Genomic DNA, 72,089 nt, shown 5'->3' with positions numbered 1-72,089 from the left:
TCTTAAGAGCTTGGCTAATATTAAAATACACCATTATACTAACGAGGTGATGAATTCTGAGTAACTGTTTTGTTTTTAGTACAACCTAATTATAAATACATATAATTTAATTTTTTTAAATAATTGCTGTGTTTATTAACTGACTGGCAAAATCTTTGATAACTGAACAGTCTATATTCACAAGCTAGGATGAGTCAGATCTCACCCCTTCTCCTTGGTAGAAAATGGCTTTCAAGAGGTAAAAGTAGAAACAGGAAGATCTGCCAATAGTAGGAGGAAAAGATGACGGTGGTTTGATCTAGGGTAGAGATAATACGATGTAGCTGGTTTGGGACACGTTTTGTAGAGAAAAAAACTAGGAGGATTTACTGATGAATCAGATATGGAGGTTGCCCTTATTGCCTGAACATCCTCATGTTTGTTTGAATTTAGAACATTTTTTGGGTCTACATCTGTAATTATGTTTCCGTCACTTTTAAGCAATACAAATAAATGTTAAACAGGTGAGCATATTTCACATTAATCTCCTAACACAATTAACATTATTAAAACTGGAGATGAATAAGCCCAATTAAAATAGCATCAGGGATTTGTAGAAGCACAGATCCTTGTGTTCTCTTCTCAAACCTCTTCAAACTCCAGATGTTCTTTCTTTGCTCTCTAAGTACGCACTGATGTGAGCACATTAATAGTTGGGTACATTGAAAAGAAACATGCATAATGAATTATTTCGAATGAGGCCGAGTTTTATAAATTTGAGGAAGGTACAACTCTACATGAATAATATTAATGTCTTCAAAGAAGATCTGTTCTCGAGAACTCTGATTTTTCTTTACTCAGTCACATCCTTCTTATTTTCTACTGTAATGCATATCTTAGCACATGGGTACACAATTTCAGGAGGGATTGAATGTGTACTACTTATCATCATAAATAAGCCATTATGTATAAAAGATAGGAAAGTTCACAAAATCCACATTCATTTTAGAGGAGTAATTTAATCACAGATCTGCTCTCTGTCATCTCGGTGCCATGCTAGGAACATAGCCCATGTCTTTTCAGTAATTAAAGGAATTATAAACATCCACTGATGCTCTGTGAACATGCCCCACTCTCTCTGGGTGAGTGTTAGAAAATTTCAATAAGTGATGATTAGATTAGGTTTTAAATGATAATTCAAGTTCGAAATAATATTAATAATGGTGTGTCTTACTCTCCCACAATGAGTCAGCTTGTATTTTCACCCTTTTGTGATTCAATATCAGCTTAACATTGATTCCTCCTGTTTTGTGGACTTTTTTTTTTAAAAGAATTAATATTGAAATTGACTCCCTGGTTTACCTAAATAATGTTTTCATGCTATCAGTGCCTTGCTGAATATCTGAAAATTAAGGAAGTCACAGCAGTTCAATGCTTCTTTCCTTTCCTTTCCAAGAGGAGATGTGGGATTGAAAGAGTCCCTGGTCACTTCCCACAGGAAAAGTTAGACTTCCCTACTTTGCCTTCATCAAATGCATTTTGTCTCTCCTCAGTGAGAGCAGTTGGCAATAAATAACTTATACTTTGTATTGTAGTTAAGCAGAAATAACCTGTGCTGTGGGGCCCGAAGACCCAGATTTCAGTCTTGTGCTTTCAACCAACTATGTGGTTATTGGTAGACCCCAGTTTCAAACTTTCTTACCAGTAAAAATGAGGGGTTAACTTGAATTCTGAGATCTTAGATTTGTAGGATAATCCCAGAGTTTTTCATTTATTTTCATATCTTATATGAAGTGTCTGAAAAAGAGCAAGATGTCATATCTATACAGAATGCATCAAAATATGCTTTTCTTCACTCAGTTATTGGAAACACAAACAACCACAACTTATTTTAACTGCGTGAAGTCAGTTCCAGCAAAAATGATCTCACGCGAGGCAATCGGAGATGTCCCCCAGTGCATACATCTGGGTTAACTGCTTTATTCAAGAAAGTGTACAATGACCTTCAGAAATAAAATATTTCCCATGTAATGTCTTTGTCTTTTGGTTGGGTTTAGCTTATTCACTTCGTTGGCGTCAGTAATGAACGGAGAGATCCATTTGCCATCTTTCTGTAGAGCCCTAAGCCACCGATAGACTTTATTTGAAAGCATTCGCCTATTTAACTTCTACAGATATTAAATATGCCATTATATATCATTAGCGGTCTCATTTTTATGGAATGTACTAGGAAGACAATACCTACAAAATCCTGCAAAAACTGTTTTTGAAAGTTGAGCTAGATTAGGAGAACCAAGAACCACAGGCATTAGAAGGATTCAGAAGACCAGGCAAGTAGGATAAAACAAAGATAAAAGACACATTCTTCTGCTCTTGGGCCCCGTTCTGTGCTCGGCTTCCCCCTGAATTGCCACTCCAGAGATAAGTGGTTGAGGTCCCGCATCTGGTCTTTTCAGAGCCCCACATACGTCTCAATGGCAACCACCACGAGGAATCGGGAGGCGGGGAGGCTTGTAAGTGGGTCTCCGATGGCGCTCATTTCTCACATCTGGATCATTTCTGCCTTCACCTCAATGTAGCCATCGCCGCCTGCTGCCCCGCTTATCGTGTGGCACTTAGAAAATTGAAATTCCACTTACACCCTCTTCCTTGACACTCCATCCATTAAAGTGACCCCTGAAATCCTCCCACACTGCAGGCATCCCGGTCTCCACGGAAAAGCTCTGCATTGGCTCCAGACAACTGGAAACATTTCACACTCAGACTTGCGAGCTGTGCGAACGTGGCCCCAGGAACATATCCCAGAACACGGAAGACGAGGTCCTCCTGCCTGTCACACACCTATACTTTCCAGACTGTTTTTCCTCTTCCTTTCCTCACCCTACCGTAACCATCTTTCTTTACTGCCCTCCGAGTGGAACTTCTTTCTGCCTCCATCCACGACTTGAAAATACGTAGATATTTTTCTTTCAGAAATAAAATCATTAACATTGGTAGGTGCTGTCGTGGCCTCTAGTAAAGTAAGGCTCAGTTTGGTTCTCATGAAATAGTTGCACACATTTCATAGGAGTTGGACATGTTTTGTTAGAAGTTGAATGTTCAACTTGAGCCTGTACTTACAGGTTCTTTCTTCTTCACGGGTTTCTCCTGTTGTTTGGGCCCCACCGCCCATCCAGTACAAACAGATTAAGGAGATGGTTTTGGTTCCTGCTGCTACAGGTAGCTTTACTACTTAAAATCCGTATCAGACTGTTTATTATGAGTTAGAAGAGTAGAGAGTCAGGCAGACTAAAAACTTTGAGCCATTCACAGCCCATTATTTCCAGAATTCAAGGTTTGAGTCCTCCCTCTCTAGTTATAACCTCTGTTCTCAAAGCTCTCTGACTTTCTTGATCTCTATCACTCTCTTTATCTGGGCCTCCGTTTGGTCCCATTTCCGCCCCCCTCCCCTTGACTCCTTGCACAGCTCTGCTGTACGGGTAAGCATCCCAACCGTGCCTTAAATACTCTCCTACACTTTTACCTTGTTGGCTCCCCCAATGTGCTGAGTCTCAGACTCTGGGGAAATCCCGTTACCAAATCTTAGTTTTCCCTCAAGTGACCAAAGTTATCGAAGACAGTCAAGAAAACATCTATTAAAAAAAAAAAAAAATGATGCCGTCTCAGGTCAGTGGGGCCCCAGTGCTACTCGAAATCCTTTTATCCTTCGATATTGATTAAATATCAAAATTCTGAAAAATTCATTCGGGCGGTCACCAAAGTTAAAAGGTCGGTGCGTGCAAGTTCATGGAGTCGGGGAATGTACGAAGGGAGATTCTGCAGCAGGCTGGTCTGAGACAGGAGTGACAGACAGGTCCCCCGAGAGAGTCGGGTCAGAGGAGAGCCCAGAACATCCCGCTCGGCAGGAGTGGGGCTGTTATTTGCACATGCTCGAATGTCTGTGCCCAGAGCCGACAAAGATAAATTCCACTGTGGTTGAACAAATAGGCTTTCCTCATCCTCAGCCAATAAATATCCCATATTCTGAATAGGCTCCCAATTGACTTCTTGGTACAATTTGAGTTGATGGTCTGCACAGCTGTGTAGAAATGAGGGCTTGGGTTACATCACAGACAACCTCTCTGACTATAATTGCCCCATTACAGAAGTGATCAACCGAGATGCCATTGCCAAAAGTCCCTCGTTGTGAACTCCCCGAGACCGGATACAGACTGTTTTTGATGGAAGGCCAATCGCTTAGGGATTTACTGCCTAACGTTAGTGGTTCTAAGAAGACACCGGAGCTTGCTTTCAGGGCACAAGGAAGGAACCATCTGTTTGCTCAGACCTTCGCCTGAGTGCAAACCTCATGGTCCCCAGAGGCTTTGTTGATGTTGTTGTTATTGTTATTCTTCATTATTTATTGATCACGGATACATAATGTATTGAGAGATGATAATGTTCATGGGAAATATAGTTTACATGTATGAAAAATGCTCGACCTGGTACACTAGACATAATGTTTGGAAGAATAGTGCTTCTTACCTGGTAACTTAAGGACCTGGCTATTTAGAAGTAGTAGATTTTTATTATTTTTCTTTTAGGTAAAAGTGCATCAAAAAGTAAACCATTCCAACTGCATGAATCTTTGTCCAAATCATTTCATACTCACATAATTTATTTAATCCGAATCATCTTGGATTCCCTATGTAGTCCCTCCCTCATTTCATTCCCTGTCTTCCCGTTCTCTTTCCACTTCACTTATTCAGTCCTTTATTCACAAAATATTTACAAGCATGCATTAGGTGTCAGAATGAAAGATTAATGAACTACTGCCATTATCTCAAAACCTTATCTTTTTAAAAAGGAGCCAAGACAATTTACCATAGATCACCTCCCCTCATGGTCAAAATACATAGACATTGCCCTTAAGGTTAATAACCTCATAATTAGTATTGTGGTTATGATCCTTAATAGCACAATTACAATAACATTTATTATTTACTGCATGGATGACATTAAAGGGAAATTGTTTTTAAAAATTTTGCTTAGAGTTCAATTGATGATATTGTAAGTATAAATTTAGGGGTACAGAGTACAGAAGATTCTTCTTTACTTTCAGAGTTTCCTCTCCCCACATGGTACAGTTTTTCTTAATTTTTGTCTGTTTTTGTGATGATCCCTTTGTCTAAATTTCTCACAATGGAATTTCCCAAGATTCAAGGATAGGTGCTTACTTCCAAATTAATCAGCAACTAAAATGAAACCGAAGTTGTTTTAGAATATTAAGCTTCTATAAAGTAAAATTAGCAATAATTTCATCAATTTTCCTTATTTAGAAGTATTGTCAATACACTATATTATAAATGTAACAGTTTTTACATTTAGTTACATAGAAGCTTTACCAAGTCTGCATGCTACCAGAAATTTTCAATAGTTGGGACAATGTATTGACGTTTGTTTTCTGTGACCTTTGTAAACATCAATGTCTTTACAGAGGTTCAATAATTTCTTTTGAATTTGAATACTGAGAGCTAATGGAGAGAATACTAAAGAAAGACATAATTCATTGTTGTACACATGCCCACATATACAATTTCATAGATGACACTTATTTTCTCAGTCTTAATAGCTGAGATATCCAAATGGCTGGAATTCATTATAGTCTATATATTATCCATAGGGTAGGCTGAATCTATTCACAAAAGCTGCTTAGAATTAAGAATAAAATTATGATCTGAATATTCTCTTGAAAATCCACATATGAGAGCAAATAGATCTCTGAAAGTTCTTCACAGTATTGAAGAAATTTCTTCTTTAATATTATAATTTTAGTGATTTCAAATTATAGTCCAATCATTATAGTCAAAATGTATAAAGAGAATGTCCATCAATTAATTGTTTTATCTATGTGAATTATACCAAGAAACTTGAAAGATTTAAAACATTCCATGTGTGTTCTGATCCGGGAGCTCTGAATTAGTACTTGAGGTTTGCAAGCATTTCTTGAGCCAGTTTCTTACGGTTCTTCCCAAAGAAGTCTTTTGCTCCCAAAATAGCTGTATAAAATAACTAAAATTTATCCATCATTCACGCACTCATTCTTTTTTTTTTTTTCAAGTACGCATTCATTTTTGTTCAACTAATAATGCCTGAGTGAATACCAAGTGCAGTTCTTAGTACGATGTGTCAGACACCCAGTGGCAAATGAGTCTCCTGAATCTGTATTTCTCTGTTCCAGAGTTTAGTAAGGAACACACCACTAGCCTATGTAGTGTCTTTGTGAGTTTAAGACTTAGGAGCACAGACTGAATTTCAGCCACATTATACTCTTGACTAGATATTTTTCATATAAGAAGCATTCTCCCCTTTCGCACACAGCATCTCTGTGCATGTTTATATAGCACAACAAGGTACAGGTTGTGATTAATTTTGTTCCAGAACAAAGAGATAATCAGGGAAACATATACAGTATGGGAGGCAGTTTCTCCAAATGGTTTCCAGGGATCCTCCCCTTAGTATCCACACCTTGCATAACTCTTCTAACAAAGAGAATACTACAGAAATGGAACGTCTCAGATTAAGTTGTAGAAAGACTTATTTCTGTCTTGGGTACTCTCTTGTGTGCTCTCATGCTCTCCCATTCTTTCTCACTGCTTGCCCTGGTTGAACTGAGCTTCTGTGTCACAAGGCAGTCCTGTGGAGAGGCCCACAAAACAAAGATCCAAGAAATGCCAGCAGCCATGAGAATGACCTTGGAAGCAAACCCTACCCCCACTGCCCCTGCTCTACCAGGTGGAGTTTCCAAATAAGTCCATAGCCCTGGTTGCTAGTTTGACTGCATTTCACAAGACTCCTTGAGCCACAGGCACTCAGCTAAGTTATGCCTGGATTCCTGACCCACAGAAACTCTAAGATAATGAAGTTTATCATTTTAAGCTATCAAGAGATACTACAGTCTCACTGTCTTTCTTACCACAATTTCTATTTTTACTTGCATGACAGTCAAATGGGTATTCTTGGAAGACCTATCTCTTCTAGGTGGCTTTCTTCTAAGTCGTGACATAAGGACTCATGCTCCTTCTATGTTGTAACCATGCCACCTTCAGGTACCAGTTCTATCCATTCAGTCAACAGATTGGGTGAGATTTAAAAAAAAAAAAAAAAAAAAGATGGAGATTTATTGGGGGGAGGGGGCACAGAGAGAAGGGAGTTGGTAGGGTTGAAAATGACCTATGCCACTTCTGTCCCTATTCCACTGGCCAGAATTTAGCAACATGGCAACAGTTAATTGGAAGCGGGCTGGGAAATGTCATCTAGCAGTATACCTAGAAGGAGAACATGGATGCTTTGGTAAAGAACTTGTCCATTCCTACCACATGAGGCATAGAGTACTTGGGTCAGAATGGAATCGAGTGTGAGAGAGAGAAGGATGGAAATTCCAGGCAGAAGAATCAGTTCCTGGGAACTAAGTATTTTGGCGTAGAAGTGATGAAAAAGCTCAAGAGAGACCACATTCAGAGAGTTGGCCCTTGATTTTGTTTACATAGCGAGTAGAGAAGCAAATTTGAAACAAAACAAAACAAAACCAGGAAGTTGATTAGGAAGAAATAAAATATATATCTTTTAAAATATAATTATGCCAAAATATAGCAGATTTTCATATTCTGAAGTGTTGATGCCAGTTACTCAGGTCAGATTCTAACAGGACGTCAAGAATATCTCCAGCCTGAGAACATCAGTGCATGAGAGCACGTCGAACAGTCTCCACATATAGGTATTGGATTGAATTTAAGTGAAAAACTAGTTCCTTCAGGTAACATTTCAGTACTTGTTCAAAAGAGAGTTGCTGGAAACAAAGAGCTCACTTCCAACAAAAATTCTTACTAACAAATAATTTGGCTGTCAACACATTGCCAGTATTGTGCTTTTTAAAATAGATTTTGACTGGCCAACCTTTTAGCTTCTTTGTGCTCTCATTTTAGCTTTCTTTATATTCACATTTAAAATAAACTTTAATGTGTCATCCAATGGAAGGTAAGTCTGATATGAAACTTTGTAAGAGAGTAGAGAGATTTGCATGAAATAAGGGAAGATTTGCGTTGCCTACATACTTGCTTTCTGAAGCTAAGGATTCCCTTGTTTTCTTAGTTCTCCTGGTGGGAAATGAAAGAAACTAAATCCAGAATATTCCTTGCTGGCATAAAGACAAAACTACTTCCATAACTTTAATAAAGAGATAATTTTATTCCCATGGTTCTTTCTTTCTTGTAAAACCATAGTGTTTGAATTATATAGATCACAGAATGGAAGAGAAAATATTATATTAGACCATACAAACTGTTAAGAAATATTTTTAAATAATTAAAAACTAATTTAAACAAATATTTTCAATAGATCTGAAGTCTCTTTCATAATAAAAAGTGATGAGCCCAAGATTTACTATTATTTTGAAAGCTGCCCTTTAATTCCAGAGTAGAGTTTAGGTTTTTAATGGAATCTGTTTTATATCAAATAAGCTTTTGGGAGAAAGGCAGTAAATCGTATTTGAATCTAAAAGATGAATAGATGTTTCTCAATGAATGTGAATTCTGCTGTTTCCATTTTTATTTGGATATGAAAACTTTGGAAGAAAATATTAGTTGAGATGGTTTTGGACCTACTTTATTATTTTAAAGAATGTTTTACCATCAAAATAAAAGGGTATCCTTTATATCTAAATGATTAGAATGACATTCGTTTTGGGGGGGAAAATTAGTTGAGGGGAGAAACTGGAAATGTCACTATAGAAATCCTACTGGGTTGTCACCCTGTGGAAAAGCGGGAAGGTGCTTGACTTTAGGCTCTGGCCCGGTATCTCTTCTTGTCAGACTTGTAATTTGGGGCTCGCTATTTGTCATCTCAATGGGCCTCTTCTAGCCTGTATGCTGCCTGGTGTGACTTGAAAGATGTCTCCTCCCCACTGGGCCTCCTAGAGCAGGGAAGAGCTTGCCCGGCTACACACAGTGGTCCTGCACCAGTAAAATCTATAGCACCTACGAACTGGACCAAAGAAAATAAAAGGCTCAGCTCTGCAGACAGTAGCTTCTCTGTTGCAACCACTGAGCTCTGTTGTAGCAACTACAGAAGAGCAGCCACCCGTGATAAGTACACGAACCAGTGTGGCCATATTCCAATAAAATGTCCCAATCAAACTTCATTTATGAACTCTAAAACTTGAATTCCTGTAATTATCGTGTCTCACAAAATATCATTCTTCCCTTTATTTTTTTCTGAAACTTTCAAAAATGTAAAAATTATTCTTAGCTCACAGGCCATATAAAAATGCATAGTAGGCTGGATTTGGCTGAGGGCTCTAGTTTGCTGAATCCTGATCGAGATCATTTATCTGATTACCTAAAAAAAAATCTCAAAACTTCCTACTCAGAGTGCTACCCTGGGAGTTTATTAGAAATGTAGAATCTTGGGCCTCACACCCAGATTGATGGAGTCGGAATCTGCATTTTTCGCAGGATTTACTAGAGGATTCTAGTGCTCCTTTAAATTTGAGAAGTCTTGATGTGGAACACAGTTAAGAATCAGAAAGAATAGAGAAGATAACAGGCTTTCTGAATAGAGTAAGTATACACCACAAAACTACACACTAAAGGCTATGAAATTATTAGTACAAGAGCCCAATAGGCCTTCTCTAAGAACCAAGTTTTATATAAATATACATAGATGTGTATATCTATGTATATTTCTGTAAATATAGATGTGTTATAAATACACATTGTATGTGTTATGTGTGTGTAAGTTCATACGCACACACACAGTCTGATGATATGGTTATCATCCACAGCCAATTGCAGATGGAGGACATTTCTGCAGGTAGATTCCATCTGATAATGCTAGCAAATAATATCTAAAAGTCTGAAATAATTAAAAAAAATGAAATCAGGGGCGCCTGGGTGGCTCAGTGGGTTAAGCCGCTGCCTTCGACTCAGGGCATGATTTCAGGGTCCTGAGATCGAGTCCCACATCGGGCTCTCTGCTCGGCAGGGAGCCTGCTTCCCTCTCTCTCTCTGCCTGCCTCTCCATCTACTTGTGATTTCTCTCTGTCAAATAAATACATAAAATCTTTTAAAAAAAATGAAATCAAATTAAAATTCTAAAAGATCAGGAGTCTGGACTCACTTTGTGTCAAGTTGGACAGTTGTATGTGCACTCGGCAGTCCCTGAGGGCATCATCATATTCCAGCAAAATGCAGTAGCTGATGTCCGTAGTGATAACCCTAGGGCAGCAAGGAAAGGTTAAATTATGTTCAGTGTTCTCTGCTTAAGAAGATTGGGACATGTCCCTGCACTTTAAGAAGGTTTCCATCACAGGCAGTTAAAAGGAAAAGAATGGCTGTGCTTAAAGAAGCTTACCTTCAATTATGTGAATAGTTTTTATGTTGAATGGCATTGTCCACTAACGCTAGGTAATCATGGTTTTGTCTTTCTAAGTTTTTGTTGTTGTTGTTTAATGTGTTAAATTTCATGTAAATTTCTTGAGGAGGGACATCTGTATTCTTTGATTTCACACTTTTCCCACTTGCGAAGGGCAAGATCATCTTTGTTTTCTTTTTCTTTTCACCTTTAGCCTCTTAAGAAGACCAGAAGGCTGTTGTTTCAGGTTAGCAGGTGATTGTGGAAGAGAAACAAGGATATGCTTTTATCTCCTCCGTTCTAATTCTATTCTCCCCCAACTCCCAGCAGAAGCCCTATCCCATTGCTTCAGCATTCGTTTCTCTGTGTCTTTTTCTATATTTTGCATCTACTTAAATATTCTTAAGGTATTAAATGTTATCCTAAGACCCTTTTCCCCACCTGGCATCTACTATAGCACTAAAAAGTAAGTAAGTAGGTAAAAGTAAGATCTATAGATAGCTGAATGAATAGAGATAGAAGGAAAATGGTTGTCATCAGCTATTTGCACAGGCTGAGAACTTTTACCATTGAAGGGCTATGAAGATTATTTTGCTCCCCTCTTGGAATGGTAGAAGCTAGGGCAGATGAAGACTGACTGAAGACCAATTAGAGAACCAGCCGTAATGATGAGAGTTTACAAGCTTCAGGTCCCTCTTTTCCTCTGTTGGATGTTAAGGTGAGAGGGGACTGAAGGGCTTTGCAGACGGTAAAATATGTGGGAAAACACCAGCAGAGAGAGAAGGAGGGACTGGCTATGGTAGGACCCATTCCGGTTTCTTCCATGAAATTCTAATTGAGAACTCACGGCATGGCAGACTGCAGAGGATTCTACTTCTTTGAGCCATGGTCAGGCCTGTCGTTGATATGATAGCCAGTTCCTAGGCAATTCTCCCTGTATGCTATATTTAAATTAAATGGCAAAATGATCTGCATTAATGAGGGCCCAGAGCACTGTCAGTAAACTAGTAGGAAAGTCATACTTATGGTAATTCAGTTTCAATAGGTTGGTTGTATAAAGAGAATGGCTGACAGCAGGTTATCAAAGCAATTTCCAAGTGGGCAATGGAAGATGGGCATTCTGACTGAATAGGGACAAAAGAAATGCTTCAAGGACATAGTGAATATACTCTGTAATAGTGTGGGAAAGCCAGCATTAGCTCAAAAGTCAAGCAGCATGGAACAGCTGACTGACAGAGAGCAAATGGGGATTGAGTAATTCTTGTTTAGGAAAAACATGGCGCTAGGAAGGAAGCAGCCTATGGGAGATTCTCAAGTTGACAACCATAGCCGTGAGCCGTATGTCAAAATACACGTGCACCCAACCCAAAGGAGTTCCATACTACCATTTAGCTTTTGCAGTAATACCCATAAAGAACAAAGTTCATCCGCAAAAGACAATAATTCTTTAATGCTGAGAGATTTTTCTCTCTCTAAAATTAGAAAACACGAATGTTTTTCTTCCGTATCTGCTGTGTGTTTGGCACTCTGTGTCCAATGCTGGCCATCGGAGGAGCAGCTGGGAAGAGCACAAGCCCACATCTTGCCCTTGTGGGGCTTTTATTTGCATTCTTGACTATTTCAGTAGAGTCTCTTCTTTCTGACTGGAAAAATACATCAGTGTTGCTATTCTATCTATGCAAATGTTGTTCATCATTTCCCAGCATTTCCTTTTAAAGAGTTTTAATTATGGATTATATCCACACATTACCATTTGCGTTCGTTCATAAGAGCCCAAATTTCCACTTCTGCATTTTGAAAAGCCAAGCTCTAAGAGAAGTGAGGGGTTTTGTAGGAGAAAATATGTGTATTTTCTCCCTGAGGGACATGTTCATCATCAATTCCCCTGCTCAGATGAAGAAGGCTATAGCACCTTAAATTGTCTGCCATCCTCACGGTCTGATACGCCATATGCATGGCACATGGAGTAATCCAGCTTGGGACGTACCCAAGCTACCCCATGACAGGCTGCTCAAGGACAAGAAGATGATTTGGGCTCCCAAATCATCCTGTGACAAATCTCACCCAGAAGAAAGAAGGGGACCAAGATAGTATGTCAGGTGCCATCAAATGAACAAAAATGCATCTCTCTGTAGTTGAAGGGTTACACGTGAGCTAAGAATGTAGGCTGGCCTTTAAAGAAACACTAAGGAAGTCTTTCTCATTCGCTTTGTGCACGTGAGAATGTGATATCTTTGTACACATTCATAAAGACTAGTCTGAAAGAATATGAAATCTTCCTAGAAGAGATACTATCCACAACCAAGTTGGCCCCAGAACCTCACAGGGTGTGGCAGGTTGACGTGGACACTGTCCCAGAGTTTTCCCATTAAAATGACTCCACTGAGAGTCTCCCATAGGCCATCCCCTTACAACTGAGGCTGCCTAGGAAACATGTTTGGGTGATTTTCATGTAGATTTCATCCAATTACTAAAGAGACAGTGCCCACTTGGAAGCATTTTGATGCTTGACTCTGAATTTATTCAGTCTGTTTCCCAGTAGGCAATAAGGCAATAAATCTACCTTTCTTTTATCCTTCTTTTTGCTTTCTTTCTTTCTTCCTCTCTCTCTCCACCAACCCCCACCCCCTTTAGAGGACCAATCCTCTAACATACAATGAAGTTAATTTTGAAAGTGTGCCACCGGGATGATAGGAAAAGTAGTTTAACAGGGGAGCAGGGCTGCTCTGTCAAGTTGAAAGAAGCCTGCATTCTTGCATTTGCATACCGTACTGCCTGTATGGTGCTATTTGTTAAAGTAAGTTGAATAGATCGTACTTAAATTACATATAAATGTGTGTTGTTTTGAACTGTTGATGTCAGTAAAGTAAATCTAATGACACAAACATAATAATACCTTAACTGCTTTTATAACCCGTTCACAATATTTATCGTTTGTGGAGCACAGCTAGCGTTATCTGCAATTCAACAGTAATTTTCAATCACAACCTCAGAATAGTTAGCGTTAAAAGGAATCAATATGTACTACATTTTATTGCATACCCATGGGCAATAGCTCGCTGTTAATGATCACAACTGCCAACTTATATCTATCTCAGTAATTTTTCTCTTCATAAATTAAGTGGAGAGAGGTGTGAAATAAACTCAAAGATCATGCAGTGATATTTCAGTATCTCGCTCTCTCTTTCTCTCTCATTTTTAAGAAAAGGCTTTTTTTTTTTTTAAGCTTTGGCTATGCATTCTATTATTGGGAATTATTACCACCAAGGGCTTGGGTTTTGCTATCAGTATCAGCAGTGGAAGGAATACCAAGGAGGCTGGTGTGGGTGCTTTTTTACTTTATCTTTTTCATGTCACTGAGTATAAAAACCTAGCTCTTTAAAATCGATTCCTAGGATGTTACCTGAAAAGATCCATCTCTGCCAAACATGTGTCACTGTAGAAAGAAATCTAGTTTGATACGATTTTTAAAAATGTTTAAAATGGTACAGTTTTGGGTCCTTGGTTCGTGTTGTCTGTGGGAGAGGACATCACAGCTTAGCGAGGACCAGGGTAGGGTCTGACTTGAACGTCTTTCATTTGGGTGTTGTTTAACACGTACGTGTTAATGTCACATGTCACTTTTGTGCCAGACACTATGCTTGGTATTGAACTTACCAGATTACGGGAAACAAACAAACAAGAAAGAAAGAAAAATAATAAGCCAACAAAAGGCTACCACAAAGAAGGGCTGGTAATTTACTGGGACCAACAAAATTTGAAGTCAACCCTGGCCTAGAATTCAAACATTCCTAAGTTGTGTGAATTTAGGCAAGTTACTTGATCTCTTTGTAAGATTCTTAGTGTTGTCAAGGGTTTACTGGGGATAATTTAGCACCTATAATCTTGTTGAGAGAATTAAATTAGGTCGTTGTAATTATGAATATTATTGATGGCACCAGGGAAAGTCCCTGCTTTCCAGGTGCTCAGTCTGCTGACAGGAAAGTGTGAGGGGCAGGCAAACAGGTCACTGTGGTGTAATATGACAGCTAGGGATGGTATGTTCAAGGTCTTTGAGGGCAGAGCGGAGTGCTTTGGGAACAGAGCCTGGTTGGTGTAGAGCTGGAAGACCCAGGCCCGAGGATCCCCACCAACCCTTTGTAAATTGCCTGGTTGCTCCAAGAATTCTGTTCTGATCTTTGGAACTTCTGGGATCCTATGAACACTGAATGTTGATTAACGGGAGGCTAGCACATCTCACCAAACTTTTCGGGTCCCACCATGTGCAGGACGTTGAGATAGATCCTCAGGGGAACTGAAAGCTGGGTGGCATGAAACATCTACCCTCCAGTTGCTCACAGTTCGACATGGGCTCTATTAGGCTCTATCTATGCACTCAGCCCCTTTCTGACACTCAAAGCGACTTCATTGTGATGGTTTTATTTCTTGTGATCAATAATTCTGCTTCAGGAGATAGCAATCTTCCTGGGAGTGGAGATGAATGAAAAACTATTTCAAATCCCAAACACCAAGTACATAAGCCTAATGCTTTAGTACCTGCCCTTTCTTTCTTCTCTTCTGTTACAGCGCAGGAGGCAGTGCTCCAGGGGTCAAGGGTTCTCCCGTTCTCTGTGCACCCAGCTGTCTCAGTAAATTGGCACTCTCCATGATCCCATTTCCTCTACATCTTCAGCTTTTCCCTTTCCAGAGGCTTCTCCCATTAGCAGTTAAACATGAACCTCCTGTCTTTTAGAAGGTCTTCACTTGACCCATGGCTCCCTGCAAATACGGTCCTTTTCTTCACCATGGTTCTCTAAGAGTTGAGTGTGTTCCCAGTCCTCACCTTATGCCCTAGGATCACACCACCCCACACGATGTCTGTCCCTGCATTACACAGAGTCTCACATGATGCATATTGGTTCATATTTTGTCATTTCAATTGACTTTTCAGAAATATTCACCTTCGACCACTCCCTCTTTGAGACCCTGGATTTCCATGTTATTTCATTTTCCTTTCTCCTACTCACTCTCCTTGTGTAACTCTCCCTTTACTCCGTTATGAAGCATACATATTTCTCAGACCTTGTCTTAATCATCTTTCTATCTCATTCCTTGCTCTCTACTTGGATTATTTCCTTCCCTCCATGGCTAAGGTTAGCATTCTTATGTTGACATTTTAATGTAGATCTACAACTTGCTGGGGCACCTCCTTTGCATATTGGGCATATAGAGAATATGTGTGATCAGTATGTCCAGCCCCGGAGAATAAACAGTCTTATTGATAGCTCATCCACATATCCAAACCCAGACTCAAGGATCTTATCCCAAACCCGTTCCACTTCTCATATTCTTCTATGGGCAAGTAGTATAGTCAGTGGCTAAAATGTGAAAAAAAATTTTTTTTTAATCTCCCCTATCTCTTTAATTACTCACTAAGCCCCATGAATCCAGTAAATATTTTTCAAGCCCATTTTTTCTATCTACCTTTTTACAAACCGGTATCTAAACTGAACCACTGAATGTTTTCATCCACCATTGCCCCTGCCCCAATTTATTTGCCACATTACAGCCCATAGTGATTATTTTATGAGTTGAACCTTAGAATCTCCAGAAAACACTTCAGCACCTTAGGGTAACAAGTCCCAAGCCTTTAGCGTGCCCTAAAGGTAGGGCGATCATATCATTTATCATTCAATCCAGGACACTTTGCGGAGTAAAATGAGTGATTTTCATAACTAACTATCCCAAGACAGTAAGTATAACTTAGACCTGTCCCAAGTAATCTGGGACAAATGGCCACTATTCCTAGGGAGACTTAAAAGGAAGAGGGGGAGTCCCCCAATAATTTCTCTGTCTCCTCTTTTGTCTATTTCCTCCTTTTTCACTTCCTTTCAGATTTCCTGGTCTTCTGTCCATTGCTTAGCACTTCCAAGATACTCTCCCAACAACACTGTTATATTGTTTCTTCAGCCTCAAACACACTTTCACTCATTAAAACCTTCATAATCATTCAAGTCTCAGTAGATAATCCACCCCCTCCAGGAAGTCTTTCAGGATTTGATTTCGGCTTACAAGTGTCTAGACTGTAAGCCTATGAAGGCAATAGCTATTGGGATGTAACTGCCTTTGTATCCCAAGCTTCCAGGACAAGACTGGTTCATACAATAGAAGATGCTCCATGAATGTTTGCTGAATGAGAGGGAAGGACTCAGAGCTCAGATGAGTGTTGGGACGAGATGATCCTTGTGGTTCTTTGTTTCCAAAGACTCTATAAATTTGTGTTTCAAGTTATTCCTGGTCAGTACATTTCATATTTGAAGAAGATCAACCCATGTAAGCCAAGCCGATGGTTTTCTTCCTCTGGTAATGGCGGCATTTCCTTTACCAAGCTGCTGTTCCAGTTGGGATTCTAAGGGCTTTATATCCATCACTAAATCTCAACGACAAACCCTATGAAGTAAGTATGACCCTAATTGTAATGTGGATTTTCATACTACAGATGAGGAAATGGAGGTTCAGACGGGTTAACCTATTTACTTACATTTAAAGAATGAGTAAGAGAGAAAGCTGGGTCATGAAGGAGCATGTCTCCTACGAATATACGTGCTACATGGTCTCTCTTCTACCTGTGACCTTCCAGTTCCCCAGTTTTAGCTTTATTACTACCTCTAGAATCTTTTCAAGATTTTGTTTTAAAATTTACCTGCTCCAGTAATTTTCTACACAATTCAACCTGATGCTGAGTGTTCCTTTTCTTAGGGTGACATGACATGGAATCTGCTGATAGTGTTCATATGTTACTTTGTGATGGTTCTCATGCCCTCTGATGTTAACCCACAACATTTCCATCTAAGATAAAAAAGTTGTTGTCTTCCGGGGGGGCCTTCCGTATGTGCTCATGTATGTGCATTCATGTGTGTGTTTTCTTTGTAGCATAGACTCCGAGTGGTCAAAAACATGGGAAACACTCAAATGCCACTACCTGAATTCAACATGTGTTATAACTTTTTTTTTTTTTAAAGATTTTATTTATTTATTTATTTGACAGAGAGATCTGCACAAGCAGGCAGAGAGGCAGGCAGAGAGAGAGAGGAGGAAGCAGGCTCCCTGCTGAGCAGAGAGCCGGATGCGGGCCTCGATCCCAGGACCCTGAGATCATGACCTGAGCCGAAGGCAGCGGCTTAACCCACTGAGCCACCCAGGCGCCTGTGTTATAACTTTTATGCAAACTTTAAAATACAGTTAAGAGTGGATACCCTGGGGCACTTGGGTGGCTCATTTGGTTAAGCATTGCCTTAGGCTTGGATCATGATTCCATGATTCCTGGGATGGAGTCCTGCGTTGGCCTCCCTGCTCCTCGGAGGGTTGGCTTCTCCCTCTCCCTCTGCTGCTCTCTCTCTCTGTGTCAAATAAATAAATAAAAATCTTAAAAAAAAAAAAAAAAGGAGTTGATACCTTGGAGTGAATTGCAGGACCTTAACCAACCATTTAACTGCTCTATGTCTCAGTTTCCTTCTCTGTAGAATGGGGCAATACGACCTACCTTGTAGGGTTGTTGAAAGGATTGACTAAATATTTAGACATGCATATAAATACAATGGCCATTATAACTGTCAGTTGTTGGTAGTACGTGCAATCGATATGAAAAATACTGCTGTGGCAGGAGGGAGGGCTCCTTTAGGTTTCCTTATTATTCAGCAAGGATCAGGGATGACTGAATTTATCCACACTTATACACACATCACCGTGTCCAGCTTCCCCTGCCTCCACCTCTCTCTCCCAGGCCCTTTTTCTGTGACTTCTCTGTTGTTACTTTGATTTTCCTTTGCTCTTTCTTTCCAACTATCAGAATGTGTTACTCTTCTTCTCTGTGCTGTCGGGACTTCAGACGACTAAAAAGACCCATGGCTGACAGTGGGAACAGTAAAGTTATTAGTTTCATCAAATTCGTTTAGTAGATGAAAGGCATTATTTTTTCAGTAATGGAGTTGATGGTGAAATACAGAAATTAGCAGGGTACAGAGGTGATGTGTGGGTTTCTCTCTTGGAGGAATTGATGGCAGCTCAAAGGAGACTTGCACAGAACAGAAAAATTCACATTAATACTTGAGTGAGAATTCCAGAAAGTACTCTCAGTTACCTCTGATGTTGGAGAGAAGTACAGCTGATCCAAAACCAAGTTGATAATGTTCTGGCAATAGCCTTCAAATGGAGAGTTCTATTTCCAATAAAGTACCTGTTCACTTACCCTCATTTCTTTCCCTCAATCAATATTCTTTGAGTTTCTTCTATTATTTGGTGAAAGAAAACTTTAATTAGCTGATTATCTGTCTTTAGCACATTTCTTTCACTTCTTATAGTGTTTGATTACCTGCAAACAAAGAAAGCTAATAATCTATTTTTATCAAGGAGGATGTTTGTTCTGCAGGAGTCAGAGAGCATCTGAAATGAGCTGGGCTGGAGCTTGACCCGAGGGAGGGGGCTTAGATGAAGTCGAATCGGTTATCAGAACACCTAGGGAATCATCACGACTCCGAATTTAAAATACCCAAATCCTGCGTTCTGGTTGGGAATACATTTTTAACTCTGAGATTTTCAAATGGGTGTGCCTATGTACTGTTTGTAGATACTTTAAATAAAGACATCAGGTACTCTGTGAACTCTGCTTCAGCGGAAGTCAGCTTCCACACGTGGCTCTGGATTGTTCTATCCCGCTTGCCAAACCGTGCTAAGTAGTAAAATCTGCTCTGGAAATCCTGTAAAGCTACAGATTAAACAGATTTGTCTTTCTTTCTTAAGCTTATTGCCTGTCTGGCTTCTGCTGGCTCAGGGTTTAGTGAACGGAGTTCATGATGTCTAGTGCCTAGTCACATTAAGAGTCTTACCAAGTAGAAGGATATACGAAGACCCTCTTGGATCTTCACAAGGGAAAAAAAAAATACTAGAATTTGCAAGCAATGTTTCCTTCTTCCTACTACCACTAAGTAACATTGGTGGTGGTGGTGGGGGGAGGTGCTTACTAGGTGCCATGCAGTTTTAAAGGCTTCACTTGTAAGAATTCTCTTAATATTTATAGCAACCCCACGAAGGAGAAACTATTATTATCTCCCCCATATGAATGAAAACATGTTTGGGGGACAAATTTTTTTATCAACTTGCCTAAGGTTAGCAGTTCATTACAGGAAGAACCAAAATGATACCAAAAACAGCTTGATTCGTTCTCTTTCATGGGTGTGAATCATTCTATTGATTTCTATAACAGAAAAAAATAGTTCTACTCTAGTAATCTACTAATCTAGTAATCTACTCTAGTAATCATGAGTTTAGAAAATCATAGCGATGTTGAGAAAAATGTCAATGAGCTAAATAAGTGATCATGAAAACACGAAGAACATTCAGAATTGAGCGGAGATGATGTCAGTTTGCATCCCACTCTGACTTTAATGTTTCAAATCATTGCTAATCAATAATTTTATTCTTCTCTTCCCACCACAGTTATAAATGAAAACTTATATGATCGTTGTTCCCTACTATCATAGATATAGATACGCCACTGTTCTCAGAGAATTACATGCCCCCTAAAAATGTCTTCGCAGCTCCTATTTTTTGTAAAGAAAGTGTGATGGAGCTTTCCCATCTGTCCCTCCGGACTCTCTCCACTCTCCTTCACCTGCTTATTGTTTCAAGCAGCTGCAGTGAATAAATGTAATCGATGAACACCGTCTCCATTGGTTTCTTACTGAGTTTACTCAATGTGTGGCACTGACCGAGGATGGAAGGAGAATGGATCCTTCTTGACAGATCAGTGTTGGCTGTTTAAGGACCCCCAAGACTCCCCACAGGTTGCCCTCTCAAAACAGTTTTTTCTGGGGTTCCACAACTGCTCCCTCCCTTTCCTTCTCAGGCATGTGGGTTCAATAATGCCCCCAACGCTTACTAATCTCACAGTACTTCTGTGGTGTTCTCATCCACAAGTTTGCCAATAGTGCCTTTCCTCTCCTGGGTTACTGGATTGCTCACTATGAGGTCGCTGTCTCATTCCTGCCTAAATCCTTATGCAAACAGAGACTTTGGGAATTTAGTACGATTTTATCCATTTCACATCACTGTTTCTACTCAAAACCAATTTTTCTACATTTTTTTTTTCCAGCTGAAAGAAACTCTACCAAGTTTCTGCTCCTAAGTTTATGGTATAATTTCTGGAATTCAGGTGGAATTTGTAGCCTTTTATTTAACAGCAGTTCTAAGTTGTGAGTGATTTCCATTTTAATCATAGAGGAAAAAATTAAATTAATTGTGCATGACAGAATTAGGTAATGTCATTACGATCTTTGTATATTACCAGAGCCATTGGAGTCAAGAGCCTTTCTGATGATGAATAAACTGCTTGACTGCCTGTTGTTGGTAGAACTGATAATTTTTTGAGTAGTTATTGAGTCCTGAAATTATTTAGGTGCTATGAAGAATGCAGATGAGATGAAAATAGATCTGCGTGGTATTATAGGAGATGAACAACCCAAATACTTCTCTCAGAAGTTTCGGTTCTTTTATGAATGGGGGTTGGTAGAAACTCAGTAGGGTTAGAACTCCTCTGTCTTGATTTTCCATATTGATAACTCTTTCCCTCAAGTGTGTATCATTTTCCAAAATTCCGAGTCTTAAAACACCTGTTAGGATGTAAGATCTAATGGCTTATCTTTCATAAAATGGTTCTCTGTATCGAACAAATAAATGAATAATTGACTTCATGCTGTGTCATAGACATACTTTTCATGGAAGTTTTTTTTTTTTAAGTGTAGGAATTATAGATTAATATCTCTCAAACCATTCTGTATCTTGAATCATGAATATGATTAATATATCCAGGTGTTCGCATAAGGTTCTTGGGAGATTTATATAAGGAGATTGTAAGAAAAATGTGAATTTCAAATACAGATTTAATACTTAATGTACTTATCACTATGCAAAAATGACTAAGCTACCCAAGAAATTTAAGTTGGTTATTGCAACAGTTAGCCTTTGGTGCATAATAAATCACCCCAAAACTTAGTGTCTTAACACATATTTATTTAACCCTTGCTACTACTGGTCAGGAATTTGGGCACAGCTGGGTAGTTCTTCTCTGTTAAATTGCATTCATTCATGCGTCCTGAGTCTGCAGCCAGGTGGGCTGGCAGCTGGCTGGTCTACGATCACCTCTGCTAGGAGAGATCATCTCTGCTCCACATGGTCTCTCATCCTCCAGCAGGTTAGCCAGGCTTGTTCATAGGACAGCTGGGCAGGATTCCAAGTGGGCCAGTAGAAGCATGGAAGAAAGTCCTAACATCACTTCCACCACACTATATGGGCGAAAACAAGCCATAAGTCAGATCAGATTCAAGGGGAAGAGAAGTAGCATTTATGCACTCATGGGAAGCACTCCTGAGTCCCAAAGCAAAAGGCACAGAGACAAAGGAAAGTGAGGGATTGTGACCATTTTGTCACCTATCAAAATTTACATAGTAAGACGTAATGTGGAATGGGAGCGATGAACCAAATACGCTGTTGTGCTTTTAGTGACCAAAGGAGGCAGGGAAGGAGGAAACATTGTTTTGCATGGATCAACACATACAGATTGAAACCATAGATACTTCTGTTAGATATTTCTCAGACACAAGCAGACCTTTTCCCTCTACTGACATTCTAGTCTTGGTTCCCTCCCTGCTCCTTTGCCCAATCTACAGTTTTTAAATTTTTTTTTTCTTGGCTTTTCTGTATTCTCCCCTTACTCACTCCCTGGACTCCCAGATCTGCTCTCTTCCTTCTCTGAGTGAGTTTTATACTTCCCCAGTCTCCCTTATCCTGCTTACTGTCTATTCCAGAATCTGGCAGAAACCAAGTCAATGAAGAAAACACTCAGTCATTTGGCAACATGAAGAGGCAATTAGATGCCAGCTTCTAAAGGGCTAGAGGACATTTAAGCCCCAAGTGCTGGAAATCTTACTGAAATTACAGACAGAACAGAGGGAGAAGTACTTGAAAGACTATTAGCTAGCCAGAGCCGGACCCCATCGCATTTATTCCGTTGCCTATTACAAGAAGGCTTCCATGTTCCTGCTAAAGCCAGTAGAAGGAGAATGGATCAATGAGCATCTGTGCGAGAGAGTTCCTCAGAAGTAATGAAAGCTTGTCTCAGCCCTTTAAGAATAAGACCTAGAGAAAGTGATTCCCCGAGCATAACGGAATGCTGGATGCAGGTGAAAATGGAGAAAAGGATTTCAAATTCCACTGATAATCCGTAGTGCCGCTAATCTCCGAATGGTTACTGAGATGTGTATTGTAATGGGAAGCACAAAAGTAGCCATTCATTTCATTCCATTCAGAACTCAATATTGTACTCAGACACAGAGGAGGCTATTACTCAAACTTCTATTTTCTATTTTTTTTATTGTTATTCTTTCAATGCAGACCTTGCCCCGTACCCAAAGCCAGGATGGGGACTCTACGGAGGGCTTTTCAGACATCATTAACCACAGGAAGAGAACATAACACAGCAGAAACTTGGGATTGAATAACAACCTTGAAATTCAAACTGACATCATGTATTATTGTTTGCATTATATACTAAACAGTTATTAGGAACAATTAGCAATTAAAGACTCTTAGGTGCAGTTATATGGTTTTCTACAATATATCCTGAATAGCAGGGTAAGTGCTTTGGCTGCAAGCCAATCGTCAACAAGCCCTCAGAAAACTCTCATCTAAAATGTGTGTTCCTTTATGGCCATTGAATGAAGCACGTGAACCAAGCAAAGCCACACACAGGATGGGGAGACTTCAGGTGTATGCTTTCACTAGGAAGCCAATTTCCATTTATCCAAAATCCATGCAGCCCCTAAGAAATAATCAGATTCACACATTTATCCAAAATCCGTGCAGCCCCTAAGAAAAAATCAGATTCACACTTTTTTTCCCCCATTTCACTTTTATGAAAAAGAGATAGATAGTAAACACAGAAATGGATACCCAGAAATATTTTTAGAGGAATATATCCTGATACTAGGACAAATTTAACTTTCTATTTCTGTAGTAATTGATAGGGATGTTTGGTGTTTAGCACAATGACCCCGAAGCCCTAAATATTCATTCTGAAGCATCAGAGTGAGTTGATATCATGGTCAAGCTCATTTTCATCCTAAGTGTAGTCTACATATATTTAATTCCTTGAAAATTAAGTAAAATACAGTGGTTTTAGTTTGTGTTTTTTTTTTTTTTTACAAGAATCGTCCTGCCAAAAGATGATTTTCCCAATCCAATTGAATAAACTGGATTTTTCATTTTATTATCCATTAGGCAACTGGGGCTGGATTTTTCATTTTATTATATGCTGTTTATTTTATTAATCTCAGAGTGCTAGCATTAGTTTATTGACTTTTAATTGTTACATAGATTTTTTTTTTGTTTCCAAATAAAATTATTTATATAAAATGGTCATATAGTAAACTGATCTCAGTCCCTAGCACAGTTTTAAAGAACACAGCATGAGTGAACGTGGGCGTCCTGTTCTAAAGAGTACTCAGTATGGAAAAATAGAGAAACACGTTAACTAAAGCATAATAAATTCTCAGTTTCTCACTTATCTTGATTACTCAGATCTTCGGAATCATCTGAAATAAACATCTTGATCCATATCACATAACATAAATTACATCCTTCTAAATTCCAAAGGGCTAACAACAGCATGAGGGATGGGAGGTAGAACCTAAAAGCCTAGGGGACAAAACACAAACCCCTCAAACTTTACAATCATTCAAGTGATTTTAGTGAGCCAGTAGGTACATTTAAGCCTGATAGAGATGCCGAATTCAAGATGCAAAATTCGAGATGCAAAATCAGAAGCGAAGTTTGCATTACCAAGCCTTGTTTTTCTATCATGAAAATACAAAAGCAGATGTTTGGTCGCAGAAGGCTGTATGGAAAATAGCAACCGGGAGCCAGGTGTTCTGTGGAAACTCTAATTTCATATTTAAAATGTAAAGTGATCCTGAATGCAGTTTTGAATTTTTCCAAAACGTGGACTTAAGAAAATAATCTGTGAGTTTGGTATGTTAATAAGGGATTTCTTTCATCTGGCTGTAGACTTGCCCTCTGGTGCCGGGAGACTGCATTCATGGCCTGGATTTCTCCCAGAGCCCTGGGCTCGCTTTCTCTTGTGTGGGAGCTAAGTCATTTCCTATGGTAACTGAAGTTTTTCTAAGATATGTGTTCTTCTCATGCTAACTGAGTGAAGAATAACCAGAGAGGGAGGCACAGAAAGGTCTTTACTGCAGACTGAGCACGATTGCTTCAATGAAGAAATGTCTTGATGCCTCTGGTCTTTCCTTGCTGCTAGGGAGATGCGCTTCCAGGAGATGGAGTATGGCTCAGTCTGAATTCTCGCGTCTTTTCTGGCCTTCTCATGAGGATGGGGATGGGGGAAGTTTTAAAACCTTCGAATTACTTTTAAGTAGCTTAAAAAGTCATTATGATTGGATGGCATTGGAAGGTAGGAAATGGGTTGAAAACACCGATATGCAGATTAAATACAAAAAAAATTCCCTAACTTAGAGCACTTAGTGTTAAATCAGAAAGAATTGAAATCCAATAGAATTGTTGGATGGAACTATTTACAGCCTCTTTGGGAGGGAGAAAGAAAGAACGAATTTTTTTTTTTTTTTTAGGAAAGAAAACAAAATAAAAACAGAGTCACTGGTGGTGGTTTACTTTTAATTAAAGATACTCATTCCAAAATCTGACAAGAAAATATATATATATAATTATTATGATTATTAAAATGGTGCTATTTTAGATTTCCCATCTGTTTCCACAAAATATTTTTTACTTACACATTTCCCCTTCTACCCGACTTTTTTTTAAAGTTTTGCCCTTATTAGTATTTAAGGTGTTATTGTACCTCTCATGAATTTGAAGTATGTGCTTTCATCTCATTATATACTTTCTATATGAGAAGCATCCTTTATAAATAATTTCTCAAAATGCGGGGCGCCTGGGTGGCTCCGTGGGTTAAGGCCTCTGCCTTCGGCTCAGGTCATGATCCCAGGGGATCAAGCCCTGCATAGGGCTGTCTGCTCAGCAGGGAGCCTGCTTCCTCCTCTCTCTCTCTCTCTCTCTCTGCCTGCCTCTCTGCCTACTTGTGATCTCTGTCTGTCAAATAAATAAATAAAATCTTTAAAAAAATAATTTCTCAAAATGCAAAAATAAAGTTACGTTACCACCCATGCAGGGCAATCATCCAGTCAATCACGAAAACCCACTCCACCCGGAGGCAGACTATCATGGGTATGTGGCTTAACGGGCAAAGGCATTCCTCCTGGCAGTCAGCTGCTTCAGCAACAACCTTGTAGCAGAAATCTCAGAAATACTTAACATCTGTGACAATAATAATCACATTTGAACACTTTTTATAATTACAAAATGCTGCTATGAGTTAACCTTCATTGACATCTGAGTGTGTGGGCGTTGGTGTTACAATGTGCTCAGTTCACCAGGGAGTTTACATAGGGAGGTCCCCTTGCTGGGCAGTGGGGGAGTTTCATTATAATCTGGATCTTTGGATTTCTAACCTTATGCATTGGTGCAGGTGCAGTGAGGTTTCTTTGCTCTTTTGTTTGGTGTGTGTGCACGGGCACACACACACACACACACACACACAAGAATGTGGGAAGCTTGGTTTCCGATGGGCACAGTGGATAGCCTCCTGTTTGCGACTACTGACCAAGAACACCAAGTATTTAGCACGCTTTGTACAACTTAATGTCACAATTTCATCACAGTTTTCTGTGATTGTTTTTGATTTAATAATGGTAGCATTTGGGGTGGGTCTTTCCCCTTTCTCCCAAGTTTCAAAAGTTCTTCACAATTGTTGTTTTCCTTTTGTACTTAAAGCCAGAAAAGGGGTGATGTCTAATCACTGCCTGTTAAAATTAAATTACCATAAGGAGGAAATGTTAAGTTTTCTCTTATGAGCTATTTTTCTTTAAATTCTAGATATGAATGTGAATTTTATGTAGAATCTAGATAAATATAATATATAGATCTTCTCTGATTTCTAGCAGCTAGAAATATACTGACCAAGAACAAGTGCTGTACATCATGCTAGTTGTTTCTCAATATATCCTATATACATGATATGAAGATTTGAACCCAGACCTGAGCTTGAATTCTCGCTTCTTCTTTTGCCCATTATGTAACTTGGGCAAGCTATGGGCCTTCGTTTCTTCAACTGTAACATGGCCAAAGCTGGACGTGTATTGAATATTGAATAACCACAAATCTTTAATACCACTAATATATTTAAGGGCAGGCCTGTCTCGGGACACACTCTCTTCACTCAACTTTCTTTCTTTTCCGTGTAACAGTTTTGTCATCGTCCACTGCTCCGGTATTTATTAGGCTGTCCAAGTGCTTTTAATTTTGGTCTGACCTGAATGGTGGAAAACAGGTGATTTGCTTTGCCAAAGAAATGAGAATTGATTGTCTTTCCGAATTATGTATGTTTTCTTGTTCTCAACGGGAGTCGAGAGCATGTAAATACGGCTTTCGGAAGGCTAAGGGGAAGTGAAACAAGATGAAAATGAAATTATCTCCCAAAAGAATTCCTTAATAATCTCTAGTGTTTCACGCAAGTGGGGTGAGTGGCTCGGTAGGAAAGCCTCCTTGGAAGGAGCTGAGCAAATGAACCTGCCCGCACATCTTTGCCACTGCAGAAAACTGGCTCCGAAACGACTCGCGTGTGAGCTCTACCTGCGTGTTTTGAGTTGTCACCAGCCTACTCAGGGGACCGAAGAAGAAAGCTTTCTTCCAGGACCAGCAAGTCTACAGGGGTCTGAGAGTGGGGATCTGCCAACACAAAATTAAAGTAATAAGGAAGGCACATTAACAAAGGCTCTTTTTCTTTTAATAAACATAAAAAAAAAAAAAAGCTGTCCCATCAGGCATGACTTTCTCCAAGTGTTACTGCAGTTAGTGCTTTTAAAATTCTCAAAATATAAAATACGAGAGAAAAGAAAATGTGACATTTCACTTTTTGTATGTTTTTCTTCGGAGTGGTCTCGTATGCTAATTATACATAGAACTTATGCTGTTTACTTTCACCTACACGGTATAGATTTAAGTTAGTGAAGGTGTCAGTGTGCTCCACATAGGGTCGGATCATTAATTATACATTTTATAGCTTTTGGGTGAATTTAATGCAGGATAGGCCAAATGCTGCAAATGTACTTTTTAGAATTGCGCTGTTAGATATAAGAATGGATTTTTTTTTTCTTCCCCTAAATCAGTTCTCTCTTCTCTAATTCAGCTCCATTTCTGGCTGATTATTTTGGCTCCTCATTTTCATGGTAGCCCTTGAAATAAATGATTTAATAGAAAAAAAATCACAAACTCGACACTCTCCATCTCCTATCCTGATCAAGGAAGCCTATAGAGTAACATTAGGAGAGGTGAGAGGAATATCAATGATACGCGATCTCAGAAAGGAAAGAGCAGCCGTTTACATTACTTCTCTGTCATTCAGTAGCATTAATTCTTAATTCTTATTAACGAGGGCTGACAACCGCGCCCACAAGACAACAGCGGTTAAGTGCTGGCCGCGCCTGGAGATTCTGTAATAGTTTCCTTCTCCAGACCTTGCAAGCACGGTGACTTTGAATGCCTGGGCACTGGAAGACGGCGATGATAATGGCAAGGAGAAAACCTCCCCTTGGTGTGGGGCGCTTCAGAGCGGGATAGGTAAATACACCATTCGTCATACTGGTCCTGAAGCACATGCAGCGTCATCGCTCCATTATCGCCGTTAATGGGGGGCAGGAGACTGAGTAACACGACAGGGCAGCAAGGATCATTTATATTCGAGTCAAAGTGACTTTTTGTACTTACATTTGGATATAATTGTGTCTGATATTCTGGGACTCCTCGCTGAGCACGCAGCAGGCAGGAGGGTTCCCGCAGATGCACTTGCTGCCTGTTCCCTAGCAGAAACGGAGCAAGCCCATGTGTCTGAGCTGCACGGTGGCTGGGGCTGTCGACTGACCAAGCCAGTGCCTGGCCCAGCTCTGTTGGGCAGTGACCTCCAGGACCTGCACTGGTGGAAAGGGGGATGGAGTACAGGAGGGACAGGTGGGGAGAAGACCGCCCTCGCTGGCGTTCACGTGCCTGTAAGTCAGAGCAAATGGAGAAAGAACTGGAAAACATTTGAAGGAGACTTTCAAAAATCATATGAGAAACCCAGCTCACTAACAGAGTCACTGGATCCAGGAAAACACAGTAGCGAGGTCCACTTCTCCTCCAGTGATTGTTAATGCCATTAAATATATGTGTTTGCCTTTCTTCAAACTCTCGTATTTCTTACTTTTAGCCTGATGATTGGTGAGGGAGGGGAACGTGGTTGGGAATTACAGCAGCTGCCTAAGGAGATGGCAGATGCTTGCGGATCAGTGCGTCAGGGTAGAAATAGCTCTGCGCTGGGAAAGTTGTAGAGGGCTCGCCGTGTTGCTGTCATCAGAGGGAAGTACTGAGTGCTGAGATTATTTTATTACAGAGAGAATGAGACATTGCAAGGAAGGAAATACACACACACACACACACACACATATGCAGGATCTTAGCGTATCGACTTCAATTTATTTACTTTTCTGCTAAGAACCTTCTTCTTCTCTTTTCCCATTCTCTCTCTTTTTAAAATACCAGATCACAGATTGCTTTATTTCAAAGCCATCATTGCATCACTATAAGTATATTGTTTAGGAGGATGTCAGACTCTTCTTGATGTAAATGAAAAATCCTTTACCTGCAGATAAAGGTACTAATTGAATGAAGGGTAACAATGGTCAAAATTCTACATTGTTTGAAAGTTGCTCAGAGAAAACATGTGCAGGCTGGTAGGAAATTATAAGAACTCTATTCAATAAATACCAAGTGTTTGAGACCATTCAGCCTGCTACAACAAAATATCACAAGCTGGGTAGCTTAGGAACAATGGAAATTTATTTCTTACAGTTGTGGAGGCTGGAAATCAGAGATCAGAGCGCTGGAAAGGTTGGGCAAGGGCTCTCTGCTGCGTTGCACACTTCTCATCTTCTTCTTCATGTGACGATGGCACCATCGATCTCTCTGGAGCCTCTTTTATGAGAGAATGAATCTCACAGACGAGGGTTTCTGCTCTCATGGCCTTTTCCCCTTTCAAGACCCTATCTCCTAATACCATCACATTGGGCATTAAGATTTCAGCATATGGGGACGCCTGGGTGGCGCAGTTGGTTGGACGACTGCCTTCGGCTCAGGGCGTGATCCTGGAGTCCCAGGATCGAGTCCCACATCAGGCTCCCAGCTCCATGTGGAGTCTGCTTCGCTCTCTGACCTTCTCCTCGCTCGTGCTCTCTCTCACTGTCTCTCTCTCTCAAATAAATAAATAAAATCTTTAAAAAAAAAAAAAAAAAGATTTCAGCATATGAACTAGGGGAACACATTCAGACCACAGCAGCAACATTCTAGACATGGTGTAAATTATGAAGCTTGGGGAAAAGGACATAATTCATAGCTTCAGTGTATTTCTATCTAATGGGGAAAGTATCACCCTGAGATAGATATAGATATATTTCAAACACTTGTGAGTAAGGTAAGCTCAAGACTTACACGTTCAGAGTAAGAAATTTGTTTCATCTTTGTATACTTCCAGTTCTATGTAAGTTTGTACACATTTAAGTGCATCCAAAAATATTTACTGAGTTGAAATCCCAAGTGCTTTATGCTGCTCAAAGGTAACCAAATTATATTCATCACAAAGAAATACACAGAAAACAATCTGATCATAGAATAGTGAAACAGCCATTCTTACTATGTCATAAATCTGTCTTTTTTCATTTTAACCTTTTTTTTCTTTTTTTAACTTGGCATAGTACATAGAACTGAGGTGACTGGTTCTTTGTATTAGTTATGAGTTTTTAAATTACAATTAGGTAATGAAATCCTAACAGCTTATGCAAATATGTTTCTTTGTTGGATATCATTTTTTAAAAAATTCATAGGTAATGGCTTCAGGCATAGTTGGATCCAGCTGCTAAAACTATTTCCAGGGGTTTCTTGGATCTGCTTTCCTCTCTTTGGGCTTTGTTTCAGCCACTCCCTTTCTTCATGGTGATAAGTTGAGCATCACGAATTCAGGATTACATCCTAAATGATGAAGAAACCCAGCAATGAAAGTGCTCATTTCCATTAGTTCTACCAACAGCATCTGGGCTGACACTCAGTGGTTCTGATTGACATGTCTTATCTTGTAAGCATATTCTGAGTCCGTTTCTGCTGCCAGAGGAAATGGGTCATGCTGATTGGCTGGCCTGGACCACTTTTTAGAATGGGGGTCTTAATTCCCAAAGGAGAGTTAAGATACTTCTAAGAAAAGTGGCAGAATGGTTATCATGCAGACAAAACACCAGAAGTCTAAGAAAATCTTGCACAGAGCAAGCATTTAATGTTCATTTAACTGAAACTTGGAAATTTCTTAACTATCCTTGTAGACAGAGTATCAAGAAGACATTTTGTTTACATTTTATTTATATTTTGGAAATTCGAGTCACAAATTAGTGTTTGGGGATAAGGCATTTTTTTTTTTTTTCTAATATGTAAGGGAAAATTGTAATAGAAACTGAAGACCAGTGAAGTTTTATTCCTGTGTGAATCAACACTTCCTTCAGGGATTTCTTTACTCAAATGTCTTACCACTGATGCCTTTCCTGACTACTGTCTACGAAAGAAATGATGCTTTTACAAGTCCCTCCTGACAGTCCCAGCACTTCCTATTCTTTCACTATGTTTTCTACATAGTTCTATACCAACTTGGTATATTACATATTTATTCATTATGTATCCTTTGTGTTTATTATCTCTCTTATCACATTACAATATGAATCCCATGAGAAGCATATGCATTTCTCACTGTTCACCTAAGTGTCTGGTACATATTACGTGAATAATATATTGTGGTGGGTGGATGGTTGAATGGATAAGGGAAGAAAGAAAGAAAGAAAGAAGGAAAGCGAGCAAGATGGTTTAAGATACCACCAAATTAGATGTTCAGAAGCCCAAGGGAACTCAATCCTGTGGGTCAATTACTATGAATAATAATGTTATTAAGATTCTTTTAAAAATGTTAGCACTTAGACTGGAATCCAAATACAAATAATTTTAAAATGTAGAAAAGAAGGAAAAAACATACGATACACCAACTTTCTTTAAGTATAAAAGTATATTTATTAGCATTAATTCAAATGATTAATTTTTTATCAGGTGGTGATCATACCGATACTATTTCTACTCTAAATTATGCTTTTGCCTTGTTCTCAGTGTATTATCAAATTTAATTGGTATCTGCAAAGTCTATTTAGAGTAGTAATGTAATCGTTTGGTGGTAGATTAAAAAATAATAATAATAATTTGCATTGTGTCCGCAGATGCATAGAGACCATATAAGCTACAATTGAGATTATACAATCAGTCCTTACTAAGTAAGTGACAAGTGCCTATCGGAATTGTCAGAAATACATGCTAGTTTAACTATTTTTTAACCAAACTGTTTATGTTCCTCCCACACTGTCCAACACTGTTCAGGGAGTGAAGGTTGATTTTTATCTATTGGAAAGATAAATAAACAACAAAAATTAATGCACTGTAGTGAAATTTAAGTTACTCAGGTTGTTTCTTGCTTCCTTCTAGTCTGTATAATAGGGAACTAAGGATTTAAACCCCTATCCAGAACCAACTTGAACCCTCTCTCCTCTGATGCCCTCCCGGAATATTTTGATCTTCCATCAAGGAGAATATTTTGTCACTCAAGGTCTATTTCTCTTGAGGCAATATAATGTAGTGTATTTGGAATATCTCTTGTATTCCTGTATTAGACTGTCATTTCTCACTTCTCAGAAGTATAAACAAGTAAGTGTGATCTGACCATAAGTGTGGGAACAAAAAATGTCACATGTATGAACAAGAAAATGCCACATGTACAAAACCAGGGTGTTACATTTAAGAATACTCGTCTTTGTCTTAGCAATTCTCCATAGCCTCTTCTGTAATGTCAGACCATGAATAAATTTATTTTCCCAATATAAACTCGTATTTATCATTCCATCTACTTAAAAATCTTCAGTGACCCTCCACTGCTTCCATTATAAAGTACAAATACCAAACTTGGGTCAGTAGGCACCGCACCACCCTTTATAAAATATTTTATCCTTCTACTCTCATATTCCATTGCATAAAACTTGTTCAGAGTTAAAAGTCTTACAAAACCATAGTTTATTTATTTATTTGAGAGAGAGACAGAGAGAGCACAAGCCAGAGGAGTGGCAGAGGGAGAGGGACAAGCAGGAACCCCCCTCAGTGGGGGGCGGGGGGCCCGACAAGGGGCTGAATCCCAAGATCATGACCTGAGCCAAAGTCCAATGCTTCACCAGCTAAGCCACCTAGGAGCCCCCCAAGCCCAAAGGGTTAAGTAAAGTATGCCTTGATTCTTGCTATCTTGTAGCAGTGAGGTTTTTTCTTCTTATCCCTGCATTCTGTTATAAGTCCTAAATATTCAAGGTCCATCTCCGGTTCCACTTCCTTCACGAAGCTTCCGGAAATTCACAAACCACCATGCTTCTTCCACTATTTGGCATGATCCAACGTATGTTCCCACACGTTGGCGGTCCCACTAGCTTGTTAAATCCTGAACATAGTGAAGATTTTGGATTCCTAAAAACTAGCTGATAATGAGGACTCACTCGATTCTGCTTGAGGCCAGTGACAGTGAAGATCATGGTAAGAATTATGGTTTAGAATATGGATTGGCTTGGAATGTGGGCGTTTATTCAGAAGAAATATGATAAAACTAAATAAAATAGTTCACTAGTGGGAAAATTCATTTTAAATGTAAGTATTGATTATGTTTTACTTTTAAGTATTTTTGTATTAAGATATTTTATAACAGCATTTATGATACTTATACAATGAAGACTAACATTAGGAATTAAATAAAGTGATTTAAAGGCACTAAACAAAATGATGCATGATATGTATGTTATATATTTTACACTCCAATATATTTTTAATACAACCTTGCCATGATTTTCATATCCTCAACATTTCTTTTACACTTTTGTTCCTATGATAGTTGTGCTTAAAATATCATAAGATATAATTGCATGTATGCCATGGATCCCGGTATTAAGAAGTATGAAAAAATTAATACGTTATTGTTAGATTTTTCTAAGTGTTCATAGTGTGGGATGGCCCAGTTCTTTTGTGCTAAATCTTTTCGAAATTATTCAACTCCACTGAGGTAGAATCTATTTCTCTTTCTCCTCTAATCTAACCCCCAGGGCCACTGTTATATGAGCATCTTATCCCGCTAAATTAAGAAGCCCATCCTTGTTGTTTTGCATGTACCTTATTTAGGCCATCAGCAGCCAAAATGGAAATTGTATTTTGTAACCCACAGTGTGGTCCACAAGGGAAATGAGGAGTTGATAAGTATATATCCAGTACACTTACTCTAAGTGATAATTAAAACTGGAGCACAGAAACACAGAAGGAATCTTGGAATGAAATTGTCAATCTAAAAATTGTCAATTTAAAAATCTAGCCTCATTTTCCTGCAAACAGTGGTTCTCAAGAATCTTGTCAAAGACCCACCTTCTGCCCTCCTGGGTTCAATTTAGAAGAAGGGAAAAAAAATAGAGAGAACTCTTGCTGTATCGCCTGGAGCCCTCTTGGTGCCACGATAGTTAAGATGATGTTGGCATTTCCATTATCTTCTGGGATCGAATGTAGCATAAAAGGTCAAAGACCGGGTTCTTTACCAGTTTGAATCATCGGTTAGTTCATCAATTAATTAATTTACCTTTTTGGTTCAGGTAAGAGAATTCTTTTCTTCCCCCTTAAAGAAAGACTTGAATTATTTCTTATTCCAAACACTTAGGACTCAAATATAATCTGACACATTTTCTCCAGAAGCTAGGCTTTCATGTATGGATACATAGAATCTTTATCTTTCTAGTTTCTATGGCTGTAGCATTCTACTATAATGCAATTCTATAATTATTGAACTACGAAAATAAAGAGGACATATATTGGCCAGTTCGATGCTTTACATTTATTTTATTTTATTTTATTTATTTTTTAAGTTGGCTCCACACCCAGCATGGAGCCCCGTGTGGAGCTTCAACTCATGGCCCTAAGTTCAAGACCTGAGCTGAGATCAAGAGGCGGACACTTAACCAACTGAGCCACCCAGGTGCCCCAATACTGTATGTTTTTATTTATTGATAGAATTTAGCTTTCTCTCGGCTTCTATCAAGCAAATACCATAGGGATTAAGGTTTTTTTTTTTTTAATATTTTATTTATTTGACAGAGAGAGAGATCACAAGTAGGCAAAGAGGCAGGCAGAGAGAGGAAGGGAAGCAGGCTCCCCGCTGAGCAGAGAGCCCGATGCGGGGCTCAATCTCAGGACCATGGATCATGACCCAAGCTGAAAGCAGAAGCTTTAACCCACTGAGCCACCCAGGTGCCCCAGGAATTAAGTATTGTCATCTCTTCCAAAAATATGTTGAAACAATAAACTATAAGATGAATAAATTCACGTGTAATAAAATGATTTCTTTCTATGTATACGTGTAAGAACGTTGTCGAATTTTACTGGGTATAGAATGTAAGACAGCTTTAGAAATTATTTTCTGAGATTTTTTTTTTCCCACTGCCCTCCAGGGCAAAGCATTGAAAGTAGACACACCAGGACTGAGATGGGTCAACCGTTCATTTGAAAGACTGTGTATTTATTATTGTAGACAAAGCTTCCGTGCACTATATGGGTAAAAAGAGTAAGACTGCCCCAGAGATAATGTTGAGCAACAGCAGAAGATAAAATCTTGCTGTTTATGATTGCCTGCACAGTCCAGCCCAGCAGCGGCATCCTAATGCAGAGGAAACTTCAAAACTACCAACGTGTGGCCTGTGGTGCCTGCCACAGAGCCACATGCTGCTTGCTGGAAAAAGACCTTCCACCATGCGAAAAAGTGCAGAGAGGAAGCAGCAATTAAGAGGAGGTAGTCAGGTGTGTGCAAATGCATGATTGGCTATTTTCTCTCTGTATATATTTCCCTTGCGAACCAACATCAACAACAACGACAACAAGATCTTATTACAGTGATATCAACAGATGACCATAGTATCGATCCCAATAATATGGATGGCCGTTTACCCTTGCAGGCCCCTAACAAGCTTCAGCATGTTGATCCTACTTTCAATTAGAGGCGTCCTATCAGATGCAAAGTGATTGGTATCTACCTTATTGGGAGGCACTGTGCCTCCCCACGTTTGCTTGTGCCTAGGTCTGTTATCTCTACCATCTACTTATCTCCCTAATACACCAGTGATATGTGAAAGCCAGGTGTATCTGATTGTCAGCACTGGCTGTTCTTTTATTTTTTTTTTTAAGATTTTATTTATTTATTTGACAGACAGAGATCCCAAGTAGGCAGAGAAGCAGGCAGAGAGAGAGGAGGAAGCAGGCTCCCTGCTGAGCAGAGAGCCCGATGCGAGGCTCGATCCCAGGACCCTGGGATCATGACCTGAGCTGAAGGCAGAGGCTTTAACCACAGCTTTAACCACTGAGCCACCCAGGCGCCCCAGCACTGACAGTTCTTTAGACCTGTAGTTTCCAGGCTGTGTGTTGTTGATATTTATAGGAATATCAGATCTAATACACATATGGCTGTCTTCCCAACCAGCGTATTCTGGAAACTAAATCGTTTGCCTCCATGTGAAACCGTTTATTGCGTATAGGTGTTATGAGAAATAAAATGCAAATCCCCTTAAAACATTTCTACAGTATAGTATATTTAGTCAATATTTGTGTTTTACTTAGCATGCAGTAAAAGTAGAAATACTAAAAACAGGAATGCCGCGCATTTTTTTTTTCCCCCTGCAAAAAGCTTTATTGTTTCCATTTGGCCCACGGCTTTGGGAGAGGGCTCGAAGGTCATTACAAGGCTGCCTGGTGCTGCAGGGAGAGACTGAGGCACGGGCTCTGGCACCGGGGGGCCGTCAGAGGGGCCCCCGTCAAAGGCTGCTGCTGCTGTTCCCGGAAGGCTCCTAGTGGTGCCTCTGTGCCAGTGGGATCTCTGGAAGAGATCCCCGTGCAGCCCAGGCGGGGGCGGGCCGGCCCGCGGGGGTTGCTCAGGGGGTCGCGCGTCTTCCTGGTGGGTTTCACCTGCTCCTGCAGGAAGCGGTTCTCCGGGAGGTCGCGGACGCGGGAGTCTGCGCGGGCAGAACGCAGGCCCTGCAGGCGCAGAGGGGCCGGGTTCAGGCACTTCTCCGGAACCAGGGGAGCCTCTGTGGCGTCCAGCCACACCACACCCCCCCCCCACAACCCCACACTTATCCCGGGGCGGCTTCTGGACGTCCTGGAAGAGGGTGCGGCCGCCCCGCTGGTTTTGCATCTTCAAGAGACGCCCTGCGCCCGCGCGCTTCTCAAAGCCAACTCGCGGGAGAGGTAACCCACGCCTTGCAGAGCCGCAGCGTCACGGTCATGGTCGGACTAGAAGAAGCCGAGAGACAGGTAGGTGGAGGAGGCCCGCAGGTGCATGTCCACCGGGCGGTGGACGGCGGCCTGCATCTCGGTGGGATAGTTGCGACCCATCTGGGAGCTCGTGGTTGATTGGAAATGGGGGAGGTAAGTGGGAAATTGGCTGTCGGCGGGTCCCGGTGGCATCGGGTGGCCGAGAAGGTGGCTCCCCTGCGACCGTTGACATTTAAAATGAATTCTTCAAAATAGGGGAACTTACTAAATCATATGCAAAAGAGACACACTTAAAAAAAAAAAAATGCAACCTCTCTAAATATTACATAGAGGAACTTCCCAGTTTTAGACGAGTTCCCTGAGATGCTCAGAGCCTGGCATGGGATGATCTTGCTAAGCTTCCCACAGACTCCCGTGCTGGCAGGAGGCTTGGAGCCAGGCCCCACAAGAGCACTGGCAGATGTCAGTTCAATGGCGCAGTCCGCACAGGCATCGCTAATCGAATGCCTTGTCAGGCTTTGCAATTATATTAACCTGCAGTGTGCTAGCGTGACTCCTAGAACAACCTATTTCACCTACTTTGGCCTCTACTTCTATTCCTCCTGGTGTCTTCCAACCTTTACTCTTGATCAGTATCTAAAACTTGACATAACATAAACGGGATGATTTGGGAATCTGATTTCGTGGATGGCATGGGGGTCTGAACTCAGTGGGAGCGAGTTCTCCTCGGTGGCTGTGATGGTTCCGAAGTGAACAAGGATCTCCAAAAATATGTCATCTCAGCAGTATAATAAATAGCATTTTAATGGCCTGAAATAGTTAATAATTATGGTAGAACTAAGCACTGGAATAATGATGCAAGGCACTAGGGAAAGACAAGAACAATAAATTTAGCGTTTCCTTTATTTCAGTAACTGTTTTGATTTTCTTTTTGACCTCTATCATGCAGCTAATGAAGTTAGTGATTTGGGGTCTAGGTCAGCATTTTTGCCCAATCTACTATTTAGATGATCAAAATGACTTCTTTTTTGGTACCACATTTTAGGGAATTGTTTAGAACTAAAGCTCATCTTCCCGTGTGAGATTAAAAATGTTTTTATCTGATGCCTTCCAGGATCAGCTTTGTCTGTTTTGGGGGTAAACCTGCCTCTAGTTTTAAAAATCAGTGCTCATCTCTTCAGTGACTTCAAAACCTTATCCACACCAGCATCTGCTTCGGAGTTTCGTTGGCTGTTAAATGTTTCGTGTGCTCTTAGGCATCTCTTCATCCTTTAAAGTTCTTGTCTTCTTAATTCTGACCACTCCTTGAACAAGATAGATTGAGAATTGGAAGTTAGAGGTGGCAGTTCTTCTGGTTCTTCTGTTTAAATGGGAAGAAACGATTTGTATACTTTCTGAAACATGGAGGGAGACATAATTCTCCAGCACTCCAACTTAAGCTATGGAAATAAGAGATTTAGAGTAGCTTAAAAATGGCTTCCCCTCTAGTTATTAGGCATCAAACACACTCAATACCAGATGTCCGGCATCAAACACTAGATCAGATGTGTCATACAGATGTGAACATACTTTATGTTCACAGCTTCATAAAAATGCATTTCTCAAGACCCTTATGCGTAGACTTGAAGAGTCTTATGTCTTGTGAAACACAAATTTGGTATGGCTGTAGGCCTTCTCTTGCTGTCCTTCACTTACAAATCCCTTCCCTTTTAAGTGAAATCTACTGCTGCATTATCTAAATTTAAACCTACATTTAATATATTTTTAGAACCGCTTTTATCTGAAAGTATAATTTCCATCTTTGAGTGCATCACTTTAAAATACACACATGAAGGATTCTTTATAAATGTGAATGATTGATAGATAGATAATGAAACTCTGTTCACTATTTGTTACATGTGTAACACCCATTTCAGGCGAGAAGAGTTAAAATTGGGCAACAAAGTCAGAAAAACAGTCTTGCTTTAGTCTATGCTCCTTGATTGTTCCTTCTACAAAGGGGAAAATATCTCCTGTTGCCTGAGTACAGAATTTGGGATACATACCCATTCCATCTTCCCACATAACCTGGCCTGATGGATGTTTAAAAAGGCCATGTAGTTTGCAAAAGTAATCAGTTAGAGCACTGGGTGTGGTGAAAAAATAATGAATACTGTTTTTCTGAAAATAAATAAATTGGGAAAAAAAATTAAAAAAAAAAAGTAATCAGTTAATTTTGCCATACAGACTTCTAACATGTCCGGTATTTATTTTCTGTGTGAGAACAAACATTGATTTGGTGTATTGGAGACGTAGGGTAACATTAAAAGCCTCACTTCATGCAAATAATCGTATAATTTCTTGTCCTCATAATTCAGTTGGAAAGATGCTGGAATCTTTGAGAATAATTCCTCAAACTGGAAAAAAAAAAAAAAGAATTCCTGCGAATTCTTTCAAATTCCTTGACGTTCTCCAAATTCTGGTTCCCTGCTCACCAAAATAACCTATGGTTGAAGCAAAACTATACTTATGGCTTATTGTTGCCAATGACCGTGACACATACAGAATCTTAAAAGCACCTTGAAGAGGGGAGAGAAAGGGATAATATATATGAAATTTTGGTAACCTGGAGCAGGAGTTTGATTAAGATTGGGCAAATTTGGGGCACTTGGGTGGCTCAGTTGGTTAAGCAACTGCCTTTAGCTCAGGTCATGATCCTGGAGTCTCGGGATCAAGTCCCACATCGGGCTCCCAGCTCCATAGGGAGTCTGCTTCTCCCTCTGACCTTCTCCTCTCTCATGCGCTCTCTCATTGTCTCTCTCTCAAATAAATAAAATCTTAAAAAAAAAAAATGGGCAAATTCATGACTTGTGGTTAGAATATCTACCAACGTCAGGCTTTCAAACTGTGATTTATCTGTTGGATGGGCCTACATTGAGCTGTCTAGTGTACTTTCAGGAAATTTCTGAAACAAACAATAAAGTTGTCTTCAGGTTCATCTCTCTGGGAAAGTTTCCTAAAATGGAAGAAGATATTAATGCAACCAGTAAGCTATGGAGGTGTATATGGTTTGGGTCACAAGTTCAAAATAGCGACTCCATGATACACGGCCATGATACATGTAAGTTTTTTTTTTTTTTTTATTGCAAGCTTCCACATATAAAACCATAGCTTTTAATTTAAGAGCTGAAACAACTATAAGTAGTTGGATATTTTTACCAAAGATTTAGATTGTGTAGTCTTTAAAATGATCATCTCTACAACCAAATAATCTTGAAAATATATCCAGTATCTCAGAATCACGTTGAAGAAAAACAAAAAGTCATCGATCATGCAAAGAACACTAAAGATACTAGAGTGTTGGAGGGGGAAAATCAACGTAGCTTGAAGTGTGCATACTTTTTAAGTCATTATAAAACAAAGGCATTTTAATGGAAATTACGTATGGGCAGCAAAGAGAAATATAATTTATGCTCTTCAATTTTACTTCTTGCATAATCAGCACATGAAAGACAGATGTCTATTATTTGGCCCATAGCTAATCATGTAAAATATTATTTGGCCCGTAGCTAATCATGTAAATATTTTTTCACTTTCCTTTCATTAACCTCTTACTTTCCCGTTTTATGCCTGATAGCTCTGTTATTATCCCCACTGAATAAAAGACAGAATTACTCTTCAGAGAGTCTATTGCTGGGTCCAGGAAAGACAACTAGTAAAGGTAGAGAGAGTCTTGAACCTAGGTCTTCTGACTTGGAATTCTTTCTTACCGAGGGACTTACTACTACTTTTCCAGACTTCCTTTGCTATTTCCTTTTTTAAGTAGTGCAGTTCATAGAGTTCTGCATAACCCACCAGTGGATGCTTCTCACGGAGTATCTTTTCGCCAGTAAGCAAGTTAAATAGAATCTGAACTAGGCAAAAATGTGAAATAGACAAGGACCCCTTCCCCCCACCTGGAATTCTCGGACTCCTCTCTTCCTTCTCATTGCCTTCTGTTATCATCCCGTGGTAAATTTCCTCCAGAGAAAACCATCTGAAATTCATTGATATTAATTTTTAAAAGAGCAATAATGACCACTAAAAGTATTATGCTCTGACCCCTCTCCTTTCCTGTGGGATTTTTGTGTTCCAAGTAATTAGGTAGAGGAATGCTGTTTTAATCGTCAACAAGAGCCTGTGGGTTTTTTTGTTTGTTTTTATTTTTTTAATTTAAGCTGGGAAGCCCATCATTTTCTAGCAGGACTGCAATGAAGCAGGCATTCCATACATGCTGTATTTTTAGAGGTGTTTGTTGATCCATTCTCCCCTCAAAAGAAAAAGAATTTCATGCCTTATCTGATGCAGAAGGACAAAATAATAAATATTCTTCCATGGTTTTAGATTCTTTGAAGTAGCATAGGACATAAATGCTAAGGGGAAAGTTACTCTAATCTCCTGTTCCATTGACTGCACATCTGTATCTGAATATAGCCAAATATTTCATTCATTCATTTAAAAAAAATTACAGAGCCCTTATTGAGACATAGTTCTAGGCACTAGGGGTTGTATTGTGGCGGGGGAGGGGGGGAGACAATAACCCTGCCCTCATAGAACTTGTATTTTGTGGCTTCCCAAACATCCAAGAATATCCCGATTCTGTTTTTACTATTCTTAGTGAATTAAGATACATGTGAATAAGTTTTAAAAACAGAAGATGTATATAAATCATACTATACCATGTAATTACCCAATATTTATTAATATTATCTGGCATTCAAGATATAAAACTGTCTAAGACAGTGCCTTTTCCTCAGTGGAGAATGCACCAGTAAAGGTGAAAATAGTACTCCGGGATAAATATGAAAATTAGAAGAAGCCTTCCATGGTCACCTTACCCCAAGTGAACTTATCTCATTTCAGTTCTACATTTCCCATCCTCGTTTTCTTATTTATTTTTCCTGTTAGCATTCACCATTACCTAGATATTCTGCATTTCCCTTATTTATCATGTTTGTTGTTTGGTTCATTGTTAGATAGAGGTGACCAGCAGGAGGCGGAGACACATGTCTTTTGGGTTCTCAGCCCCTAGAACAGTGCCTAATGTAAACAGGTGCCTGTTAAACAATTTATTCCCAAACATACAGGAATTGCAGCGGAAATTACCAACTGAATTAATAGAGCCTTTGTCTAATAGTTACAAAGGGATCCTGGGATATGAAGCATAGTTTGTACAGGGCTCAGACAGGAGAGTGTGAGTTCCGGAGGCAGTGACCTTGACAAGCTAAAACAATGAGAGCCGTTTAGCCATCATTCCGGATCTTTGATGGTCTTGACCCTGTAGAAAAGCACTGTATCAACTCATAAGAATGGTCATATGTTGCATGTAAACATGGAGGTTTAGCTAAGAACATGTAAGTCATAGAAGAGAAACGATTGAGCAAAGTATAAATGTGGTTTCTAGGAGAGCCTCGTAACCCTAGAGAACAGCCCCAACACTGGGAGAACACAGTACGTAACAGCATTGGATTAGGAGAACTGGATAAGGCTTGAAGAAAGAGAATCATAGAAATTAGAAATAAAAGGGACTATCAGATCATATCGTCCATCTCCTGCCAAAGCAAATTGTTGCTGACAGTATATTATAGCTTTATTCTTTGCGATAGATTTTTACAGACTCCCAGGAGAGGTTTCTCCTCTGTCCAGAATAATGAATGGGGTGATAGTTTTTTCAGCATCTCACCACGAGAAAGCACAGTTTTTTACTGACAGCAGTAGTTTAGGGAGCACATCGAAGCCCAGCATCTATTTCTGTTTGCTTTGGGTATTAGTAGGTTCACAGTAGTTTTGGCTGCCGAGAAGAGAGACTTCTGAGATTCCTTTCTCCTTTGTTTGGCACATTGGTTTTTGTAAGTTGCAATATTCTTAACCTGGTAGGATGGAAGGTTAAGGGGATGTCAGTAAACTGCAAGAATCATTAAAAACTGAAAACAAAATTAAACCTCCTTAGATGATTCATTCAATTATTTTATTTTAGTAGTTTTTTGTATAAAATGCTGAAACAACAACTAGGCTCATACACTGTATTAAAATGTATTAAGAACTTTCCCTAAATTCATCTGATCAATGTGCATACCTCCCCTGTATGACATCACACAGGACTAATCTATTGGATAGACGAATAGGCAAGGTTCTGGAAAGGTAAAGAGGTGTGCTCGGATACTTCGTGGCGAGGCCAAAACCAGACATCAGGCTTCTTGCCCCTTCCTCCAGTGCTGTGTCTGACCCACTGCTTTTGGTGAGAAAGAACCTAGGAAACCACAATGCTGGAAAATGTATTATGGTTACTTATCATAATCACTTTTAATGGCTTTTTAATTTGAGCAGTTGAACTCTTATATCAGAAAATCAATTTTATGTCCTTTTCAACATGAAACATTATTTCTTTAAAGTTTATTTTTTTAAAAAAAGACAAATACCTACATACTTGCCTCCAGAGTTCCACAACTAAATCTAAAAAGAGCAAAATGGTAAACAAAGGCTTGCCTTGTCACTCCTGAGTTATTTTTATGTGTGGGAAACGTGAGTCTCAAATTCTTTAATATGGCTGTCTTTGGCAGAGAATTAATTATAAAATCCTAATCTGGATCTCCAAATGGTAATTTAGATATTTTAACAATCTGTAGGATGTCCGCTTTTTCTCATTTTTTTTTTTTTTTGGTAACTTTTGGGCTTTAGTTTTCTTATTTTTATTTTTATTATTTCCTTAAATAATCTCTGCACACAATGCAGGTCTTGAACTCATCACCCTGAGATCAAGAGTCATGTGCTCCATCTCTAATAACTGAGTCAGCCAGCCGCCTCCTACCACCTTTTGACTTTTAAACTGTTTATTTATTATGGTCAATAGAGTTTGGTTAGTCTATATCCACCCCTTTACTTTAGGAAAAAAAAAATCATGATGATCAAAAGAGTTAAAAATTCAGATACCTACACATTACAAACTAGTTGAGGAAATGGGGCAGATGGGTCTGAGAACAAGCTAGACAGCTCATGGCCCAACTAAGGCATGCAATGAAATTGCTAGTATTTTACACTAATCTATGGGTCAGGTGCTCTTCTATGTAGTTTAGAGATATTAATTTACTCAGTCTCCACAACAACGTGAATGCGAAGGTACAATTGTTATCCCCATTTTAAGGTCAAAAAAAACCTGAGGCATGGAGATGGTTAGTAACTCACTTAAAGAACACAGCTAAGGAGTAGAACCACGAAGCAAAAACGTGTCCATGTTCTTTACCATTTGCAACACAGCCTCTTGCTCAGCTCGCCAGCCATGGGGACATGTGACCAGTTTGGTCACTTCTGGTTTTCTAAGAGAAGCCAGAGACCCAGCATTTCATATGAGGTGTCTTAATTTTTGAAATGTGATCAACTAATTATAAATATTTCAAAACACAGTGCGGGCCCAACAGAAAACATCATCAGGCTAGACCTAGCAATAAACCTCTAATTTATGACCTCTTCTGGATGCCTAAAGAGCACATGATGAAGATTGGCAGATTTCCTGGAAATTTCCCAGACAGGCCAATTTTCATGTCACCTCTCAGGGGCCTCCCAGTGCCCCTGCACACATTAGAATCCATCTCCTGTCACTGAGCACAGCCTAGTGAGGTGCCTATTGGTCAGAGGTATTTGAAAATGCAGGCAGGACATATCCCAGGGAACCTACCAGAAACCCTCAGCATGAGAAAATAGAAAATTCAGAAACTGGGTCTACCTGTGTCAGAGTTCTGTCCAGATCAACTGTAGTAGTTCCCTTTTCAGACAGGACACACACTGGTGCTATAATGAAAGGCTTCTTTACTTCAGAGCAGCTGAAAACACTGCCTGGAAATTACCCCAGATCTGAAACAGATACTCGAAATCAAGGCCAAGACCAGAATGCATGTTCTGTTACAATCTCATAGCTAGTTAATAAGGTCATGGTTTGAACAAGATGGATCCTAACTGAGGAGTGCCCTTCCCTTGGTTCATTGCACCTTAAGAAATGTGTGTGTGTGTGTGTGTGTGTGTGGTTGTGTGTATGTGTGTGTGTGTATAGGCCCCATAGGCCGTATTTTATATATAGAAATTGTTGACCTAAATCTTAAATGGATTGACTTACTGAGAAATGAGCTTTAACGATCTGAGATTCTCAATGGATGTTAAAAAATGCATGTTTAAAAAAAAAAAAAAGAAAGAAAAACTGCCTCCAAAACTACTTAACATGCATTTATCGTTCACTCAATTTTGGGGCCAATGAATTCATTTACATGCACCAATCATTTAATCTTCACATTAGTGTTAAGAGGACAGGCAGGATTTGCCCAAATTTATGGACTTACAGAGAGGAAGCACTGGGGCTTAAATCCAGACCATCAGACACCAGATTCCACTGACTTAACCACTCATTAAACCGAGACAGAAATTAAGAGACTCACAAAGACTGCACAGACTTGAGCCTGGGAGAAATTGGTAATACACGTTTATTGATCTGAGCTGAGAATCGGCTTACTATTTTTCTTTTAATACAAAGAACAGAAAATGCAACAAGAAGAAATGTTTATTTTAAGCAGTAATATCTGTTGTTCTTTAATGAACTAAGTAAGAGGAATGAGTTCCAATGTAATCCTCAGAGTAAAACACAAAACAAAGCTCTTGCTTACTTGCTTTTTTTTTTTTTTAACAATTTAATTAATTTAGTTATTTTAGAAAGAGTAAGAGAGAACATGAGCTGGGCAGGGACAGAAGAAGAGGGAGAGAGAACTTTAAGCAGACTCTGCATGAAGTATGGAGCTCCACACAGAGCTCAAACCCTCAACCCTGAGATCATAACCTGACCCAAAACAAAGAATTGGGCACTCAACCCCCTGAGACCTCCAGGCACTGTCCTTTTCTTAAGGATTTTATTTATTTATTTTAGAGAGTATGCAAGAGAGATGGTTGCCTTTAGGTTATACTGTAGTTAGGTAATAAGAAGACATTGTTTCCCCTTTTTGGAGGTAACAAGAATGGCAAATGTTATATACATTGTTGTATCCCAAAGGATAGGTGCATTTTGTAACTTTTTTTAAAGGTACAGTCATACAATTAATTTAAATTTCACTGAGACAAACTGAAATTTATTTACAAATTGATAATCTTCTCTACCCTTTCTTTGTAAGCTATAATTTTGCATTTTGTTTGTTGATTTGAGGGTATAAGGTGTCACCAAGAGTTAGTAAGATATATGCACAAGCGAAACTTGCTCCCAATGGTCCACAGAGGCATTTGAAATCATTCTTGCTTAAGATTTAGGATCACAAATGTTGAGGCACTCTATTTTCAGAATAAACATATGTTTTATGACACAGGTCCAGCTGCTTGTAGGCAAATAGGTCAAAAACATTTAAAAATGAATTTACTATATAATCTCTTCCCATTACCATAATATAAGTATTTGGGCAGCAGGGACTCAGTCTTATTCATCTCTGCATTCCTGTTCCCAAGTCCTGCTACAGTATCTCACTTCTTACCACTTGCTGTATGGTTAATGGAGAATAAACGGTCCCATACATGAATGGAGAGAGGAAAAGAGAGAAAGAGAGCATGACAGCAAGCACTCTACGCTTTCAGAGCTAGTCCAGAGAGTAACACGCTGATAGACACATCACTGTCAAGGCACCCCTCACCCCCACACTGCCAAGAACGTCCTATTGTATATTGTTTCAGGGGTATCCTGTGTGGTCCAAGCCCATCTGTGCCTTTCAAGCACCCAGAGCTTTTAAGATCTCACCATCCTCCCTGTCTAAGAATCCACTGTCCAGAGAACAACCAACATCTCTCAATAAGCCCAAGTATGAACTTCATACAACTTTGTATTGCCCAAAGACATTGTGTAACTCATTCCTTTCTCCTGCTAAAGGAAGTACAGGTGTTGGGAAGGGTGGGAGGGAGGGGACAGGTGAAGAACCTTCCTAGAAACCTGAAATGCATTCTAGGAGGAAGTAGAGAGGGAGGAGGGTGATGGAAATGGGTTGGAAGGTGTGAGTTTCCCTGAGCAAAATCTCCTGGTGAGAAATATTAAGCCTGTAAGTTCCTATTGAAAAGCATTTTGGCTGGAATCAAAGTTCCCCTCTTCTCCAACCCTTCTCCTATTCCCCGTCTTGCTTTACCTAAGATCTGGGTCCTCAAAGGACTTAATGATTATTTTATGAGAAAGAGAAAGGCAGTAAAAAGCTCATTTAAAGGATCAGGTGGTTGATGTGCGTACACTGAACTATCAGAGAAGAAACTGAACTCTATTTCCATCGTGACAATAATGGTCCCTGTACCCCAAGTAGCATGGCACAATTAGTCATAGGACAGTGAGGTCAACATGGAGGAAGAAAAGGAAAAAGAAAAAAAGAAAGAAAGAAAGAAAGAAAGAAAGAAAGAAAGAGGAGAAAAAACCAAATGCTTCCCATCTATTTATATACTGATTTCTCCCTTGTACTAATTCTTTTTATGATATGTGGGAAAGCAAGGAGAAATAGTCTCGATTTTATAGGTAAGAAACCTGAGGCACCAAGAAATTAAGAAAGCTATTTCGTCACCCCTTAGTGGCAGACTAGCAATAGGATCTAGGGGTTTTTTAAGGTGGGTTTTTTTTTTTTTGGTTTTTTGTTTGTTTGTTTAATTTTTAAATATTTTCTCTAGGATTAGTTTCAATGGTATATCCTAAATATAAGATTTTTAGATATTTGCCATAACAAAATAGAGGCAAAGTGAAAGTGAAAATGTGACCAGAAAGCCACCAGAAGGATCAATGGACATTCATATGTTTAGAAATTATCATAATCAATACTGTAAGGATGATGAGAAATTGTCAATGTTATGTCCATAGTTAACTAGTTAACAATCCCTATACAATTTTGTTCATTAAAACACTGTTCTATTAACAGATATTAAAGATGTTTGGTTTAATATCTGACATGTAAAGCCATTACACACCAACATACTTTATAACTCCATAAATAATAAAACAATGAGATTTGGTGTCAGAAAACCTCATTTCACATCCTAGTTCCCCATATGAGTAACCTTGAGCAGATGTCCTTTTTAACAAATGCCAGGTTAAAAAAGAAAAAGTCTTCATATGTCTGTTTGTGGGAACTAAATAATAATAATAATAATAATAACTTGAAACAAGCAAGATCACTGCACATTAAGGTACGCAAACAGAAAATAGAGTGATTTTATGCCAGTCTGTAAAACGTGTTATGGGATAGGAAAGCCACAATTACCTTTCCTTTTGCACATTAGGAGTAGTTGCATTATTTGACTTTCAGTATGGAGGATATATTTCTGTCGCAATGAGAAAATAAACAAAGTTTATTTAAAATAGGATTGTCAGGGGGCGTCCAGGTGGCTCAGATGGTTGAGCTGTCCCAACTCCTGATTTCCACTTGGGTCATGATCTCAGGGTTGTGCGATGGAGCCCGACATCTGGCTGGTGCTCAGCAGGGAGTCTGCTTGAGATTATCTCTCCCTCCTCCCTTCCCCTTGCTCTGTCTCTTTCTTTCATAAATACCTGCATACAAACATACATACTTACATATATACATACACACATAGAATTCTTTTAAAAAAACGAGATTGTCAGTAATGGTCTCCTAAGCCCCACCCCACCCCCAGGATGCAGTGCCAAGGACACAGCCTGGCCTCTGTGTTGTTCTAGCTCCAAATGGATAACTTGAATCTAATCATGAGAAAACACTAGACAAATCCAAACTGATGGATGGTCTGTGCCATTCAAAAATGTTAATTGTGAAAGTTGAGGAAAGGCTGCGGAACTATTTCAGATTGAAGGAGATGAAGCAGATACCACAAGTGAGGGGGGTCTGTGGTCCGAGCTCAGAGCCTTTCGCTAGAAGGGAGTCATGGGAAAGGATAGGAAAACTGAATGAGATCTCTCAGTGTACATGTACTATTATTTCAGTTGTTCCCTAAATTTGAAATTATTTTAAAAGAAGCTATGTTTCTGAAAATGGGGTTATCCTTGCAAAAATAACCAGCACAGCGATTGACACATAGTAGGTGTTAAATTAAGGTCACTTGTCTTTCGTTCCCAAGTACAGTAAATGACACTTTCAGTTAGACGTGACTTATTTGGTGTATATTCTGCTATTTCAACTTTTTTTTTTAAACAACAATTAAAAATAGAATAGCATAAAGAGCTTCATTAGATCATAAATTCCTTGCCTTGAAAGAAATGTAAGGATGACTAGAAATTTAAAAAATTTAAAAGAGAAGATATCTTCTATTCTTTTCCCCAACAGAGCGTGTCCTTGACCAGGAAAACATGAAAGAATGCTCTTCTTCAGATTTGTTTTATCCTCTAAGAAGAATTTGGGACTGTGTAAAGCAGATACTCAACAAGTGGTCACTGAGTACATAAACTATTTGTAGTTTATTGCTTCAAAAATTTAAGTAGAGATAAAACTCTTTTATCCCCTGTTGTCCATTGACTTGACATTTGATGGTTTACAAACATGCTACAGCTTTCATTTCCATAGAACACTGATCCAAAGAGTTTCAATATCTATGTTTAAGTGTAATATTTAACTTAGAGCTTTCCTTAAGAAAAATGAAAATGAAAAAGAGCAATTGTAATTACTCCGTTGCTGGTCTGGTGGATAGTGTATTGAATAGTACCCACATACATTCTTTTCCAGGCAAATCTATTTTCTGTTAACTAGCTTCAAATATTTTTGAGCTAATGTTTAAATTTAAATGAAAATGCATACCTCACAGCCCCAGCCATGTCAGAAACAGCTTACCTTTTCTTTTTGTGCAGTCTTTTATGATTCAGCTGCTCGGAGAGAAACAGAGTGAAATCAATCTTATTACCTGTGTATTTTCTCACCTGGTTTCTGAGATTCTCTGCTTTGATTACTTGAAAGGTGACATAGTTCTATGATGCTGCCACTGACTGACACACAGATTTAAATCTCAGGATAGGAATGCATGGCTAACAGATAAAAGGAGTGGGCTCTGCTCAGAAGGAGTAGGAATTTCTCAGCTGGAAGCAAGGCTTGCATAAACTGCAAATATAGAGTAGGAAGGATTTGCACCCACGCCCTTTTCCTTCAGAGAACCCCTGTTCCGTACTCTCCATTCTTCCTCTACCTGCAAAGCAGATCCAAAAAATTTGTCCCAGTAAATATCTGTTAGTCTTTCTGACACTTGCTTTGTGCAATCATTCATTAGAGCTCAATGATTCTGTTCTTGATCCAACACCTGCTCTGTTGGAGAAAGGAATATGGGACTTTTTTTTTTTTTTTTTTTAATGCCTGAATCAGTCCCTTATGATTAGTTAATGTGCTGAATGCTATCTAAGTCCTTAAAAATATATATATGTCTTCCTAAAGATGTAAATCACTCCCTTAAAAACTCAAATTAACCTTGAGCTTTAAGTCCTTTCTCTACCGTGAACAGCAAGGATTTAAAGACAAAATGAAAAACAACCCAGTGATTCAAAGAACCCATACAAAGATCACACAGGGGTTTGGTCTATTTTTTTCCCCAGTGAGATTATGTCCTGTTGCCAGAGGTCATGAAGACTGCGTTTCTCTGGTTATAAAGACAAAGAAAGAACTTCAAGGAACGACTGGGAAAGCATGTCATTCTTCTAGTAGTCTTCGTGGCAATGGATAAAATATTTGCATGGTAACCCATAAACCAATGGCAGCTGCGATCACAGGGATTGTAGTCTACAAAGTGGGGCCAACAAGTTTTATAGAAAATGTACAGTGTAGGGGAAGATTGCCAATTCTCAAGGACCCGATTATAACTCTTAACGGCACTGTGAGGTTATATGGTTTTTTCTAAGTTCAATATGATCATTGTGGAATTTTGCAGGAAACCTATAGACAGTAGAATTCCAAACACTCGACAATCGAACAAGGAAAATATAAAATAGTTAAGGCAAAATTATTCTTTTTCTGTGAATTATTTTTCTGCTGCTGCGTATGGCAAAAGTATACTTTTGAACCCAATTGTAAAGGACTCTAAAGGGTGTACGGTATACCTCATCAAATAGGAGGTTATCATTTGGGAAGGCAAAAAGCCATAATGCAAATTTTAAATTAGTATTAGAAAAAACACCTACAATGGCTTTGATTATCCAGTCAGCTATGAATAGAATATTACTTGTTGGCTTTTATCAGTGTGTTATTTTGTTACTGCATTAAATTATTCATAATGTATAGTAATAAACCTACAGCCTTTGATATCCCAGCGCATCCTTTTGTGTTCTGAAGACTGGGAGGTTTGAAGCAAGTATTGATAAAAGAGAAAGGAACAAAATGGTCAGTTCACACCTCAGCAAACCTCCTAACGGGAGCCTAATAGCAATTTATTATGTATCTTTAAAATGCAATTACGGGACCTGAAATTTTTCAAAGAAATGCTTCACTAAAGTGAGACAAACCATGACTTGGCTGAGATTGGGTCTAACCTCATGAATAATACCACATAAACATGCACAGGGCACACTCAGGCTAACCCCCTCGCTGTCGTTCTCGGTCGTGGAAAGGCACGGACTCGAACATACCAAGAGAAGTAATCCAACACCTGGGTCACACTGGCCGCCTTTAATGGCTCTGCTCCCTCTTTCTGCATGAAGCCATCAGTCGTAGCGTGGCTCTTCTGAAGACAGACCACGAGGCTAGCAGGCAGTCACAGACCGCTGAATGGCACCTGTGTCTGCAAATGGTTCTGGAAAGTGTAAAACCACCAGACTTTTTTTTTTTTTTTTTTTTTGTCCGATTGTCCTAGGGAAGGGATTACCGGTCATGAAATGTCCATTTCTGCTACAATGGTGCGTTGAAAGAGGTCAATGTATTTAAATAAAGAGACCCCTATCCAGATAAAAGGGCACTCAGGGCAGCGCGTGGAGGGAGGGAGCGGATGGTGAAGCGTGAAGCCCCAGACTGAGAGGGAGAGAAAATGGAAATGGGAGTTTGAAGACAGTTCGTGGAAGGTCTTGGATTCTCCTCCAAAGATTTTGCACATTATTATGTAGTGGGAGAAAGCACCAGATCTTCGGCACAAAGTGGTGGGGGCGTCTGGATGCTAATATCTAGGAATGTTTCAGGAGCTGGCGACAGCCCGCAGCACCTTCCCTGTGTTCCGTTCTCTGCTCCAGACACTCCCCTCCAGGATCTCGCTTCTCCTCTGCACCCAGCTAGCCTAACCGTCCCTGATGAACTCAAAATTAACCCCTCAACTGTGCTTCGCCTGAACATCCCCTCTGAAAGTCCTCATTATGCTTTAATTACCATTTTAAATTGATCTTAGGTATCTGATTTTTCACCTTTGACTGTCTCAGGAACCCAGATGCACCTTACAACGGATCAGGCAGCAGTCACAAGGTCCCCCTCTCCGCCTGGGCCTCTGCTCGACGGGCCATAATGGTCATTTCTTTCATTTCTTCAATTGAGTTATGTACGGAGTTAACACTAAACAGGTGAAGGTTAATTGCCTTTTAAAATGCTTTTAAAAGACCACACTATGCTTCACTAATGAAACACAAGTGACCGTGTATGCGAGCGGTACAGAAACCGAGTAGAGAGCCGTGAATTTGATATTGGTGAAGCAAGTATTTAAAAGTAACATTCAAGGGACGCCTGGGTGGCTCAGTTGGTTAAGCGGCTGCCTTCAGCTCAGGTCATGATCCCAGCGTCCTGGGATCGAGTCCCACATCGGGCTCCTTGCTTGGCGGGGAGCCTGCTTCTCCCTCTGCCTCTGCCTGCCACTCTGTCTGCCTATGCTTGCTCTCGCTTCTCTCTCTATGACCAAAAAAAAAAAAGTAACATTCAAGTGCTTTATAGGAGCTAAGAAAGGTAAATACCCACCCTTAGATGGAGCCAGGTTGTTTCATTACTGAGATGTTTGCAAAAGGATGGCTGTCACACACCAAGCCACACAGCCACTGGGAAGAGCACAGCCAGGTCCCTGTGCATAGGTGAAAGAAACTGTAGAGGAACAAGAAGCCGCTAGGACCCATTCTTGCATTTGGAGAACTAACAAGATATGCTGTTGAACAGACATTGTATTTATTTTTTTCTTAATGGGATCTCTAAGAATATGTGTCCTTAATAACAACAAATCTTACAATTAGTTATCAATTTGTTAAGCTTTGTTCTTCTCTTGGCCATATGCTTAGTACTTTTCATTTCTTTCCCTCATTAATTTGTCCTTGTATTTGTCATAATCACAACCAGACTATTGGCTGCTTGAAGCCAGGACCCTTTTCTTTTTGTCCCTTATATGACTCTCTGCCATTTGTCCAATACCTTCCACCAATAAGAATTTCATACGCTAGAAAGCAATCATTGATTTGTGGAGGATACATTTTGCTCGAGGAAAAAGGCAGTTTTCACAAGAGAGGACAGGTTGAAAATGAGTTTCCAGCCAGGTCTAGTCCCCGGAATTCATACCATTTACGTTGGGCAGTGAGGTCCAGCGGAGAGAAGAGCAACTTTGAGATGCACGCGAGTTCACATACAGGCACCATCACTGATGGAATGTATAAACGTCACAACAGGGCAAAGTCTCTAACCTCCCAAAGCCAAGTTTTTTCAACAGCAAAATAGCCATAAGGATGCTAATTCACAGCCCTGTTGTTTAAATGAGGAAAAAAAAATTAGCTCTCGATGTGACTTAATAGTACGTATTCAGCAAGTGTCAGTCAGTCCTCTTCCCGTTCTCCCTGTCCATCTTGATAGACCGTCTTCCCAAGAACGATGGGACTGCCTCGTTGTGTGAGCACTCACACTGCAATCTCATGTGTTACCAAATGTTCAGAGCTGCCTGGGTTCCTTGGTGGTGGTTGGTTGGTTATTTTTCAATGGCGATACACCCTGAAAATTGCAATGAGGAGTCTGGAATGATCAGATGATCAGGAATCTATATTTTTAATACTTCCCTGACCAGGTGATGGTGATAGATACCCTTAGGACTGAGAATTTCTAGTCGGGTAATACTAGATTCACTTTAATTTGAAGTTGTGTGGATGTTTGATGTTTATTTTGGGAAACAGAAGAGTTGGGGGGAAAAAAAAACCAAGAATGCAGAAAACCATTAAAAAGTGCCACATCTACAATCCTTTGCACTAGTTTATTGAGGGTAAAAAAAAATCATGATATTTACTGTCTTGTTTTCCCTTCAGAGTCATATGGTACTTAGTGATAATTTTTTGAAGTTGCATGCTAAAATGCAGTCTCTTGATTCACACTAAAATTAATGGTTACGGCTTAGTCTTTAAATATTTAAGATAAAATCTGCTCAGACAAATCCTTATCCTATCCTTCATATAAATTCTAGCTACTGTAAACTATTATCTCTTCCAAACACCATGGGAGCATTATAAGCATTAATGTGGACACAGACAACTCACATGATTCAGGTGAACATAAGAACGAGAGTTAAGAAAGAAAATGGCTCAGTAACCATTGAAAGCAATGTTTGTGTTTGGTTTCCCAAAATATCACCACTAAATGCATCCTGATGCTAAAACACGCATACAGACACACCAGCTCATAATATTAATAGCCATTACCTTTCAAGTCTCCTGACCAATAACCATTAATGCCTTTGGAGTGAGTAACCAAAAAAGGCAAGACGTGCCATTTATTGAGTGCCCGTTAAGTATCAGACAATATGCAAGGAAATTTACATGTATATTGTATCTAGCCCTTATTACCAAATGTGGAAAATGGGAGCTACATTCAGGTCGGGAAAAGGTAACTGAGTTGCCCAAGATGTGACTAGTAAGGAGAATTCCTAGGGAGGGCTGACTCTTAAAGCTAATAAGCTGATGTTCTTTATATCAATTCCATACATGAATCTGAGCCAATAAAAGACAAAGAGAATAGACTAGATTCTGCCTCGAGCCTAGGGAATTTGAAATTATTCATGAAACTCTCTCCTCTCCACCAAAAGAAATGTCATCACCCTATAGTAAGTACTTACAACTTTTGGCTCTACTCCTAAACAGAGTGGAAGGCTGGGTGTCAGAATGGCCATCAGGATGCTGGGAAGGCCTTGGTGCTCCCCCCCCAACCCTCTGGGACCCCCTGTTGTACAAAAAGAGCATCTCCTGGTACCTGGGATTTCTCTATTCCAGCTTCACCCATTAGCTCAAAGCTTTGATGCCTAGTCAAATTCTACCCCCGCCCCCCGGCCCCCCGGGAGGTGTAACACTTTAAACTGTGATCAGCCATTCACAGTTCAGTTTTGACCTGGGGATTTCAAAAGAGGAAAGGAGGGCACTAGTGGCTGACTGGGGAAAGGAGATTTCCGAGAATAGAGCTGCTTCCCTGACAACCCTCACCCAAGAAAAAGGATGTAGCCTTAAGCTGGCCTTGCGCACAGCACTCCACAAGGTGGGATACGTTACAGAATTTCGATTAGACACAATCTTCTTGCCCCAGATTCAGAAACCACCCCCCAAGAAGCCTGAAACCTCATCAAATCTGGGCTAAACTGTGTATTTATTCCCCTTTATATATTCTACATTTATGTAATCTTTCTCCCCCAAGTCATTACTTACAGGGAAACTGTTTTAAGATACATTTTTTTTTTTATCCTGTTAGGAATAATCTTTTATTGAGAAAAACTTCTCTAAGTACCTATATCTGAAAAGCACACTTTACCACTAACAGTTGGTGTCCAGGGCATCAACTCTGTATCTGCCGCTCATTCTCCTTATCCACTCAGAGATTCAAATGTGCTGTTTGTCACTAGGGAGGAACCACAGGAAGTTCTTACCGTGGTCACACTTTAGGGGAAAGAATTAGCACGGAGGCTCTTCTTCATGGAGAGAGCTGTAGGAGGCCGATTAGGTAGCTGCATAATCTTTGGGTTGTCTGGCCTGCTCTGCTTTACTCTAGCAAAATAGCAAGTCACCTACAAAACGTTTCCCAGAAGGAGAGAGTCAAAGGTTGTGCGTCAGAACTTCTAAAGGAAGGAAGGTAATTTGACGTCATCAGGCTAATTGTTGTCAGATGTCCCAATCTGATAATGGACATTTGCAACGATATTTAGTGAAAAGACTGTCTTTGGAAAGTATGAGTTGATATTTATGCCCCTAGTCTGCATCGTGTGTGTGTGTGTGTGACCCCACGTGGAAATCTACAAGGATAGCAAACATGCAATAACAAAAATATGTGGAATTCTAGTTTTTTTTTTAAATTTTATAAATAAAATCGACTTGCATAAAAATGGTTCTTAAAAAGGAAGAAATAATAAATACGTTCTTTTCTAATATTTTGCCATAATTGCAAGGCCACGATAAACATGGGAAAAGGTGGCTGCTCGGTATCTTTATAGAATATTTAGAAATAGGTATCCAGTGGCATAATTGTTAGGTAAACCTTGACATGTTGATTGGATAATCAATAATCAGCCCTTGATACTGATGAAGACTATGGAGTAACAAGGAAACCTGTTCTTGCAAGAAGGATTAAAAGCAGAGGTGACTGGGTGGCTCAGTCAGTTAAGTGTCCAACTCCAGATTTCAGCTCAGGTCATGGTCTCAGGGTCATGAGATCGAGTCCCACCTAGGGCTTCCCGCCCAGCAGAGAGTCTGCTGGAAGATTCTCTCTCTCCATCTCCCTCTACCCCTTCCCCACTCCCTGTACATGCTCACTCTCAAACAAATAAATCTTTAAGAAAATAAAAAATAAAAGGAGAAAAAGCAGAATCAAAACTATATGCATTGGGGCACCTGGGCATTCTCTCTCAATTCTTTTTTTTAAAAAAACTGTATACATTTCTGTCAACTCTCAAAATTCAAAGATATATTATGATTAGAACTAAGAAACAAAAAAGCAACTAATGATTTATAAACATGTTATTACCTGTGCCACTTCCATGTGATGTAATTATGGGCATTTTTTTTCTTTTCCAAATGGTATATAATACGGCTATAATATTTTTAGAAGAGAGTTCCTTGCTACCAAGCAGAAAACATTAAATAATCAGGATTTGTTAGTCCAATCAAATATATTTATTTTTGAATTAAATATAGTTAGTATTATTTTTACTCAGGTTAACATATTTCTCAATATAGACTGGAGACTGATGGAAGGGTCATTTAAAACAGGAAGCTACCAGGCAGTCGGTTTCTCTGCATAGACTGAGATCTAATTTTGAATGGCATTTATTCTACTAGGATTTTAGAAGCTTTTCTTAGCACTTAATATAGAAGGAGCAAGCAGTTCATTAAGGAAATGTATTCCAGAAGGTTTAAGACGAAGGTAGGAAGATATTTTTTCCTGCTTTTGCTTCTTTTTGTGTTCTTTTTTTGTTTTTTGTTTTGTTTTGTTTTGTATTTTGCTTGTTTCCTTTTTATATTTCTTCATATTTTGGACCCTGGATTGTGAAATCAGTTCATCCTGATCTAAAACATCTATGATGTATGGAAAAATAGAGTTTCAAGACGTTACTGTTTCCATTTCAACATCATTACAAGGGCTGTCACTGTTCACTGTGGGTTTGATTGAATTCTAGCTTGTTTACATCTGGCCTTTGAACACCTCCTTCTCAGAAACTGGTGACACAAGCCGTGGGTTGGGCATCCGAGCTTGTACCTGACTCACCCTTTTACTGAGTAATGGGGGAAACACAGACAGGGCATGTCATTAATCTAAGACACCCCGTCACTTTGAAAAAACAGATGGAACCTTCAATGGGAATCCTAGTTTAAAGAGAAAATAATGCCCAAAGTGTGAAATCATTCTCAGTTATTAGGGGATTTAATTGCCACTCCACTTCTTGATAGGTGAGTGACTAATCACTTTTAATTTCTGAACCTTGGTTTTTCCCAGGGTTCCTCTCCACTATGGGATCCAAATAAGGCAACAATTTCTCAAAGGCTAAAAATACCTCACAAGCATAATTAAAATGGAGTCTGGATGGGCTGGTCCTTGAAATGGGGGAGAAAGGGTGACAGAGGAGGAGTAGAGAGTACAAAAGTGGGAACGAAGTGATGCCAAAATAATGAAATGACAGTATTTCTCTTTTTTTAAGATTTTGCTATTTAAGTGTTACCATTGATCTGCTCTGCCTTTGCATGCTATAACTTTAGAAATATAATGATAGTAAAAGAACTTGAGCATATACTTATTCCAAAAAAGAAAAAAAAATTAATTGCTCAAGTATGTGAGGTACCAAGGAGAAATATAATATCCCAGCCCAAATTAAGAGATTCCAATGCTTGTCCTGTAAAAGCTTCTAAAAATTCAAAAAGATAAGACAAAGTCGATTAGGAGATATCCTACAGAATATGTAGATATAGATATCTATCTATATCTTCTACAGAAAAATGTGAAAGGATGGCAATGATGCAAAGGGAAATACAGATACGGGAGAAGAAAGCCTGGAAATGTAAGGAGCTGATTTGCAGCCCAGACACCTGCTTTTATTCTAATGGCAAAGGGGCTCTGGTTGCAGATTTTCCGGTTGGCCTTCCCAGACTCCTGCTGTGAGCACAGCTTCTCAGTGGCTTCTGAGAAAATGATGGCTGTGTGTTGGGCCCTTTGTGAACCATTGCACCACAGCATCTCACCAAAGCGATGGAACTACAGGCAGGGGCAGACGCTCATCTGCCCTCTGCTTAACTGGGGAACACCTTCACGTCTGAGGAAGGCAACCACAAGGGTAAAATGGAGATGGAAATTCAGACCCGACTGCCTCCAAAATCCATGCTCTTGACCTCTGTATAACTCTCACCTCTCAGGTTAGAAACATCTCGCAAAATGTTGAATACATAAGTTTGTGAAAGATTGTATCTGCATTTCCCACGCAGAAGTTAGACCTAGATCATTGTGGTGGAAAAGAGCATACTGCCTTGATTTTTTTTTTTTTTTTTTTAATACCGAAGGCAATTTCTCCTTCCAATTCAAGACTGTGCGTGGGGATATTGTCATGTCTTTGGACCACCCCCCCCCATCCCCTTTTGGCCTGAAAAAGGTGGCTGGCACTCAGCAAAGTTTTGTCAAGCAACAGTCTGTTTCGCATCTTACTTTGCTTTTATTTTGATTTGTCATATTTGCATTGTATGGTAAGGTGATATTTTAACATTATGCATCCATAAGCTTTTCTTCTTCTTCTTCTTCTGTAGAAATCCTCCATCTTGTTATTTGCGGATGAAAATTTTTTAAAAATGGTCATTTTGCTGTTTTTCTTCTAACATAATAGGATCAGGAACACTGGTTTGGGATCAGGAATTGCGATCCATGTTCTCAAAGGTTTTAACAGTGGGGCCTAAAGGAAAGCGTTGACACTTTTGGAGTTTGGGTTCTCTAACCTAAACGTGATGGAAATCCTGTGACTTAGATGTTTCCATTTGTAGCCCCTACGACCCACGGGTTCCCCATATCCTGCCCGGCGCTCAGCATGTCCACAATATGGAACAGTTAACTCTCTCGCTCCCTCCTTCTATCTCAAGTATGATTTTTAAAGATTTCTTTATTTTCAGAGAGAGAGAGACCAGAGGGAGGGGCAGAAGGAGAGAGAGAAAATCTCCAGCAGATTCCCTGCTGAGTGTGCACCACACCCCCATCCCAGGGCTGGATCCCATGACCCCCGAGATCATGATTGAAGCCAAAATCAAGAGTCAGACACTTGACCAGCTAAACTACCCAGGTCCTCAAACAACTTTTAAGTAATTTAGAGAAAGACAATTCTAATTTTTAAGGAACTAATGGATTTTATAGATGAGGCTATGATCTCCGTAATGATTTATCACAAAAAGTTAAAATAATTTACCTTCACCTTATCAATTCCTCCATCAGGTCACAATTTGTCAATAAAGCAGAGTTTCCTTTTCTCCTGACATATTTAATCCTGTTAGTGTGATATGCTGTGTTGAGGTTCATAAAACTGTGAGCTTTAAAATGATTAATATACCTACTACAATGACCTCCCTCACGTGATCCTTGCCAAAAAATGGATTAAATCCGCATTTTACAGTTTTCATAACCCTTGGAAGTTGTAGGAATCATAAAATAAAAAGAAAACCTGAACTTATGATTCTTTTTAAATTTTATTTATTTATATTCTAAATAATCCATTAGGCAGTTTTCTAGAGTTAAACATAATCAGATAGAAACTTGGATTTTTTTTTTCAAATTGTCAAAAATCATCTGCTTCAACTGTAAATTGGTAGAGCCAAATTTAAAAAAAAGTACAGCACTCAAAAACATTCCTTTTCTGGTCTCTTCTCTCTGTCATAACACAGGAATTCTGGCTTCCATTTATCCAATCCTCACGGCAATTATAAGTTGTCAGCACATTAAACTATTAAATTGAAACAGAAATTCTCTATTTTTTTAAACTAATATTCTGCCTAAATTACTTCTGAGCTTCAAACTCAACATGTTTGAAAGAAACCTCTTAGTCATTCAGTACTTAGTTTCCCGAGTAATTATTTTTCTCTTGAGAAGACAAATTGGTCTCACAAACTGATTTTGTTCTCTTCCTTGCGCTGGCTTCCAGAAAACTCATTTGTATGACAAATGTAGAGTCCAAAGTATCCATTTTGTTTATCAACTTTCATTCTAGGCTTCATGCTCTTTTTCCTATAATCATGTTTGTATTACTCTAATTTGCTTCCTTGTTTTACTTTGAAAATTTTATTTTATTAGACTCTGTGTAATCACATTAAATCACTTTATTTTTAAATACTTGAGTGTGGATAAACTTAAAAATAAGTCGATTTCAGTCAACCCAACACTCCTACTGCATGCTTCAACTCAGGCCGCAGCTCTGAAGATACCATCCAGAGTCATCCTTGCCCCCCCCACCCCCACTTTTTTTTTCCCATTCTTGCATTGAGGGGTTTGTAAAATCTTGGAGTTTTTAACTTCTATATCTCTCTAAGGGACCTCTCCTTCTCTTTAATGATACTCCATTGTCTTACTTTAGAAATGCAAATAGCTCACTAGAAGGTCTATCAGATAATGTCTCCTCTTTTCATAGAAGACCCTAGCCAAGATAGCCTCTCAAATGTGCCCTTGGTTTACCCACTCAAGAAGGACAAAGGAATATGGTCACAAATGCCGTGGAGTGGTCCTCTCCTATTCCTGTTGAATTTATGACTCTCATAATTTCCTCATCCACAGGTTCTCTTAAAAATAGGTGTTTGTTAGTAACAATGATCAATGTTCTGAAAGATGAATGGCCCCCAGTGATTAAGGAGATGATTTTATTCAGGCTGTTGCAGTAGAACATATAGAACGTGGAAAGTCTCAAAAACAAGAAAGAGGTCTTGGGTATTAGAGAGGGAGTTAGACAAGGAATTCATCCATAAGCCTTAAAGGAGATGGCCAGGAGTTTTGTCTATACCGTAAAGGAAAGGGGGAGGGAATATGCGAGGTCAGCCTGTCCCTGGCACTGACCCTTTCTAGGGAGTCTGAGACGGGTATTTTGGAGAAGAAAAGGTTGGAGAGATATATTAATCTTTGCTGTTTTCCAGGAACACAGGGTTCAGGTAAAGTTTGACATCGTCCTATTCACCTATTCAACAAAACTATATGTCTTTACGTCTGCATTGAAATTGTTCACATTGGCGGAAATAGAAATAAATGCCAATTTCCTGAATATCTTCTATTATTTCCCTTATACACCTTTGTATAATTGGCACATTTAGATCTTGTGAGGAAGGTGGAGTTAATCCATATCTCCACTGATATCTCCATCTATATCTTTAGTTATAGCTAATCATTTTCAGAATAACAGAATAGGGAGAAACTGAATTATTCAGCAGAGAGCCCCCCCTCCCCCCGACAATTCCATTCCCAGATGGTGCTAATGTAAGTGGTTTGCAGACCACACTTTGAGAAGCTCTGGCCTATAATATCATCTATATTAACCTTTGGGTATAATTGGGATTTTCTGTACTCCCCACTTAACGTCCATGAGCGCCTGTAATCCCTCCAACTCAGACAAGGAGAAGGACCCCCTCCCTGTTGACGCAGCCATTGCTTTCAGATCTCCCAGTTCATTAGGGGGGAGTCATTTTGTAAGCTAGTTTCCCAGAGTACTTTAAGCTCTAATTTCATAGACATTAAATCACCCTGAATTCCTCCCTTTAGACGGCATGTTGGTAGTGCGGTGGTAGCTCACGAGAGAGCATCCTTGCCTCAGCTGTTCCTGCTCAGCCAGGTGGTCAAAGGAAAAATAAATGTGCTTACCTGTGAAAACAGGTTGCCTATAAATCAAACGAGGTCAAGTTATGTCCACCAGATGGAGGTTTTAAAATCTTAATGTGTAAGTTAAGATATAATGGATTACAGAAGGTGAAATTTTAGTAAGGTTGAATCATTTTGTTGCCTTCTGGGATCTAGGGGGAGCAAAAGGTTACTGTTACAGTGAACAAGAATGAAGTCAGATTTTCATCTTAGATGACCTAATTACAAAGGATGTGATTTTGACTCATTAATTTTCAAAATCATATCTAATTATCTATTGGTATGGCTCACCACGGCTCGAAAACACATGGGCAAATGGGTTTTCCCCTCCTAAGTGTATAATTTCTTTTGCATGAGTACTGGATCTTTGCATGTTATAATTGTACCCATAAAAATATTCCAGTTTAAGGTGGGGGGAGGGAGTTCTAACCTACGAAGACCAGTCTCTGTTTCTCTCTCTTTCTCTATCCCTCCTTGCCTTTTTCTCCTTCCCTCTCTTTGTTCTCATTCTTTCGTTTTGTCTGTCATTTCTTTAGCCCTGGAAATGTAAAATGAACAGGGTAACCAAAAGCAGAAGGAATCCAAGTCAGGCAGTATTCTGTTTTTGGACAGTTAGAAAGTTGACACATTGCCTAACACAAAGCTTAGGTGTTAACGTGGGTTTCATTTATCCATGGTCCGTCACAGGGGTTAACTGAATGAACACATTTGACTTTGAGTGATTTTTTATTATGAAAGGGACAGTCACAAGCAAAGCTAAAATAATCTATGAGTGACAAAGGATATTATCAAGAATGCGTATATATTTCTAAGCATGAATATGGTATCTGTTCAAAATAAATGATCCCAGATTAAAGATTCATGTCAACTGGGAATTGTGAATATGTTCTTCTCTCACTTGGTCTTTTTTTGCCTGAAAACTCTGTGGTGTTCTTGCTTCTCACCACCAGTTGTGGAGAAGAGTGAGAATTTATTTAATAACACTTGTCACTTTCTTGGCATACTGGGAATGAAGTTTTCCCTTTTGATACTCCATTGCTAACTGATGAGCTTAACATTTTGCAAAACTGGGATGCCCAGCAGAGAACATGATGTTTTTGTTGTGGGAAGGACATTTGGGTAAGTGGATTTTTCAGTGTATAGACTCCCCTCAGGTCTCTGAATAGAAGCTCTTTCCCCCCATATTAAACTCTCAGCTACCTTAAAAATACCACCACATTTACATCTCAGACCTTTGTGAAGGTGTTTTCCTTTGACTTAAAACTTTAAAGTTCTTCTTAATAAAAAGAAGAGTCTGTTTTAAAATACCTAAACTTTTTTTTTTTAACATTTTACATCATTTGATGGATACTATTACCCTTAATGGAAAGGAATGAAATAATACACATCTTTAATTTCCTTTAGTAAAGTGACATTTAATGAGAACAATGGAAATGTGAACTGTGATTCTAGGTATAACTCAGTTTTGACACAGGTTCCTGCCTTGAAGTTGTTAATTGTATGTACTTTTAATTCATATGGGCCAGGGTTAAAATCCATTTCATTAGGTTATTTTTAAGTCACTATAAAGTGAGGGTGAGCTTTTATTTTCATTGACACTGTACTTATTATTTTCCTTTATGTTTTAAGACACTATGTGAAAACTCCTCCATTCTTCGGCCTATGGACATCAGAGCTAAATCAAACTGTAGTAAGCCAGGGCAAGATATTCTTGCAAAGTCAATTCATGTTAATGTAGATAGTGAGGTTTGTAACTGAAAATGACTTTCGTCTCAGTAGGATGTTTAAAGTAAATTGAATATAGAATAATTGAGTATGAATGCTTCACTCCAATGAGTGGCTGTCCACACAGTGTATATGTGTGTGTCTCTGTGTGTGTCTGTGTGTGTCTGTGTATTCAAGTACATATTATTCAAGTACATACCTATAAGCTAGACAAAATCACTTATGAGCCAGATAATGTACGTGACAGCTCATTTGCCTGGTTCTTTGATCTGCTCTCAGTATGTTGAAGCAAAGATAAAGACATCTTTTGTCATAGTCCATCTGCAAATAAATACATAGGCTTGTCCTTGGAAGGTGCCATTGTTGCTTGCTAAGGCAACAAATGATGCCTCCCCGCCTTTGGGTATCAAGTTACATTACTAGAATAAACCACTGCCACTATCAGAGTAGGCTTTTCACTGCTCTGTAGTTTCTTTCTGTTGGAATGTAGAGAACTCAAGGACAACAAAAGATACATTTCCTCATTCAATAGCTCAATAAAGCATGTGCCTAGAATATGTCTTAGAATCTAAAGAGACAAAACCAGGCATTAAATGTGTTTTTACAAGTTATTTCTTAAAATAGATAAAAAATAATTGGGTAATCCAAGAATAATAATACTTTCATATTGCCACTGAGATTCCAGCAACCATTCTCATTTTAATAGCTCTTGTTTTCCTCAAAGTAGGACAAGCTCTGTAATTGGTGGTGTTTTCTGATACTAAATAAATTTTTGTGATCCTTTGCTATGTTTGGGGTATGTAGCTCATACTGCCAATAGTTTTTAGGACCCCCACCACTGTCAATGTACTTTTTTTTGAGAAAGTAGAGAAAAATCAGTCTGAAAGACAGAATTTAGACCTGCATGTTATTTTTCCATTGTAAAAATGACCATTATTTTAATGTAGAAATAAGAATAAATGACATACACATTTCTCTTGTGGGAATATAAAATAATATCATTAAAGGCTTTGCTAAAGTTAACAAGTGGAGAAGTGTAGGGCATAACCCAAGTCTGTGGAAGTTGTTGAGTAAAATTATGGTGATTGTTTCAGTTTACCGTATGATGGTAATATCACTGATGATAGTAAAGCCAGCGAGCAGACATCACAATTTGCTCTTTGGTAGGACTGTTCTAAGCATTCCCATATAAACTAATTCAGTTATCCAAATCGCCCCCACGAGGCGAGAGCCATTATTGTTCTGTTTTATATAGTAGGGGTTGGGGAACTATAGCACACATTCATGTTACATCCAGCCACAATGACATTCTGGGAGCATCTCATACTTAGTTGGTATTTTATGCTTCTCTATTCGGAAACCAGTCTACTTCGACACTTAATATGTCACAAAATTCAGTGCTTCCCTATGATGTTCCTTGGTAGTGAAACATCGACCTGGGATATATTTAACATGTGAGATTGCTGGTTGACTAATTACAGGTCATTACCAGCCCAGCTTGAATATGTACTGAATGAAACAGTGCTCTGTGGTATAACCTTGACTCAATACAGTGGGTCTTAACTTCTGAACTCCTCCTTCCTAGTCAATTCTAAGATAAGCATCCCCTTGAGAAGAATCTTTTGAGGCTGACCCCTAAGTTCACTCTATAGCTCCATCAAGCAGGTCAGCTCTCGGTGTGCTCCTGGAGGTCCTCTTTCCCTACCTGTAGGAAGGACAGACACATTCGGTTTCAGCGATGGTCTTTACAAAGAGCTGCTACATCACATCACATCACATCACATCACATTACATTACATTACATTGCTGTAATGATGCTGGGTAGCTATATTGTTCCAAAAAATGACATCTTATCTGAAACTTGAAATCATTTATCTTTGAGATTCCCTTTTCTTGGTGTGACATACTAATCCATGGCAACAACCAGGAAATAAATGGATATGTTCCAGTAAAATCATATTTTTAATGACAATGGAAAACTATAGAGCAACAAGAACTAGAGGAAATAAAATCGCAAGAAGGAAGGTAGAGCCTTTATCAGGTTAGCTGAGAGTTGATAGCTAGTTTCTTTTCCAAGATCATTTGCAGATTCAAGCTGTGGGTTGAGGATAGGATGGGGCCGTGGCAAACATACTCCACTGAGAGGCAAGCAAAACAAGAGAGCCTTTGGTGGACGAGTGGGTTAGTCCGATGGACAGGAATCCAACGGACCTGCAAATGCAAAGCTGTTTTCCCCCAGGAAATATTCACTGTGCTCTGGAGTGGCATGGGAGGCGAAGGCACTCTTCTGAAGTCTTGCAGTGATTAGAAAACTAGATCCTGCTAGAGGGCAGCTGCTACAAAGGCACACCAGACCCCCAGTCAAAACCTGCCCCCAAATTGAAACAATGAGGGGTAAGAGGCAAAACTTCTAAACTCAGACCTCTGAAGGGCATAACTCACACTCCTGTGGTCTTTCTGAGCTCCGGAGAGGAGGTGCCCGACTCTGCATCAGACATCCAGGAGGCCACATCTAAGAAGTGGGAATGAAGCCGATGTGGTCTCAATTTCACAAAATCTGCAACTCAGCCCAAACGCATTACATTCCTTGAGATCAAAGCATCTAAATTCTATGTCTACCAAAGAAAAGCCTATCCCCCTCTGGTGCAAAATAGCATCGTCTGAACTAAATAGTCAAGATTAAAAAATAAATAAATAAAACCCGACCGCCCTCCACCCTGCCCAAATTATCCAGATACTGAAGCTAACAGACAAGGATATTGAAATAACCATTATCAATATAGTAAAATAAGACAACAGAGGGATGGTGGTAATAGTTTTAAAGGAGAATTGGAATCTGTTTTAAAAATTAATATTTGTCCTTGATGAGAAACATAGGAATAGCCTTGAGTCCTTTTGGAATTCTGTGAGCCCTAGTAATTAGGTTATTGGATAGGTTGAGATATAGGAGGGATTGTAAAATAAAGAGAAAGGGAATCAAAATCCAGGAAACACCTGCTCTGTGCTAGACATATGCTAAGTCCATATACTATGTCCCTTAATTTTCTAGGAAGTAGTTAACTAATATCCCTACTTTATTAGCCAGAACTTTACATAAGTGTTTAATATGACAAACCACTGTAGCAGACAATTACACATCTGCTTATTTTCCAAGTATATACAGCCTCCCATCATTGGACAAAATTGTAAATATACGTACTGCACCCACACCATCTAAGGCTTCTGTGCTCATGGCCTTGCAATACCAATGTCCGTTCCGCTACTTGAAAGCTTCTGGACACAGGCAGCTAAACTGGGACTTCCTTGCCCAGAGATTTGGGCACACTCCTTAAGGGGGCAACAGTGTTTAATCCAGAGTGGAAAATAACTAATTTTGCTTTATGCTTTTACTTTCTCATGCTTATTAAGAGGAGTTGGAATCAGGAAGTATAAAGTGAGCTACATGATTAGAAACACTCCAGGGAGCTGAAAGACTGTAAATCTTATTTTTAAGAACTATGTGTGTAGTACCAGCTCTGTTATTGATGGTGGGTTTTGTACACATGCCTGATCTTTGAGTTACTAAAAAATACCACTAGAAACTGCAGTCCCAGGAACAATGGAATCCCTTGTGATGTGTTCCCTCCCTGAAGAATAGTAAAATGTCAAACAGACAAAAGTAGGAAAAATTATGTCTCCAGACAGCTGCATTGTCAATGTAACTTTAGAATGCACTATTCCGTGCTGTACACAAAGTCTGCTACCCATCAGTTATTACACAAAAATATCATTTTGATAAAGGGAATATATCTTAATTATTCACTGATATTCATATCCAGAATAACTGACAATAATTAAAAAAAAAAAAAAAGCCCATCTGGAGCACCTGTGTAGCGGGCAGTTTAAATGTTTAAATATGTATCTTCTGGAGTGCCTGGGTGGCTCAGTGTATTAAAGCCTCTGCCTTCGGCTCAGGTCATGATCTCAGGGTCCTGGGATCGAGTTTTGCATCAGGCTCTCTGCTCAGCAGGAGCCTGCTTCCTCCTCTCTCTCTGCCTGCCTCTCTGCCTATTTGTGACCTCCATCTGTCAAATAAATAAATAAACTCTTTTAAAAAATATGTATTTCCTATCAAATCCCATTACTATTCCCATTTTAGAACTGAAACAAAACAAAAAATGGGTTCTTAAGCAGAATCACAAATTATCCCCCAAATGCTCAGACAGGAAGCATAAAAGCCTGGATTTAAACCCCATTTTTTCGAGAATCCAAGCCCTTCCTTTTTCCCCAGGGTAGGCTGTCTTGGCCATTTCAGCACATAATTATAAAGATAACGCCATGTTTACATACATCTTTCTATAAGAGCTAAAATGCTGTAAAAGAGCATGCAACTGATTTTCTGCCTATGCCCATGGGGTTACTGTGAGTGTGTGTGCGTGTGCGTGTGTGTGTGTGTGTGTGTGAACGTGGATACTTGTGTATTATTACTCACCAGCAACACATGGGCAAACCGCATTGAAACTGGACCTGTATCTTAGGACTCTCAGGATAATACCACTTCTTACTCTTGAGCCGATTTCCAAAACATATTAGAGGGAAAGATCAGGAGTCCAAAAACTGATTGTCTCTTCACCGTGTTTCTTACTTGAATCTGTTGGCTTTGTAGCTGTGTACATTTCTCTCTCTCTCTCTTTTTTTTCAATCTAGAAACCATTCATCTGGATTATCTTCTCCACAACATCTACAGCATTTCTCACCCTCTACTCCCATGTGTGAAACATAGCAGTCACTCACACTACTCTACCTGCCTTTAGAAGAAACACATTTATTTCATAGAAAATATTAAAAAAATCAAGAAAATATAAACTACCTTCTTTGGTCCAAGAAGAATCCCTGCTAACATTTTCAGTATGTTTCGTATTTACATCTGTCCATCTCAGCTTCTATCTCCACCCTTGTTGTGTTGTTTTCTTAACAGCCACTCTGTGTGGTGTTGGTAGGGCGTGTGGGTTGAACTTCAACTGGCACTCTTCATCCGGCTCCGAAGTCTAGAAAGTGCTAGTGAATGCAAAGAAATAGTTTACATGAAAGGTAAGCAAAGAAGCAATGCTTTTCTAACAGTTCTGAGAATCAGGGTGCCCGTTCTGTTGGGAACAAGTCTCTCCCTCCCCCCAAAAAATGAAGGGATGTGAATCCTCCAAAAATAGTATTTAATTCTCAGATTTTGGAGTTTAACCATTAGTTTGGATTTGAGAAGACCCTAGAGCCATGCAGAGAGGAGTCAGTCAGTCAATCTGGGTGAAGAATCAGGAATACTGTGGTTGAGGAAAAAGAGGAGTGAAATCTAGTGAAGTATATAAAAGGGAAAAGCAAATATTCTTTGTTGTTTACCTCAGATTTCTTTTCTTTTTTAAGATTTTATTTATTTATTTGACAGACAGAGATCACAAGTAGGCAGAGAGGCAGGCAGAGAGAGAGAGGAAGGGAAGCAGGCTCCCTGCTGAGCAGAGAGCCCAATGTGGGGCTCGATCCCAGGACCCTGAGATCATGACCTGAGCCAAAGACAGAGGCTTTAACCCACTGAGCCACCCAGGTGCCCCTACCTCAGATTTCTTACCTGTGAATAGCCCTCAGTAATTGGTCCCTGTAAGTATGTATGTTTGTCCTTCGTGAAGACATGAGCTGGGCTGGATGCTGGAGGTGACACAGAGGCATCCTAGGGAACAAGAAGCAAGGATTCTATGGTTGACTATTTCCCACTTAACCTGGTCTTAATAATCAGTCTACAGTAATGCCCTCTGATTTTTTTTCAGAGCGGGCAAATCTAGAACATTCGAAAAGAGAGAAACAGAGAAGGGAGGACCCACCTATCCCATCGCAGCCTTATTTCTGTTGTAAATATTTGCACGTGCGGGCTCAACCACCATCCCCAACCACTAGGGCATCGAGTGTGTGATTATTCACCCTGGCCCTATCCCCGCAGGAGTCATTGTCTCTTTCACTGTAATTAAAGCACCATCTACCAATGAGTTTCCTTATCAAAGTTGGGAAGCAGAGACCTTTGGACAAGGAGCATTGTTACTGAAAAACAAAGTAATTTGAGGAAAATATTTTACAAATATTCCACAATGGAAATCTATCATGCTTTATGATTCTGTAAGAGTAAATGGAAGTCCCATAATGCAAACGATTGAAGAGGAGAAAAATGTCATTATGGCAAACTAGATTAGGTATTGACTAAAAAGAAGAGTTTTAATCTAATTTTTGTTCAATATATTATTGTATAAAGCTAATGATAGCTCGTCCAAAAGTAAATATCTGCTCCTTAAATTTTCAGGCTTTTTTTTCTGCTCATTTATTTTTTTCCAACTTTTTCCTACTTGTACTTTTTACCTAAATTTAAATTTTGTGAATCTCTTAGTCCCTACAGAATTCATTAACTCTATATCTAGAGTGAAAAAGGGCCAGTTTAGTTGTAGCCGTGTTTGGTGATTCTCATTTGGAGCACAAATGTCTAATCAACACCTACCGTCTGGGTGTGCATTGGTTAGTTTACTCTGCATGCTGCCAGGGCCGGTAACCTAACGGTGCTTCTGATGGACTAAACATTTGCAAATGAGCCCTCCAGTGCCTACATTATCCTGGCAGTATAAAGCAAGCAGGGCTGGTTTGAAGCCCTTTGCCTTCCCTTGTTTAATATGACAAATAGGTTAGGTTGGTATTATTTATACACGCTAGCATCCCCTGTAATCTGTTATTTAAGATGCTGCACGTTCAAGTGATTGAGAGACAACGTGAGAGATTAGTATAACTTAAGTTACCTGGCATTTTTCCATGCACCTTCAACTCTGTTCCTTACTTAATATGAATGATATTTTCTATCAGTTCAAAGAATAATTGTATAAATTATTTTAAAAAAGGAATGTTTTGTATTGGTATTTTTGGAATTATAATAATAATAACAATAATATAGCAAAAGGTTTTGTACCATGAATAGTTATATACATATCCTTTGCCCTCTATATGACATCTAAGAATTACTTATAATGTTAGGTAATACACTCTGGCTTAAACTATTTAAAAAAATAAAAATATTCTATGAAAATAAAATAAATCACATATGCTTTGTTCTGAAAAACAAGCTCCAGTGTGTTAACATTTAAAGTTGAAATTCAGTATAAGCGTGTGTGCGTTCAGTTTCAAGTACAGAGGAAATGCCAAATTGTTTTACCACCAAAGTGATCACTGTATTTTTTTCCAAGAGTAAAGGGCAAAATTCAAAATATAGTTTTCCTGGCTGTGCTAGATTTTTTTAAAAAAATTTTCTGCCTAGTGATTGGAATCCGCTCTTCATGTAGCAGTAGGAATTGCGTCTACTTTATGAAAACTAGGCTGAAGCAAAGTCCAAGACCAAGTTTCCTAGAGCCCACAGCAGAGGAGAGCAAAAATAACCTATCTAAACTTTAGATCCTGAATCCAACAGAAAATTTACTGTTTTATAGTAATTAATAAAGAAGCTATATTTTGAGTCGAAGTTAAAGAATTCCTCTGTGAACCAGAAATTCTCACCAGGACCGAAAAGGTCAATAAGGCTGTCTTTGCTAATGAGGAAACTCAGGAGACATGGATGAATTCTTACTGCACTTTTGTGATCAGTCACGGGTGTACACTGGAATCAGGGAACTTTTCAAAAGTAGGGTCAACGTTGCTCTAACGTGGTGGTATTGTTGTAGTAACTAACATTTAAGTCCCCACATAAATGCGGGAGTTAGTGCGCAAAGTTCTAGGAAGATGGCATGGTTGAGTGCTTTCTGATCCCCAGTGGCTTAGGAACTCTGCTCATGTTGGCATATACTTTCTCTGACCCACTTTGTTACCCATAGTGTTGGTGACTATGTCTTAACTGTATCTAAATTCAGACACAATGTTAATCTTGCTAGCAAACCTTGCTCAAGGTTATGGGGGTGTGTGTGGAAAAGTCCATGTTGAAATATATGTGAAAAACTATGTAAAAATTATGTGTATACACACACACACATAACAGAGAATAGTTCATGAAAATCCTCATTTTGGTGCACTTAGTACAAGCTAGGTAAATAGCAAGAACTTTGGCCATAAAGTCAAAGGAGGAAGAGGGTGGCGTTCTGGAAACCAGAGACGTTGTGTGATTCTTGATTGAACTTCCAATCTAGGTATGGGTATTACCCCTTTACGTTTACTAGCCTC

Source organism: Neovison vison, chromosome 11 (genome assembly GCF_020171115.1).
Source record: "Neovison vison isolate M4711 chromosome 11, ASM_NN_V1, whole genome shotgun sequence".
NCBI classification, from domain to species: domain Eukaryota; kingdom Metazoa; phylum Chordata; class Mammalia; order Carnivora; family Mustelidae; genus Neogale; species Neogale vison.
The sequence above is the reverse complement of the archived record's forward strand: the minus strand, read 5'-3'. Positions refer to the sequence as shown.